The 71,315-nt window shown below is 40.6% G+C and overlaps 6 protein-coding genes across 7 annotated transcripts; 1 reads left to right on the top strand and 5 right to left on the bottom strand.

Moving 5' to 3' along the window:
* Nucleotides 1-2,873: 2,873 nt before the first annotated feature.
* LOC127779587 (receptor-like protein EIX2) lies at nt 2,874-4,967 on the bottom strand. Its single transcript, XM_052306399.1, has one exon. The coding sequence runs from the start codon at nt 4,623-4,625 to the stop codon at nt 3,447-3,449; it is 1,179 nt and encodes a 392-aa protein (XP_052162359.1). The 5' UTR covers nt 4,626-4,967; the 3' UTR covers nt 2,874-3,446.
* Nucleotides 4,968-13,191: 8,224 nt separating this feature from the next.
* LOC127779589 (probable glutathione S-transferase GSTU1) lies at nt 13,192-14,133 on the bottom strand. Its single transcript, XM_052306401.1, has one exon. The coding sequence runs from the start codon at nt 14,014-14,016 to the stop codon at nt 13,300-13,302; it is 717 nt and encodes a 238-aa protein (XP_052162361.1). The 5' UTR covers nt 14,017-14,133; the 3' UTR covers nt 13,192-13,299.
* A 3,459-nt stretch (nt 14,134-17,592) lies between these two features.
* Nucleotides 17,593-26,834, bottom strand: LOC127779586 (uncharacterized). 2 transcript variants are annotated; one of them, XM_052306398.1, is made up of 14 exons: nt 26,656-26,834; nt 26,447-26,568; nt 26,188-26,357; nt 25,961-26,107; nt 25,170-25,221; nt 24,576-24,750; nt 23,871-23,953; nt 22,794-23,006; nt 21,546-21,677; nt 20,879-21,014; nt 20,282-20,389; nt 19,677-19,742; nt 19,339-19,598; nt 17,593-19,251 (listed from the first exon to the last, which is right to left on the bottom strand). In XM_052306398.1, the coding sequence occupies exons 1-14, from the start codon at nt 26,726-26,728 to the stop codon at nt 19,156-19,158; spliced, it is 1,833 nt and encodes a 610-aa protein (XP_052162358.1). In that variant the 5' UTR covers nt 26,729-26,834; the 3' UTR covers nt 17,593-19,155. The 2 variants fall into 2 exon arrangements, 1 of the variants encoding a protein (XP_052162358.1); XR_008018696.1 differs by lacking the exons at nt 17,593-19,251; nt 19,339-19,598 and having other exon boundaries at nt 19,702-19,742; nt 20,282-20,636.
* A 2,981-nt stretch (nt 26,835-29,815) lies between these two features.
* LOC127779588 (probable protein S-acyltransferase 12) lies at nt 29,816-36,614 on the bottom strand. The gene is made up of 7 exons (XM_052306400.1): nt 36,247-36,614; nt 33,925-34,150; nt 32,517-32,608; nt 31,511-31,637; nt 31,350-31,435; nt 30,198-30,263; nt 29,816-30,122 (listed from the first exon to the last, which is right to left on the bottom strand). The coding sequence occupies exons 1-7, from the start codon at nt 36,445-36,447 to the stop codon at nt 30,006-30,008; spliced, it is 915 nt and encodes a 304-aa protein (XP_052162360.1). The 5' UTR covers nt 36,448-36,614; the 3' UTR covers nt 29,816-30,005.
* A 9,864-nt stretch (nt 36,615-46,478) lies between these two features.
* LOC127780387 (uncharacterized) lies at nt 46,479-49,776 on the top strand. The gene is made up of 4 exons (XM_052307291.1): nt 46,479-47,025; nt 48,624-48,860; nt 48,950-49,167; nt 49,277-49,776. Exons 1-4 carry the CDS (start codon nt 46,783-46,785, stop codon nt 49,449-49,451), a joined length of 873 nt encoding a protein of 290 aa, XP_052163251.1. The 5' UTR covers nt 46,479-46,782; the 3' UTR covers nt 49,452-49,776.
* A 2,370-nt stretch (nt 49,777-52,146) lies between these two features.
* LOC127780859 (growth-regulating factor 11) lies at nt 52,147-54,860 on the bottom strand. Its single transcript, XM_052307832.1, has 3 exons — nt 54,366-54,860; nt 53,304-53,528; nt 52,147-52,980 (listed from the first exon to the last, which is right to left on the bottom strand). The coding sequence occupies exons 1-3, from the start codon at nt 54,643-54,645 to the stop codon at nt 52,664-52,666; spliced, it is 822 nt and encodes a 273-aa protein (XP_052163792.1). The 5' UTR covers nt 54,646-54,860; the 3' UTR covers nt 52,147-52,663.
* Nucleotides 54,861-71,315: the final 16,455 nt, after the last annotated feature.

Raw genomic sequence — 71,315 nt, 5'->3', positions numbered from 1 at the left:
CCCATGAGATGTTGTTGTAGCCACGCGGGGAAAGTATCAATGTGATGCCGTGTAATCCATGCATCGGACTTACCGATGTTCCTGGCGCGAACTAGAGCCAAGTGCTCCTCGATGTAAGGAGCTACCAATGAAGAGTGTTGCAGAACAGTGAAATGGGCTTTACGGAATAAATTGTTGTCTACCGTCATTATTGCTTTCCTTCCGAGAGTTCCCTTTCCCCGTAGTCTCCCTTCATGGCGTGATTCAGGTACCCCGATTGGGCGAAGGTCTTCGATAAATTCTACGCAAAATTCGATGACCTCCTTTGTTCCATAACCCTTGGCGATGCTTGCCTCTGGACGAGCACGGTTACGAACATACTTATTCAGCACGCCCATGTACCTCTCGAAAGGAAACATGTTGTGTAGGTACACAGGCCCGAGAATACTGATCTCTTTCACAAGATGACAAAGCAGATGCGTCATTATATTGAAAAATGAAGGTGAAAATATCAACTCAAAACTGACGAGACATTGCACCACTTCATTCTGAAGGGCTTCTAATCTATCCGGATCGATGACCTTTTGCGAAATTGCGTTCATGAATGCACATAGCTTTGTTATTGTTGCCCGGACATTGTCTGGAAGGATACCCCTTATTACAACTGGTAGCAGTTGTGTCATCAACACGTGACAGTCATGAGACTTTAGGTTTGTGAACTTCTTCTCCTTCGTGCTTATTATTCGCTTGATATTCGTGGAGTATCCAGACTGTACCTTTATGCTCTCCAAGCATTTAAACATACTTTCCTTCCCTGCCTTGCTAAGAGTGTAGCTGGCTAGACTCAAGTAATGGCTTCCTTTATCCTTTGATTCCGGGTGAAGGTCGCCGCGTTGTTCCATATGCTTCAGATCATTACGTGCTTCCAGTGTATCTTTCGACTTTCCGTATACACCTAGGAAGCCAAGAAGATTAACGCAAAGGTTCTTAGTGAGGTGCATCACGTCGATTGCATGGCGTACGTCCAAGAATTCCCAATATGGTAACTCCCAAAATATAGAGTTCTTTTTCCACATCGCCGCGTGACCATCTTCGCTCTCTATAGGCTGGCTTCCAGGCCCCTTTCCGAACACTACTTTAAGATCTTTAACCATAGCAAACACTGCTTTCCCGCTGCGATGTTTAGGCTTCGTACGGTGGTCGGCCTTATGTTCGAAGTGCTTGCCTTTCTTCCGTACCGGGTGGTTTGCTGCAAGGAATCGACGATGACCCATGTATACAACCTTCCTATAGTGCTTAAGATACGTACTTTCTGTTTCATCCATACAGTGAGTGCAAGCCTTGTACCCCTTGTTGGACTGTCCGGATAGGTTGCTAAGTGCAGGCCAATCGTTGATGGTTACGAACAGCAGCGCTCGTAGGTTAAACTCCTCCTGTTTATCCTCGTCCCACACGGGGACACCTTCCTTCTTCCACAACTGTTTAAGATCTTCGACCAGTGGTCTTAGGTACACATCGATGTCATTACCAGATTGCTTGGGGCCTTGAATAATAATCGGCATCATTATGTACTTCCTCTTCATGCATAGCCAGGGGGGAGGTTGTAGATACACATCGTAACGGGCCAAGTGCTATGGCCGCTGCTCATCTCTCCAAAAGGATTCATGCCATCCGTACTCAAACCAAACCGTATGTTTCGTGCATCCTTTCCAAATTCTTTAAATTTTCTGTCGATGTTTCACCACTGCGAACCATCTGCGGGGTGTCTCAGCATCCCGTCCTGTTGACGCTCTTCAGCGTGCCATCGCAACATTCTAGCATTCCCGTTGTTCATGAACAAACGCCTTAGCCGTGGTATTATAGGGAAATACCATATCACCTTAGCAGGAATTCTCTTCTTTGCGAGCTGCCCGTCAACTTCTCCTGGATCGTCTCGTCTAATCTTATATCGCAGTGCTTTGCAAACAGGGCATGCTTCTAGGTTCTCATACTCCTCACCGCGATATAGGATACAATCGTTCGGACATGCGTGAATCTTATGAACTTCCAGTCCTAACGGGCAGACTATCTTCTTAGCCTCGTACTTTGTCTCGAGCAATTTGTTTCCCCCCGGAAGAATGTTCTTGACGAGTTTCAATAAATCGCCAAATGCCTTGTCACTAACCCCATTTTTTGCCTTCCATTGCAAGAACTCCAGAGTGGTATCCAACTTTTTGTGCCCCTGCTCGCAACCTGGGTACAACGAAGTTCTGTGGTCCTCCAACATCTTGTCCAATTTGTGGGCCTCCTTTTCACTTTCGCAGTCCTCCCTGGCGTCCTGCAACATCTGACCAAGATCATCCGCAACGTCGTTACCATCAGCAGCTATTTCCTCCTCGCCCGTTTGATTTCCTTCAAATCCAACATACTGAGCAAAGTCCGGAATATTGTCGTCTTCCACTTCATCTTCTTCCATTTCAACACCTTGCTCTCCGTGGGATGTCCAACAATTATAGCTTGGCATGAACCCCGACTCAAACAAGTGGAAATGAATAGTCCTGGATGCAGAATACTCCTTCTGATTCTTACACTTATTGCATGGACAACAAATAAAACCCCTTTGCCTGTTAGCTTTGGCCACTCTCAAAAAATAGTGCACGCCGTCAATAAACTCTTTGGACCGCCGGTCAGCGTACATCCATTGCCGATCCATCTACATAAGTCAAAAAAAACCGTACACAAATAATTATTCTTACAATAATGACAGTCATACAATAATCATAAGATATCTTTATTCATACAAAAATCATAAAATATTGCACCAAATAATCCTTAAAAACTATTTGTAAAGTTTTAAACTAATTTTAATGTGTTTTACTTCTTTTAATTTTTATTTTAGTTTGTTTTCTATTATTTAAGATTAACTTTCACTAGAGTTTTCCTTCTCAACTATTTTATAAAACCTTGTTTAGCAAATGAACTAAATTTCTATATATTCTTTCTTCCCCACACACATTTTCTCTCTCATCAACTTACAACTAAATTTTGGAGAAAAAAAAGTGTGCAAAACATAGGTGCAAATGTAGTATGACAAAAAAAACAATGGAGGATGAAGTTGCAAACCTTTTAGGCACCTCCGATTTATATGTAATCACCAAAATAAATTCAATAGAAATTTTGGCATGACCTCCCCTCTTTTTTAAAGAAATTTTGAAGCTTGCTCGAGCAGCTGGAGGAGGAAGAAGACATATATATAGGGGTGGGACTTTAGTCCCGGTTGGTAGCACCAACCGGGGCTAAAGATCACCGGGATCTTTAGTCCCGGTTGGTAATATACCAACCGGGACTAAAGTTTACCAACCGGGACTAAAGATCCCGGGGGGGCTGACATGCCCTGACAGCATTCTTTAGTCCCGGTTGGTGTTATCAACCGGGACTAAAGATCAAATATGCCCGTTACCCTTTTGAACCGGGACTAAATATCATCTTTAGCCCCGGTTTTTATTGCATCCGGAACTATTGTGGAAATCGGCTGACTGACGAAAGATGGTTTCTTCACCAGTGATCTCTCGCAACTTATTCCATGAACACCTCGGTAATCTCTCCATGAATTCTGTTGCGTCCCCATCAATATAGTTGGCATATAGGCTAACAACCTGCAGATCACACAGATGCTGCAGGGTTGTCGGTATGGTCCCCATTAGGTTGTTGTGGCCAAGATCCATAACCTGAAGTGCAGACATGTTACCAAGTGCGTCCGGAATGGACCCAAACCAATGGCCTTCTGTCAGATAGAGCTCCTTGATGCCTTTGTGATCCCAAAGCCATTTCTGCTGAATCGAAGCATTGAATTTGTTGACTGAAAGATCAAGGACCTCAAGACGTGTGAGGTTGAAATGTGGGAGGGTAGAGATGGCACTCTCAAGCTTACAGCGCCTCAAGCGAAGAACTTTCAGGGAAGAGAGCGTGTTGACGGTATGGACCCAGTCCCTGACGGCACTAAGATCCACCCAACTCATGTCAAGATGCCTCAGCGATGACAGCCCTAGCAACCATGACAGGTCTGAAGAACTAGTAGGTCCAGATGAGAGATCAAGATACTGCAAATTGGACAGGTTCCCAAGCTGTGGAGGAATTCTCCCCGAAAAGCTCGGCCCCGAGAGGTTCAGATACCTCAGGTTCTTCAGGCCAGCCATGAACAGAGGTATGCTCGAGTCGTTGAAGTTGTTCCAGCTCAGATCTAGGTACCTCAGATGGTGCAGAGCAGCCAAGGAGGAGATCATCTCACCTGTATTTCGCAAGGCCAACGCGCTGTGTACCCAGCTACTGTCGATGTCAACCCGGACCTCGTAGAACAAGATCCAGTCGGTGTCGCTGTGGACGGCGTGGTCGTTGCGCAGGTCGAGCTTGACGACGTGCCCGGTCCAGCCGTCGCAGTGAACCCCGCGCCACCGGCGGCAGCAGCTGTGCCCGCTCCATGACGCGAGGCGGCCCGCGGGGTCCAGGAGGCTCGCTCTGAAGGCGGCCAGGGCGTCCCTCTCGCTCGGGACGCAGCTCGCGCCCGACGCGGCGGCTGGTGCTGGGGTGATGAGAATCAGGCAGGTGATCACCGTCGTCGTCAGAGCGCTCAGGGCTGCCATACTCGAAAGCACCGATCTCTTTAACATGGTTGCAGGCAAGCATCAGAAACGCAAATCCTGCCTTGATATATGGCCGGGTCTTTTGATATAATAATGGCCGAACTTTACCACTAGCGCTGGATGTCTCTCGCAAGTCGCGCACACACCACAGAGAAGACGGAAGGTGCGGCATACTTTCAAGCCATTTCGCTGGTAAAATCAATCAGAACTAATTGATGTGTCGATGGTGTTAGGTCTTCAGTCCTCACTTACGTACTGATCTTGGACATCTAACTGGACTTTTCGCCCGTAGTGACAGAGATATGTCAAGGGGGTGTTTAAGATCATGGGGGTAAAGTTTTAGCGTGTCACATCGGATATTATATAGGGTGTTCGGTACTAATAAAAAAACTAATTACAGAATATCTCAGTAAACCGCGAGATGAATTTATTAAGTCTAATTAACTGTCATTAGAAAATATTTAGTGTAGCACCATATTGTTAAATCATGGAGAAGTTAGTCTTGAAAGATTCGTCTCTACCGAGAGCGAATTTTCCAGGATTTGCTGGCCAGTCTTTGAATATGCTCATAAGGGTAGGATTTGCGTGCGTGCGTTTATAGGGGTGAGTGTGCATGCATTGTGAGTGTCTGCGTTGTACTGTGTAATTCTCAAAAAAAATATTCATCTCGCAAATTATTCATAATTTGTGCAATTAGTTATTTTTAAGTCTATATTTATAACTTTATACTGGTGTTTAAACGTTTGATGTGACAGGTTGTAAAATTTTTAGGTGTCGGTATGTGATTTCGACCCAGACAACCAGTGGTCCTATGTTCGACTCTTTGTCAAATTTTGATTAAGGGACTGTCTAAATATCATTTCACACAAAAAAAAAACCTAGAATCTTGCATATCACGGACCGTCCAAACTATCTATCTATCTATTATATTATTAAAGAAATAGAAAAAGAAGCCTCCACGTTTACTCTTATGGTCTAGAAATTCTCACATTAATTGGAGAAAAAGAAAAAGCAGAGTCCGTATTGAAATACGGCCTAGAAATTCTCACATTAATTGGAAAAAAGAAAAAGCAAAGTCCGTATAGAAATACAATTTAGAAATAGCTGGAATTCGGAATTAAAAAATAAGGAATATTAGAAGAAGAGACTAGAGCCCATATACAAATACAATTTAGAAATAGTTGAAATTCGGAATTAAAAAAATAAGGAATATTAGAAGAGGAGACTAGTCACTAGAGTCCATATAGAAATACAATTAGGAAATAACTGAGATTCAAAATTTAAAATAAGGAATATTAGAAGTAGAGTATAGAGTCCATATAGAAATACAATTAGGAAATAATAGAAATTTAGAATTAAAAATAACGAATATTAGAAGTAGAGTCCATATAGGCATTTAAAACTAACTAAAATTCGGAATAAAATTAAAAGTATAGTTTAGAGTCTGTATAGAAATACAATTTACAAATAACTAAAATTCGAAATTAAGAAAAACATGGGAAGAAGAGTTTAAAGTCAATATAGGAATACAATTTAGAAGTAACTGAAATTCGAAATTAAAAATTAAAGAATATTGAAAGATGAGTTTAGAGTCCACATATAAATACAATTAGAAATAATAAAAATTTAGAAATAAAAATAAATAATATTAGAAGAAGAGCCTAAAGTCTATATAGAAATACAATTTACAGAAAATTCGGAATTAAACAAAAATTTAAAGACAAGTCTAGAGTCCATACAGGAATATATATAATTTACAAATAACTAAAATTTTATATTAAAAATAATTAATAACTAACACGTATATAAAATACAATATGAATAGTACACTTTAGTAGTTTTGTAAAGTTATTGTAAAATTTGAAATTATGTTGTCATTTTAATATATTTTAATAATATAATGAGAAAACATATATGCTATTATATGAGAGAAAATATAATGATGCTAGCCGCGTAATCTGCGCGGACCACCATGCTAGCTACTTTAAGATCTGTGTTGTTTAGTGATTCCACCTTATGCTCTCACTCCCACCAACCGATGCACATCGATTTCATCGAAGTTCTCTAGATCTCGCATTCTCGCTCGATGCCTAGCGTGCCGCTGCACCCTCCCACGTCCAGCACTCCAGCGCACCAACACCCGATCTCGCTGGTTGGCCAAAATCACTATTAAAAAAAGATAAATATGTGTCGTCACTATAGGTGCCGGAACATCTAAAACCGACACCTATGATAGTATAATGTATTTTCCACCCATGTACTTGGCCCCACGCGCCAAATATTTAAAACCGGTACCTTAATGTCCAAATATGTGCCAGTTTTTAAATAAAACCGACACCTAAAACCTGTGTAAGAGAAAAGTGTTGGTTTTAGACCCAAAACCGGCACCTATGTGTAGGGTAGTCATGTCACTAGTGACTAGCCACTATGCAACCATCACATTCTGAAGCTGCTTTTGTTTTTTTTTTTTTTGGCCATTACCTGTACTGCTAGTCCTCTGAAAATGGGAGTAGAAAGGTTCTTCATCACAGACAACACACAATTGGCATGAAGGGCCGGTGTAACAGAAACAGATGCTTCTGTTGCTGCTGCTGCTGAATCTGAATGATTTGTGGTTCTATCAACCACGGCTATAAATCTCTCTCTACCTGAAGTCCTGAACCCAACTGCTTCACAATTTCTAGCTCTTCAGAGTAGTTACTAGCTTCAGTGTTGGATATGCTGTGCTTGTTCAGGCACTGGAAGTGAGAATTGGAGGAAAACAAACTGATTGCTGGTTGATGCTTGCAACAGTGTGGCAAACAATGTTCAGCTTGTTTTTCTCCAATATCTCACCTTCAGGTTGATTGCTTGATGGAATACTTTAGTTGGGCAGCACATGAACAGATTGGCAGCTAGTGTTGGGTTTTAGCAGCTAGGACCATATTTATATGTGCCATTTGAAATGAGGATTAGAGGGAACTGAACCATTGATGAAGATCAGAAGGTTCAGTTTCCATGTCTCACCTTGAATGGCCCCCATCTGGAAAATGGCTATACCCATCACATGTGCACCAAAATGTAGGAATAGGAGAGTACCAAAACAGCCGTCAAGATATATATGCAAATGTTCTAGGATTTAAAAGATAGGAATTTTTGGACTTACGAATTTTTAGACTTACCGAATTTTGACTTAGTCTTGTAGGTTTTTATTTGTTGTGAATGTGAATGTGAATCTGAATGTAGTCTTGTAGGTTTTTATTTGTTGTGAATGTGAATGTGAATCTGAATGTGAATGTTTTATTTGTTGTGAACGTGAATGTGAATAAATGTGTTGTATGGATGTGGGGCTGTAGGGATGAATTTGGGTTTATATGGAATTGGGGGTTGCATTGATGAATTTACTGTATTTTTTTACCCAACAAATAGGTGCCAGTTTTTATGTTAGAACCAACACCTAATAGGATCATATAGGTGCCGGTTTTAACCTAAAAACGGGCACCTATTTGACAGCCATGTGGCTCTTCGGCTTAGAACTGGCACCTATTAGGACCATATAGGTGCCGGTTTTGAGGTCAAAACCGGTACCTATTTGACAACTACGTGGCTCTTTGGCTTAAAACAGGCACCTATTAGTACCATATAGGTGCTGGTTTTGACCTCAAAACCGGCACCTATTACCTAGTAGGTGCCGGTTCTAAAACCGGCACTAAAACCGGCACTGATGACAAGTATCATCAGTGTTGCCTCCTTTGTGCCAGTTGGGAAAACTGGCATCTATTAGGGTTTCCCAACAGGCACTTTTTACCCTTTCTGTAGTAGTGAATGCGTCAACAACGCCAACGAGGTCCCCCAGCAAGCCTCCTCCTCCTCCTCCTCAAGCCCGCAGCGGTCCAGTGCCCCCACCCTATCGTCTCCCTTGTCTCTTGTGGCTTCGCACCACTAGATCCACCACCCTTGGCCGCTGCCTCCTAACCACCTCTTCGCTTTGTCCCTACCGCTACCGCCGCCCCACCGCCCCCTCCATCCTTCACGGCACAGATGCCTCCGCCAGCACTTCGTCTCCCGCCCGTGTCCATTGTCAGGCCATTTCCTCTCATTGCAATCACTCCACCAATCTCCTTCATCAACCCTCTCCCTCCCACCAACCTAGGACCCTAAACCCTAACTCGTTCGGCCGTCACTGGTCAACGGAGCTGGAGGAGGAGTTAAGGTTGTCGGAGCAAAAATCGCAAATGAAATCTAAGAGTAAAGCTTAAAATCTTAAAGTCAGCTACTACTTAACATGAAGTAGGACAACCTTGGGTCAACACGTGGCCCTCCATAAAAAGGAGAGCAAGATCCGCATGAACTGATTGAGAGCTTCCAGCCCTCGGCCACGATGGCTAAGCTCGGGGACAATCCCTGTGATATCCGAGCAGGTCACCCTCAAGATGCTCGGGGGCAAAGCCCAAACCGTCCTGCTAAAGGAGAATGGACGATGCAGGCCATCTCTCCTCGGGTTTCCAACGTCTTCCCATTTAAGGGCGACAAGACAAATATCTACCCAACGGTGAGGACCGTGGGAGAGAGGGCGATAACTGTTATTATTGCAGCCCGTTATTTTGGCCCCGATCCACCCTAACAGGGGTGTGGGAAGGCGGAAGACGCGGTTGACTACCTTGCTTCTGCATGCCCCACCCCCACCCCCAATTTTTTTACTAGCCTTTACCTGACGCTAACAAGTGGGCCCACGGCCAAGGCAGCGCGGTAACCCTATTCCTACATCTCTGAGTGGAATGGATGGGGGCGCCTGGCCACGCCCCTCACCATGTCCTGACCCAGGTGGTCCCCATGGGGGGAACCCGAGCTCAGCAGAGCAAGCATAGCAGGGAGGTTCTTACGAGACTTCCCTTACATAACATCTCTATACGCTAGACACCTCCCTCATAGTTTGGTCATGTGGTGTGTTGGTATTTCTTACGTTTACTAGATAAAATCTGCAAGCACGGAGATACCACTGTAGCACTTTACCCGGAAGTATTCCAAGGTATCAAATTTCCATAGGGAACGTTTGTGTTTAGCCCTTCTTTAGGTTCATCCAAGGACACAAGATAAATGTAGGTCAAAGGGTAGAGAGGATTTTCTAATGTGGTACAGGGTCGTTTAGAAAGCTTAACTTTAATCATATCGCTATACTTCAGGCACTAGCTTGCTCGCTACTACCAGAACACGCTCTACTCTATACCCGGATAGGGAGAACTAAGGTGATCTCGAGGGCTATCACCACCTCTACACCAACCTCCAACTTACTGTGGGATACTATTGATAGAAAACATGGTGGCCTAGGAGATCTGCTTAACTCCAGTGCAGGTCCAAGGCTAACCTCGAGTGTGTCAAGGGCGTGCTAGTTGGTTTGATCTTGCAACCAGCCAGGAAAACAACAAACAAAGTGAGTCAGCCGATAGCCGATCGGCCGATAGGCCGAAGACGTATCATTGGTGATCCCAGCCGATGTGGTTAGACCAGATCGACTATGGATTGATATATAAATTAAGCACAAACCCTAAATATGCCTCATCGGTTGTAATATCATTTGTTTGGTTTATCAAGTGTATTTCAGACGATACTATAGAAATAGCCGATGGAACAGTATTTAGAGCAAGATAGATAAATAAAGATAATGTACTAGCTAATACTATAGTACAAACCTATATAAACAAATCAATCGATAGAAATATATCAAATAATGATCAGTTACCAAGTTTGACAACTTGGCCAATACAGGTCTAGACTTGATATATTTATGGCAAATTTTACCATAGGACATCGCAATTGTGTGGTTTTAGCTCAAGGACACCGTGAAAGTGAAGTTTTGGGGGAAGACATCCCATAATCGTGGATATTTGCCGATGGACACCGCACCGTCTAAAGGATACTTGCCGTGCTGACGTGGCGGATGGGAGGCCATTTTTTGACGCGGTCGGACGTATACCCCTGCGCCATGTCGTGCTAACGAAGGAGGGAGTAGTGGGTCCCACATTGAAGCGGTTGTGTTGGTTAAGAGGAGGATTAAATAGAAATTTACCCCCCTGGTGCCCAGTTGCCAGTGAGACATTGGAAGGGATGAGGAGGGAATAAATATTGCGCAAGAGATAATAAGGTTATGTGGGGCCCACTTGACAGTGTCCCACTCCTCTTCTTTTTCTTCTCTCTCAATTTCTTCTCCTCTCGATCTCCCCTCATCTCTCTCCCTCTCATTTCCCTTTCTCCCCACACGCGTGCGTGCCCGAGCGGGATGCGGCAGGCGCGCGACGGCGTGGGCCGAGGCGACGACGGCGGCCTGAAGGTGACCCGGCGGCATCAAGTGGATGGGGAGAAAAGGCCAGCGCAACGAGGAGGTGCTAGGGCAACGCCGAGCAGAGGAGGCGGAGGTGGAGGAGCTGGGTGGTTGCGGAGGAGCCGCGCGCAGGGGCGGCGCTCACAGCATGGTGGTGGCCCCGAGCAAGACGAAGACGGCCGGTGGTGGCGAAGCGGCAATGGCATAATAGATAGGGAACGTTTTCGCATGCTAAAATGGTGGGACCACTGGTTTCAAGAATGAATTAAGGTTTGATTTTTTTTTAAAATTTTTTTTAAGAACTTTTAGAATTTTGTTTAATTTCTTAGATGCTCTGGTAATTTTTCTACAATAGTTGGGTGGCATGTAAAGGGTGAGAATACGGCAAAAAAAAAACTATGGAGGGATTTTTTTTTTGAAATGTTATTCACACTTAGGGCTTATTCGGTTCACAGGATTTCCAAATCACAGGAATAGGAAAAACGTAGGAATAATGTAGGAATGCACGTGCAAAACAAAGGATTGGAACACAGGAATTTTTCCTCCACCGAGCTAAACAAAAGAGGATAGAGTAGATGTTTTTATTCCTATAGAATTAGTACATTTTGGAGGATTTTTAGAAGATTGGAATAGTGTTCCTATGGAAAATTTTCCTTTGAATCCTACAAACCGAATGCATAAATAGTGCTTATTCCAAAGAAATTGAGATTTCCTTTAGGAACCCTTCAAAACGAATAAGACCTATTTAGAGTTTTTTTTTCAACACCGTAGATATAATTTAACCATGCATGAGTTCGTGAAGTGATGATATTGTGTGTACTCTCGATGTCATGATAGGAATGAAGAACATATTTTTTACGAGTTAAACATAGCTAATCAACAAATGAATTCAACGAATAATCAATCTGAATGAATTCAATGATACAGAACAATAAAAAGTGATAAATGATTTTAAAGCAATAATTACTTTTTGTGTGTGATGAGAATTCTCTTACCTACAAAATATCTGAATAAGGCCGTGTTTAGTTCCCAAGTAAACTTCTAACTTTTCCATCACATCAAAACTTTCCTACATATACAAACTTCCAACTTTTCCGTCACATCGTTCCAATTTCAGCCAAACTTTTAATTTTGATGTGAACTAAACACACCCTAAAAGGATGTGAGATGGGGAGACCAAGGGCCGAGTTTACTTCCAAACTTTTTCTTCAAACTTTCAACTTTTTCATCACATCAAAATTTTCCTACACACACAAATTTTTAACTTTTCCGTTACATCATTCAATCTTAACCAAACTTTCAATTTTAGCGTGACCTAAACACACCTCGGTGGAAAAGCTAGCTAATTGGTGAGGGTTCTCCCTACACAAACACTTCCTGCGTTTTTTTTTTCTTCCGATTCCTTCCAGTCTTCCACTACAGCACTACTTGTCCGGGTTGCATGTCACATCATTTTCAAGGTGGGACCCTGGGGATATAAATCATCGGAGTCCCCCATGCCATGCTGCCATGCACTTCTTTGTTTTTCTCGACTTTTCTATTGTGTAGGTAAGGAGGTCCACACCATTTTTTAAGTTTGCATGTGTCTAAATTGTTTTATTTCAAAAACTATATTACAAATATACTTGAATAAATTCTACTTTCTACTTTGGCCCACTTTAATACAATAGAAAGATTATTGAATATTTTTTCTTTCTGAGCTTATTATTTTATTTAAAAACCAGTTATACATTTTTTTAAAAAAACAAATCTACATTGAAAGTTTACACGTGTAAAGTTTATATATAAAAAGTTACAAATATGCATACATAGAGTTTCTATCTACAAAATTAGTATATATAAAATTTATACGGATAAAGTTACATATATAAATTAGTAGTATACATGTTAGGCTGTAATTTAAAACTTCATAAAACATGTAGGTAGGATAGAGGCTCTGAATGAGAAAGGAAATATATTTTACTAACGACGCATTAATTAGGCTTAATAAATTCGTCTTATAGTTTTCTGGCGGAATCAGTAATTTGTTTTTATTATTAGACTACGTTTAATACTTCAAATGTGTATCCGTAAATCCGATGAGACAACCAAACCTAAAATTCTTCACCAACTAAATAAGGCCTTATTCCATACCGTGAGAGAGAGTAAGACAAAGAAGATGAGATGAATGGAACAGGAAGGTGAATTTATCTTTCTTATTTCTTAATTCTTTTAAAAGTGTAAAGTAATGATCGGAGAGTACAGTTTACGCTTGTAAACTTCAAACACAAATTACTTGAACCTGCCAGCCGGCGAAATTAAACAAGTTATTTTGAACGACCTTGATTAATTACGACAAGTAGTAAAATGAGTAAATGGCAGTAATAATAACAACGAAATTAAGGTGTACAAACAATAGCGTAGCTAGTCGTCGATGCCGTAGTGCTTCCTGAGGAGGCCGATGAAGTCGTAGATCTCCTCCGGCGAGCGGAGGCTGCCGGCGACGCTGTCCAGCTCCATGCACCGCCGCGCCCACGCCGCCACCCGCGGGCACTCCTCCTCCACGCTGAACCCGCCGTACCTCGCGAAGCTGTACACCCACGGCATCATCGGCACCAGCGCCACGTCCACCAACCCAAACTCCTCCTCGCCGCCGAAGAATTCCTTCTCCCCGAGCTCGCCGTCGAGCGTCCGCAGCGCCTCCACCAGCTCGCCGCGCGCCGCCGCGACCGCCGCGCGGACGCCCTCCTCATCATCCCCCTTCACCTTCCACAGCCGCGTCCCCACCGGGTACACCTTCTTGTCGACGTAGTCGGCCCAGAACCTGGCCCGCGCCCGCGCGTAGGGGTCGTCGGCGGCGGAGGGGAGGAGGCGAGGGGTGGCGTCCGGGAAGGCGTCGTCGAGGTACTCGAGGATGGCGAGGGACTCGCAGATGGCGCGGCCGTCGCCGTCGCCGTGGAGGAGGACGGGGACCTTGGCGTGGATGGGGTTGGAGCGGAGGAGGAGGTCGCTCTTGGCGCCGAGGAGCTCCTGCTCGGAGTAGTCGTAGGGGAGCTTCTTCTCCGCCAGCGCGATGCGGCACCGCTGCCCGAACGGGCTCGCCCAGAAGTCCAGCAGCACAAGCCGATCGCCCCCCGCCATTGCTGATGTCACTTTCTCTCTAGCTTTGCTTGCTTAGCTTAGCTTACCTTCTTTCTCTCTCCAACGCTTGATTTGATTGTGCAGTTTGTGCGTGTGGCTCAGCGACGAGGGATGGGCTCTGCTTTTATATATAGGGCTTCTACATAGATCGTTAAATCGGTTATAGTTTGTTTGATTATACGTGCTACTCAGTGATTCTACAGCTAATACGTGCAGCGAACGTCGACTTTCGATAGGGACGTATTTATTACATGTCTCTTTTTTTTCTACCATGGATTTTTTTTTTTCAAAAACTGCTAAATCTTCCCTGCCACAAAGTAATAGAATCTCATATCCGCAGTTTGTCAAAAGTCAAAACTGAAAACGGCCTTTTATTTCCTGTGTCGGTAGCTTCTATGCCTCATGTTTCTGCTAAGGCATATCCGTTTATTTCAATAGAAATGGGAGGGGATAATCTCTCTAGTTTAAAGAGGAATGGGAGGTTATGCTATTTTACATCACAGAGTGCTACAGAATACTTTTCTGACAACTATAATTTCCATCGCCATGCATATAGGTGGTTTGTCGGTTTCGCTTGTTTTGCTATGGTCTGTTGTTTTTTTAGATAATTATGGTCTGTTGTTTAGATGTCCAGAGTTGGGTTTTGTGACGGTTTTTCATCAGTAAATCGTATAGTTGTATGGTTTTTCTTCTAATTTTTGTTCTTCTTAAGATGAAACAGGAACTCCATGTCCCCCTTCTCAAAGCTTACCTCGAAAACACCTATAGTTTATACCATTGGATCACGAAATATTTCAGAAATAAAATCTAAAGATATCATTTTACTGTTGAAATCAGAATCCTGACAGAAAATCCAATACCCAATAGTATTGCCGTTGTCGCATTCTGGAAATTACGACGAGAGAATCCTAGTTATCATCAAGGGAATCTCTAATGCTAGTTCACGTACCAAAGATCGGCCATGGACCCACAACAAAAAAATACCTGTTCGATTATTCTTTGAGCAACGCTTTTTCACATAATTTAGGAATGATGAGACCCACGAGAATAATTCTCTATTTTCTCTAGTACGAATACATGGTGCCGCCCCCTCCCCTGGATGCTCCATCTGGCCGTCACGTTGGTTCGAACCAAAATGTTTGGTTTAGACGTAGGATTACTAGCTACTCCCTCCGTCACATGAAAACCCAATCTATGGCCCTATTTTTTCTCCAATAAAAGTTGGATTAAATTTTAGATACTCGTGCCACGCTTTTTAAACTGCTAAACGGTGCATTTCGTGTGAAAACTTTATATATGAAAGTTGTTCTAAAATATCAGATTAATCTATTTTTTAAGTTTAAAATAATTAAAACTCAATTAATCACATGTTATTACAACCTCGTTTTGTGTAAAACACTTAATCTTCATCTTCATCTTTATCTTCAAGACTTTCAAACACCACCTATGTCATCCATCCTAATACAGCAAATTTAAATAGTCCCTATTCATATTTGTTGTATTACAATGGATCAAATATTTATGTAGATTAATTTTTTTAAGGACGGATGGAGTATTGCTCACGCTTGGTTAGTGACCGGGCCAAAAATATACAGAGCCCGTTGCTTAAAGAAGTATATGCTTTTAATTTTCATAACAATATCAAAGTAATATTAAGTGGCCAGATTGATGCCATTTTCAACTATACCATTTTTTAGTAAAGTTGCCAAAAAAATCTATATTTAGTTTATTGTCAAATTTAGTAAATACATAAGAAATCCTACCAAAATTTTGGTAATATTGTCAACTTGCTAATATTTTGGCATTATCAAAATTTGGTAAGGTTTATTTTAGCTACAGTCTAAACAGACCCTAATTATGATTTCATTAATCTTAGAATATGTCAGTTCTTCAAAGGTAGTCGTAAGAGTAGCGAGTACGCGTGTGCGCTATATGAGTGAGTGTACACGAATTTACTCCATATGAGTGTATGTTTGTACCATGTTTGAAAAAAAAATATTAATTAATTATGTGTTCACCGACGAGACGCAGACTGTCGCCGGCTAGTGGCTCCGCAGCTCGGTTCAAAGCACGTTCTCCTGGTTTGGCTTGGGTTTACAGAATATTAAATATTAAAAGTAGTCAGGAGAATATTGAAATTCTACAACGTAGGATGAAGATGATCATATTCTGATAGCAGTTAAATAAAAGGATGCTTTACCAGGATTCCACTCTAGGAACTAATTTAACTTCTATCATCATGCATGTATCTTCGATACACCTAAAATAATATCATTATATATCTGGCACCTAAAATAATATAGTAATAAGGGTGTGTTTAGTTCATGCCAAAATTGAAAGTTTTGTTGAAATTGAAACGATGTGACGAAAAAGTTGGAAGTTTATGTGTGTAGGAAAGTTTTGATGTGATGGAAAAGTTAGAAGTTTGAAGAAAAAAATTTGGAACTAAACTCGGCCTAGGTACAAAGGTATTACGAAATTATTTTTTCTTAACTAAACATTTCGTCTTATCGTCAAAATTAGAGGATGTCAAAGAAAAAAAAAGCAAATATACAGCTGGTGTCACGTTAAATGTACAATTCTGTTGACACACTTCAATTTTCATGCTTATGTAAGGAACACGAGCACGCATACTTATATTAAGATATTAAGAGATTATATTGGCTGGCTGCCCAACCTAGATTCCATGATGATGGATATGTTATTTTTTTCCCCTTACCATGCATTGCCAAAATGGAGTTGAAGTTCATACGCACGATATATATCATCGTGCATGGGACACGAGGATGCCTTTCTCCCAAACTAAAAGGTTGACGATTTAAAAATTGTTAAGCATGAGCAATGATGCGAGGACAAATTCCCGTCAGGTTGTGGCAGGACGATATAAAAGATTTATCTGGTGATCCAGATGTTCTTGAGTTTGGCAGCAATATAATCAGATCTTAATGTTTTTAAATTGATCACCTGTTCTTGTAGAGATGCTGCTAGACCTGCCACGATTATTTAGAGAGGGGGTGTTTGATTGCAGGGTAATGTTTAATAAAATGGGTTATCTTCGATGCTATCGGTTGTGAGCTTGTGGTAGGGAATATCAGGATCAGGCGATGTGCGTGGATCAGTTCCCCATTTTGCCAAGAATTTACCAAGCAATGTACCAAGCCCTTACCTTTAGAGGGGTTAGTAATCCTACGATGTCTATGCTTTGGCTTTTTTTCTTCCGAACGACCAAACAGATTGGATGACGTTATATTGATAGAAGGGATTAAATTACATAGAAAAGGAAAAAAAACTATACAATTCTATCTGCAAACAAGCTTGCACGTCAGACCACCTTTCTATTCCTCATGGCAACAATCCCGCAATATGCTTCGCGCCAGCCAAGCTCCAATAGCCTAACTATGCATTGGCATTCCCCTGTCCCTCTAAAACAAAGCATTTCCTGTGGTTAGCGATGAAGGACAGGATCCAAACAACCGAACAACTGAAACAAAGAAACTGGGAGAAGTATTGTGAGCTGTGTGGGAATATAGAAAATGCTTAGCATGTAGTTTTTAGATGTCCAATTGCTAGATTTGTATGGTGCATTTGCAGGGATGCTTTGAAAGTTATTTCTCTCTAGTGTTACATGTTTCTGATGTGTCTGTGAATAGAATGAGTTTTGTAATCTTAGCTGCGATCAGCTGGCAGCTGTGCATTGCCTGGAATGACATGGTCAGTCTCTCGGAGGACTAAGGAAAGATCCTAGTGCTCCAGGTAGGGCTCTAGAGAAGATTCCCTGAAAGAGCTAAGATAACTAAATTGATTAGAGATAAGATTGTTTCGACCCCTCTAACTGTGATTTATCGACTGGTTTCCTTGTTATAACAGTGGAGGATTCTAATGAAGCAAAAGGAGGCCCTGAAGCTGGAGTGCATAATATACTGGTTGCTTGAAGCGGCAGGCCGGATGCATCCACAAAGTGAGCGTGGGATGAAGTCATCGCTGGCCTGATGTGTTCTCCTTTTCCTTTTGCTCTTCTGTTAGTGAGTTGAGTTTCATTCATTGTCCCAAAATTAACTTGTGAGGGTTGGTTGCTGTGTCTGTCTCTGTGAACTGTGCTAAAATGAACGCTGGTCTCCCCAGCCACAAACTTTGCTTTCAATCAAAAGCAGGGCATCTTGCCTTTTGTCTACATAAAAATTTTGCCCAATAATTTGGGCATGGATCAGTTCCCCAGTGTAATGGAGTACAAAGTAACCACCAGTAATAAACCAGTCAGTTCATCGGGATCGACCTCATCAAGAGTTCGAGAGAACTGCTAAAAGTTTGGGTCCCTCAAAATTAACTGCTGGGCGTGACACTTCAATGTGGACAGCTCAGCTATGCACCGGATTGATCAGATTTACTGCTTTACCTAGAGGATTAAGATTATTTTTTATGCGAAGACGACAGCTTTTATTCCTACTACCATCAGGCGGTTACATATCAGATCGCAAGTGTGGAATGGAGAATTTGGGGGCATAAAGATCGACACTTCTACGGCTTGAGACGGTCGACCCGCCTCATTCAGTTCGCATCTTGATTCTTGACGAGCAAACTGAAAATTCAGAGAAAACCATCCTAATACTCTCTCCGTCCTAAAAATATAGCTAGTTTTGTAGTTCAAATTTATACTATATATACCTCGTATATATATTTTGGGACGGGGAGAGTAGCACTCTAGCTTTTTGCTAGAAGCCTATAACTTAAACAATAGTATGGCTGTCCGCCACAGCTATATTCATAGCTTGGCCATATCTTAGGCTGTGTTTAGATCCAAAGTTTGGATCCAAACTTCAGTCCTTTTCCATCACATCAACTTGTCATACACACACAACTTTTCAGTCACATCATCTCCAATTTCAATCAAAATCCAAACTTTGCGCTGAACTAAACACAGCCCTAGCAGACTAGAAGAACAGTACATCAGAAGGTTGTTGCCTCCACTGCTAGAGGGTCAGAAATTTCTTATAATTTCTATATCCAGTAAACATGGAAGGCACCACCACAGGATTAGGAGTACAAATATGCATCATGATTGCCTTTATGTACATCGTGTTTTCTTCTTGGCAGCTACACTATAACACAAACGTGTTCAGTGACGCGTACCTGAAGGGACGGCTATGCGTTGCTCTGTGACCCTATCTGTTCCTCAATCTGCACCATAATCCTTTCAGCGTCCATCCACCAGTCTGCGTCGTCACAATCCTTGTCCTCCTGCGCGCATACATGGATGGCAGTTTCTAAGATAGCAGCACGTTTGGAAATACTACCGGGAAGAAGACAACAGAAGAGACTACCAACTTGGTCACGTGTGTCACGACCATGATCGGTGTTGTCGATGCTGTCAGCAAATTTCACCGCTTCTTCCCACCAGCTCGGATCATCCTCACCGCTCTCTGTAACTGATTTCGTTCCATTGCAAAGGTACTCATCATTCCTGTTGCTCCCCTCAATGCTGATCTCCACAACTTCCCCCTGATATTCCCTCTGGGCTGAATCGGATATCGAGCTGAGCTCAGGAATCACGTCCCAGGGAACAGGGCGCAATGGAGAACGGTAACCTATTCCAAAGTGATGATGATAAGAGAAAAAAGGATCATGTATAAGTGAGAACTTACGGAGTATCGTCCCGTGCTTACCTTGGCAGTCAGGATCATAACACTTTTGGTAATATGCAGCTCTCTGGAATTCAACGATATACATCACTGTTGCATAAGCACGGCTAGTGATTAGCTAATGTGAATAGGACCAATAATATATTCGAACGATAGAACGGCATGGAGTGGGGTTGCATGTCAGTGATTCGGATATCGTGGTAGCATAAACTAACAATTTGCATAATTTTGTTATCGCAGCGTTATTCTGTTCGAATAAATAGAGATATTTTGCACCGTAGTAAACAGGTGAGGAAACAAAACACAAGATTGGTTTGCTTAACAGACATGTAAAACATTTCCAGATAAAGTGTCAAACATTAAATAGAAGATATAAGAGAAGAAAACAAAAAAGATAAAAACCACTATACGGTGCATGCGTTTTCACAAAAAAATACTGACAAGGAATAAAGAAATAACAAAAGCATGTGATAGCAAGAGCAAATAGTGAAGTAGGTATCATAACAAGACTGTAGAAGCATAAATATAACTCTTCTTTTTTCTACTCATTGCACAAAATTTTCATCAGCATTAACGAAGTAATGCACTAATGTACAAGAAGATTGAACAGAACAAAGGTAAATTGTTACCATGATTGCTTTTATGTTCTCTTCCAATATGCTCACAGTATCTACTCCTTGACATACTATAAATCATCAAACCATAATGTGAAAACCAGTACCAGCATCTAATTTTTCCTGCAGAGATGGGTGCAGAAATCTTTAAAATATAGTGAAAGTGTGCAGCGTTGTTAATCTTTTGCCTAAAATGCAAGTAATGACAGTACTACAAGAAATAACATCAATACAATATATTGTCTAATAACATAATTGGAGCAGGGCAGAAAGTCATCAGTATTGATGTGCAGAGTCAAATTTTGACGGTGGAGGGATCCTGGGTAGATAATGCATAATGGCATCCTTTTTAGATAATGTAGAGTGGTATCTGCATCAAGTGGAGATAGGGAAAGTTCAAGAATTTTATGGAGTATACTACTCTGGCTTCACTAATGTTTTTCACACAAAAATTTAACAAACCACTTGACCCATACCAAGCTATTTGAGCTGACTATGCACATAAATACACCCTTTCAAATTCCAGAAAGACCGACAGAAACATAGTGAAACAGAGTCCTGATGACTGATTATCAATAAGAAAGAGGGATAATTGAGAGGAAGATAAACCACCTGAGACATTTCCAAAAGAAGCTATAGATTCAATAAAGACATCCAGAGCTGGAAAAGGAGATATTCCATAAGTATTTGAAACAGGAAAATCATTTCGATAGGTACCAATGGAGTCCTTGCTGTTTCTTCCTTGAATCTAACCACAGCACATTAGACAACCAATTAATATAACAAAATCAACAGAATATGTAAGTATATTTGGTACAGGAGTTATAAGAAGCACGTGACACATTTACCTGATAGGACACTTTCGTAACAACCAATATTTTGTAAATTTTCAATAAACTATTCAGAATTAGTGAAGGATCAAAATGTAGGACACTTTTGTAACAACCAATATATTTGTAAATTTTCAATACAAAATTCAGAAATAGTGAAGCTTCAAAATGCATGAGTCATTTATTGCAACTTCTAAGCCACATAACTAGCTGGTCAAAAAATACGTCAAACAAAACCTGCATCAGAGTTTGTGAAAATAGGGAATAATTATATTGGGAATAGATAAAGTGATAAATAGTTGCATTGGGATTTGACAGAGTAGGGGTATTAGAGTCTTTTAGGTTTTGTATATGTGTGGGATGGATGAAAAATAAACTTATTTTAGGTATTCCAGAAAATGCCCGAACAGGAAAGTTGCAAGGTAATACAAGAAAGCATATATACTTACTCGTATCATGCTGGCTTCTGAGTCAAAATGCAACGTTTTCTTGCAATCTAAATCAAGTTTGCATGTCAAAAGTTTATCACAGTCATCATCTAATCTGCAAATAAGTGACTCCATAAAGAGCTCCTTATCACTCTGTAACATTTAAAACAAGCTGTCAGAGTGCAGTGGGGGACATATATCCAAATCTCATAACTCCTTAAGACAAACAAGCTGTCGGAGTGCAGGGGTGACATATATCCAAATCTCATAACTCAGACAAAATCTTCCATGTTCACATGCAGTCAACAGAAGATAACAAAAGGCAAAGAAGACATACAACACAGAAAAGATAACATAAAGTATTAGGATCGCTGTACTGAGCAGATTAGCCATACCAGCAGGCATATCAAACTGCAGTGCAGATCTAAATTAAAATTCATCTACCGTGTTTTAGAAATTATACAAGGACCTACTACCGAAAGGACAATCTGTGATACACTCATTTGTGGTAACCGATGGATCAAAAGGTTTCATGAATGGATCAGGTTCTGGAAACCAAGCAGTACTAACTAGTAACTACTAAATCAGCTACCTGAACTAGGTTGTTGATAAACTGGCTTGTTCAAGAAAAAAAAACAGGGCAATTATGGACTATCAAAACAAATGTGATATTCTTCTAAAAAGCCTCCTTGGAATAGATATAAAATTGATGGCAGTTCATCAGTCCAAAATTTATGTAGTCTATCAGAACTGGGATGCCAAAAAGAGCTGATTTACAAGCAAATGAAAAAACTATCACTTTCCCACTGTGTAGACACATGTTTTTTTTTTCCAGAAATGATGTTGCTTACAAGTGTCAACAAATACAACACTAGCGAGGACCAGATCAACTAGTAGAGTACTTCTCTTACTGATTTCAGGAAAACTTGACAGGTCCAAGGCCATATAAAATAGCCTTTTTAATTTTAAAAAGCAAGAAACAACTATTTTAAGTGAACATCTTCACTATTTCTGTATTTCAGCATCATGGCATGAAACAATAAACCATCAACTTTTTATCACTATTACAGGCTTACAATTATTCTCCGTCCCCCAAAAATTGTTCTACCATTTGAAATAGGAGACGTGTATTTACATCAAATCTCCAAGAAGAAATTAAATTTTCTAATGTAGTTGAAGAACAGAAACAACTCGGCATGTGAAATCAAAAACTTGACATTAGGAATATTTATCGAGAACAAAGAAAAGAACTTATGATCAAGGTCTCACCATGTTTTTATGTTTGAAACGCTCAGTAGCCACAAGAAATGACTTCTTCCCAGACTTCGATGAGAAGGCTAAACGAAAACAACGATTCCGGGAGTAAACAGCAGTATCCATAAAGAGATGATCAGCACGACCTGTACAACTGCTATCTTTCATAATGTACAGTTTATTAAAGTTAGGATTAGCTGCACGCTGAGATGCGATCCGTGAGCAGATCTGCAAAGAAGAGCAATACTTCAGTGTAGAAAAAAAATTCCAATCAGCCACGTCAATTCTATATTGAACCAAGCAAAGCAAAAAAGGCAAAATCCCATGGCCAGAAAAAAGGATACACATCTTAAGTTTGTTGGCAAACATTAATGCAGAACATGTATATTGCAAATCAATTGCTAGTCAGTGTTGATGTACACACCTGTAAAGTAGAAGAAATTTATTCTGGTTCTTTCTAATTTCAGAGTTGCATTTCATTTTACCAAAAGATGAATTGACTAATGCAGGAGGCCCAGAAGTATGGCAAGAACAAAGATAAGTTTCTACTTTACTTGTAACTTGGCATCAATACAGAAATGTGCAAGTGCTCCAAGCACCTCTAGTGTAGAAGATAACAACTCATTAGCATAAATACATTGTGTTTCATATGGGCCTTACTGCGTACTATAGACCTACTCCATTTTGATTTTTTTTCTCAAAAACTTGACGTATGAAGACAAAGTAAATTCAATTTTGGAGTGAATAGATTAGTTGTGTCCATCATCATGGGGAGGATGAAGACAGACTAAAGAGTTAAAGAAACTATTAAATAGGTGAACATGCTCCACTGAGTAACTAGATCCTATCCTCTGTAGGTGAGAGCATCTTCCATGTGTCTACTATCAGGGTCAGGGTCATATACTATGTATCCATGGTACAAAACATTTTCATTCATATATTTCTTCTATGCTTTATTTTGGAGCATTGCTGAAAGATGTAGACTTAGAACTGTTCCTTCCTTGAATATAACTAGCTCAACAAAACATAGAGCACTTGAAAATAACAAATCTACTGATGATAATAAAACTGAAGATTGAGATCGAATAGTACCTCAGAGATAAATGCACCAACATGGGAGTTGTCCTTAAATGCAGTCTTCGGTATGCGGATGATCAAATGGCGTGAGAACTTTTCTAAGCAAACAACAGAAGTTTTCATATGAATACCAGTATGCAGCACATAAGGTTGTCACAACAATTGAGATTGACCAATACATAATGTAAAAAGGGTATGGGGGTCGCATAGTAGATCCTTCCTGATAATTAAAAAGGTAACTTCCTTTCATTCTCCCCCACTCACATGTAGGATTAGCTTGTGGATGAAATCCATATATAGAGTGCACAAAAGCCAAACTAATTCTTGAACAATTGCTACAACTCTTCTTAAAACTTATTCAAATATGGCTTATGTTCAATATGGTAAGTATTCCTTTTCCTATCTTCTCAACTTGGATATCCCTCAGCTTCTATGAATAACCCTACCTTAAGACTGAAGTTTGAGAACTGCTTAGGCTCAACGGAGACAATGTCTCCATTCATCATGCATAGCATCCACTTAAAACATATGATTCATAGAAACGCCCTACAGTACAAATGTATTAGACTATTATAGAAAACAAAATCCTTGCGTAGGATTAGGCAACTAGCCATCCAGAAGATGCAAAGGCTAATCTTATTCATCATAAAATGATCCCACTGATCTTATTGACATAATTTTATAGGTTAAACACACATGCAAAAGGAGATAATAAGGCACCTTCAGTAGACGAGTCTAACTCTATTATCCATTCCTCCTGTCCTTCAATGGAATATTTATCATGCAAAGCACTGAATGTGACTGCAACCAATATATCCACCATTTCATCTGCATCTCTCATCTTGTTCAATCTTGGGTCAAACTCAAGATCAAAGTAAATATGGCAAGGTGAACCCTGTAGCATCAAAATTGATGTAACATGTTATTGGCTATCTAGGGTATGACCCTTTTTCAGACATTTGTTTGTACAACTATATGCAGGTTGATTCCTCATCCTAAAAGATAGCACTATCTTCATGATGTAACAGAATAATTCCCAAACAATAATGATTAAGAGGATATGCACAAACAAATATATTTGCAAATTTGAGGCCAGGATTCTATGGACATGATTCCAAAATTAAGGCCCTTAGAGAAGGAGAATCCCCATCAAAAGAGAAGTATCAAGTATGTGCTTTACCAAATATTTGACCACATCATTACCATCAGATTTGGGAAAAAGAACAAGCATATGTAAAGCGTTTTTATGCAACTACTACTTGGCAGCATATAATATTTTTACCATTTCAACAAAATACAGATATGGATACTTACATCCTGTATAACTTCATAGTGATGGCGAATCTGCGGATCCATATTATTGTACCTAGAGAAGGTCACAACATAGAACAGAATAAATCCATGGAGATAGAAGGAAAAGAAGCATCTTAAATTAGCCAAGAAGTGATGAACATTCTAATATGTTATATTATTAAGAGAGGGCTAAAAAGAACCACTACGTTCACTCTCAAGGCTAGAAATTAGTTAAAAATTAAAATATTTTGTTAGTTGGAGGAAAAAGAGAAAGACCTACACCTGGTAGGACCAGATTATAGATGGAATGATGGATAGCTACAATTATATTTTTACAAATAGAGATAGATTTGTATGGAATTTTTTTTTACTACCTCCGTCCCAAAATATAAGAATCTAGGGTCGGATGAAACGTTTTCTAGTACAATGTATCTGGGCAGACTAGGAAATGTCTCATCCAGTCTTAGGTTCTTATATTTTAAGACGGAGAGAGTACATAAGAAGGTAGAACCAGCTCTACCTTATAGCCATTTCGTTGATAGAAATGATAAGTTACAAGGTTGCATGAATAAGGGGAAAATGAGAAAAGGAAGGGATAAAGAGAAAAGGATATATAGAGATAAGGGAATGTACAAAATATAATTCTGTTTAAAATAATTCTGCACAATTGTGCAAGAAATTTGACTAGTTTCATCAATGAGAATGCGTGACATGTTCCAAACTCTAGTAACAGGCCATTACGCAAAAGGAAATTAGGAATCAACAAGGTATGTCAGAAATGCAGAGGCACACAAATGTAACAAGGTCACAACCTTTTCCAGAACTCATCGTACGTAGACACGAGGAATCTTCTCTGCCCACTTAAATGATCTTGGTAGCTAAAGACATTGGTATACGCATGTGCTTTACAGAACCTGATTGCCTCCTCTTGCCTAGGGAAGGTTGCCCAAACACCGGCACTGCACAGCCAACCAACAAAATTCAGAACAAATGGGGCTCATTTGCTTTGAACAAAAGAACAGATCAGAGGTTCAGAGACCTGGGGACCAAATCAGTTTGCTTCTTGAGATCAATTCGGATCTCCCGCAACAACCGCAGCAGGCTGAGCGGCTTCTTCACCGGGACACCTTGCGGGGAACCGTAGAACACAACCGGGGACATCTGCTTGCGGCCAGTAAATTTGATCACCGCCGACGACGGCGCCTCATGCTGGATAGAGAAAACAATCGTAGCAGTTCATCACTTGCCTCTTCCGTACATTCTAAGCTAGAACCTCATGGAGACCCCATCACGCGCACCTTCTCCGCCGCGTCCGGCGTAGGAGTAGAAGAGGAGGAGCTCCCGCCGCCGCCTCCATCCGCCGTGGACGCGACCCGCGACCTCTTGCCCGCCCGGCGCGGCCTCTCCCTGATCGCCGACTCTGAATCCATCCGATTGGAACAAGACCGGATCAGAAATTTGGGGGGAAAAGGGAGAGAATGGCCATTTTCGAGGTCCAGGAGCTTACGGGGAGGGGAGACGCCGCACTTGAAGCAGGCGAAGAGGCGGTCGACGTCGTCCTTGGGGTCGTGCGCCGCCATGGATTGGATTCGATGCGAGCTTGCCTTCTTCGCGATCTCTTCTAGGGTTTAACCGATTTCGGGGGGCGCTAGTTACAGATTCTTGTGGGCGGGAAATTGGTTTTCGTTCTCTTTTACATTCGCAGTGTGTCTCGCCGTTATAACGGAACAAATGTGTATTAGCTACTGCATATTGTGAAAATATAGTGCTGTTAGACATTACAAAATTATGATATTTTTTTTCTAGACACCACGAGCGTTATTACATTATTTCCATACGATTGAGGAGAGAGAAGCCCTATGAGTTTTCTATTTTACCCTTATGTCCAAACTATATTTGTATGGTTAGCCCATTTCTCATATTATGCAGATCGCCAGACGCAAGATGCACTAACTCTATAGATCGATGGCCTCTCCTCCTACTGTGCAACGGCAAGGCATGGTTGTTTTGTGTCCGTTGGAGAGGAGCCTCAGGATTCAAATCCTCATGCAGTCACATTCAGCCTCCTCGTCGACCATGTCGGCACCTGGAGAGTATGTTGCTTGTGGTCGACTAGTTATCATCCAAGTTTGTAACCTCGCGGAGGCCAAGGAGACCGGATAGGCCACAAGAGAACAGTTGGCCATGCTCTTCTTCATCTCCCTCGACACCAATGGGTCAGCAGTGCAAGGTCCAAACGAAGGCCAAGACAACAATTTGATTGACGATAAAAGGAAATAAAAGCCATTTGAATAGAAATATAGCAAGTATTAATATAAGAACTCATGGGTGAAAGAAAATTTTAAATAGAGCTATGCATGAAGAGATCAGGCTTGCTGGAGTTTTCATCGAAGTTGAAGAAGAATGCCTTGGTGGCTGTGGAGAAGATTGGATTGTTGCATGGAGAAGCTAGACTGTCATGCAGAGCAACCTGCAGTGACAAAGGAGGAGAGCCTGCAAGCCACTGAGCGAGACTAGCCGGAGTACCGAAATGCTACTAACATGCTAGCCAGCGGCTCCCTCCCCATTCACGAACGCTACAGGGAGAGAGATGTGTGACTGTCTCCGATTAAGTGAACCAATTCCTTCTTTTAAAAAAACAAGTGAAAATGACAAGGGTACTTAGGTCTTATGTTTATCTTTTGATCACTCAAATAGATTAATATTATGTTAACGAGAAGCATGTCCACTAGCAAAATACTACGAATTTATATTGCCCAGCAGCAAATTCAGAGTCTTATGATGTTTTGTAGCTATCTAAACTTTTCGAGTGTCATGTAGCAAATTTTGTCAAGGAAAAATATATATTATGTTACTCTGACTTTAAATATGATTTTCTTTTTAACTCATGTGAAAATTTAAAAACAATCAATCTCTTTGGTTCCAAAATTCTTGGGGTTTTGGACATGATCTCACATATTTCGGTAGCAAGAAGTAATTTGGTAGGGTACCTATTACTTAAATCACCTACTAAATTATAAAGTTTGACATACATGATTATATATTAAAATATAATTATAAGATATAGAAGTTTGTACTTAAAAAGTTACCTATCCAGTGAAAAACGCTAATGTGCATTCCGACTAGTTTAGGATTAGGGTTCAAAGGTGGGGTGGGTGGGAGGGACAGGCCGTTGGGAGGAGGAGGTGGGGTTTTCTTAAGGCTTAAAGGGATGGCCGAGGGAGTGGTTGATTGGTCCTGAGTAGCGGTTGGTGTGTTGCCGCCGGTGAATCGGATGAGGGTGGCGGGTGAGGTAGGAGGCGGCATGGCGAAGCAACGGAGTGGGTGGGGACGAGGGAGGACCAGAGGAGGGGACAGATTGGTTGTGGAACATAAAGAATCACCTTGCCAGGCCATTGTGCTTTGCCGCATTGGTTGAAAACAAAAGGAGCAAGAGGTAGATGACAATTTTGTATACTGGTTATGCAAAAAATTCAGCCCGTGCAAATATGCACATGGGCTAGGAACACAATTGTGTGCCTCTAGCCCACGCGATACACGTCCTTTAATCTAAGCTCTATCTAGTTGATTATCCATGTTACTGCAATTTTGCCTATCCGCAGGGAGACGTGATTAACACAGCTATAGGTAGACTACCTCACCTGTTGGATGCTTTCCAGGCAGAAGTCATGGCGTGTTTGACCGGAGAGCTGCGAGTGAACAGGGCATGAGTCATGTGGTGTTTGAAACTAATTCAACGGTACCAAAGAATCATTTATGATTGGCAATCACTAGTGGGCTAATCTACAAATTGAAGAACCTGATCAGAATTAGTTTCATTTCTTGTTCTTTTTTTGCTTCTCGAGTATGTAATAAAGTTGCTCACGCCTTAGTGGCATTGGTTTGTAAGTGTCCCCACGATATTATCCTACTTTATCCCCAAACCAAACACATGCTAAATACTCAAAAATCTATTAAATCTCAGTATAGCCCTTTTTATCTAGCTTGTAAATTTTGTAGGCTAAAATGTTAGACCCATTATAACCCGGTGACCAATGATTACGCTGCGTCTTAAGTTAATGGAAAGCTCTTTTCCGCTCGAAAAGAAAAAAAAAGGAACACAAAGCAAAATTTCCAAGATATTGGGCTGTTTATTTTCCTATAAAGTTAAGCCATAAAAATGTCATGTCATGTCATGGAATATCGCCTTCACTTTTCTGTGAACCAAAGAGGTTTAATAAGGAGAAAGAAATCCTTGGAAGATTGTGGCATCCAAGTATCAAACCATACTCCTATTTGTTTCTATTTGATGTGCAGAAACGAGTTGAGTTTGCTTATGAAGATGCTCAGGAGTTATTCACTTGTTTGACGATGCATCACATATAGGAGTATATATTACAACTCTACAAGCTTTGTCCTTCACTCCTTGTATGTTGATTCCAACTAAAATTTATTATTGCCTGATGTGTACATCTATAGTTGAAATAGAGGACAAAAAGTTATTCAGTTATCTTAAAAACATCCAATTTTAAAATGTCGGTATCCAATTATCCACTGAACATGAACAATGCCATGAACATCCATTACGCATGCAAATAACACCGAGTCAGCTGACATATCCATAATGAGCTTGTGAAGATCTTCAATTGAAATGATACACACCGTTTAAATCAACCAAAGAATTAACATGATTTTGTGTAATTTAGTATGGTCCATGGATCAAGTACCACAAAACTATACAAAAAGAATGATATTGTATTTCACACTCCCTATGAAAGAACGACGATGGATTTCTGTACAGAAATCGAGTAGCTTAATCTACAAGTGAGTTGGCACTATGGAATATTTTGAACAAGCTGCTGGTGGAAGTACATGTAATCAGGCGACTGCATCAGATCGAGTAGGGAATTCAAGGCCATGAAGTGCTCCAATGTTGTGCAGATCCTCAGCAGAGTACAATGGAAGAAACCAGAGCAACTTTTTGGTGCCAAAAACCTACAGTAAATTATTTTGCTGATAAGAGGAATGTAACAAGGGGAGATGGAGAACTCAAAATGCTGTAAAGAAAACCTGCTCCAAGTTTTTTCTCCATCCCAGGTCATACTTCCATGAAACTGAATTCCTTCGCTCATGGACCTGAAATAAGTTCGATCAAACACACATCGGCATGACAAGCAAGGAATATGATATGCTATTATTCAATTGGGATCTAGGCCAGATTCTGAAGGAAGTCAAACCAAAAGCCAGGGTGCTCTTGTAACACTGGACTGGCGATAAAATAAAGTAAGATCATGGTAAAAAAAACAACCAACTTCTCTTTTCTTAGAAGAAACATTATGTGAAAAGAATTGTATAAGTTCAACATAAAATTATTAATGAATTATTTTACAGTTGTTGTAATTTGAAACTCCCTCAAGTAACAGGAAGCTGTAATTATAGTGGCGAGGCGGTGCCTGAGGGTGAAGGCGGAGCAGGAATCACACCAGGTGACTGGCCGCTGGCAGTAGCTAGATGCTTCAAAGACAAAGCGTATTGCAGCGCCTTCTCCTATGGGCAGAAGAGGATTCGTGGTCCAGGAATTGGTTGGGCCCATGCGTTCGGTCCATTTAAAACCAACAAAACTCCACCCAATACCAATACAATCCAAACAATTTCACTAGCAGGACCAAATCGAACCAGCCCAATTCTTACATCAACCCATTTAAACCCACCCAAAATCAATCCACTCTTAAATCCACCAATACAATCCATTTCAACCCAACCTATTAGCACCCTTACAACCAAGAGATCAAGAAATTTAACACCAATCAGTTGCGTAACAACTTCATACAGGAGCTTGGCTAGCTTAGCTATCCTAAGCTCTCCAGATCACAAGCAAGGAAATTCATGAAATTTACGCCTTTGATCTTTGAGAATTTCATGCATAAACTACTTGAAGTTCTTTAGCTTTACCACTTTGGTAACAGAGTAAATTATCCAAACCGAGCTGTTCACTTGAAATGATTGTACAGTTCTGAAACATTTTAACATGGTCCTACAAACAAATATTGCAATTTGAATCTAGTAGTAAATTGTGGACATATTCAGATCAGTGTCTAAATCCTGATTAACAGGTCCTCCAGTGTAAATGACAACATGAAATTTAGAGGTTTCATGGAGGCATTCCTTAAGATAATAAGCATTACAAACATTGAGGCAAAAATTTATAGTTCACCGAATTACCTCTATAGAAGTCGTATTACTTGTAACAAGAGATGCGTGCATTCCAATGAAACATAGAAGGCTCAGTGCAAATGCCAAATTAAGAACTGCAATAAAGGTCTACTGGTAAGTAACTTGCACAATTTTGAGGCGAGTTAAAATGCTTCGAGGGCAGAGGATACCAAAAGTAATAAATAGAATAGCAATATCCCCAGGTGAGCTGGAACGTCTGCTTTCATCTCGGAAGAACTCAATAAAGTATGGAAGTAGTACCAATGTATCCAACACTGTTTCAACAAATGTATATACCTAAAAGGCAGACAAAATGCAATTACATAGAAAATAGAAAGAATTAATGAAGCTAAATAGAAATGGTCTATAAAGTATATACTATAGAAGATGTTAGTAAACAGAAAATATAAAAGTCTTCAGTGACTTGCTTGTTGACTTGTTTGATGTTTTGGCACTTGAGACTAGAGAAGAATGTCTTGCTCATGGATATGAAATTTATGAATTTATGTAGTAGCAGAAGCCAGTGCTCACACACCAGCATACCATACATTGATTGTTAGCTTGTGAGCATGCTAACTATAAAATAAAAGTACAGCAAAAAAAGTGGAACCTGGAGTAAAATTTTGAAACCTTTAAGGCTTTATAAATACTTTTCAGGTTCGCAAATTACAGGGAAAAGGTATTTTAAGAGGGTTGAAGACATTCTCCCTTCATTCTGTTTCACTTGTCTCCAACACAAATATTGGACCATTATCCATGAAAAATATGATGCTATGAAAATATTTTTCACGAAAAATCTTAATGTTTCTTTTTTTAATACCTAGAAGCCAAAGTTTTTAAGTTTTGACTGCACACTTTCTAAACCAATACTACCGAGTACATTCCTACGTCTATTCCAGCAAGGAATTTATGTTCCATGTATAGTTCAGATAAGCAAGTTGTCTACAAAATATGAAAGGAAGAAATTAGCACCCTGCCCAACTTTTCTAAATGTGTATGTATTCAGTGATAGGTTGAGCATGAATAAAACAAATTATAGCATTATAAAAATCGAAATCTATGTGGACACAGAGGGACTGATGAGTGATAATACACATGAATAAGCAGATGTTTTATAGAAAACTTGTCATAAATGCAAATGATAAGAAATTGCAAATCAAAGTGTTTCGGAAGTACCAGGAAAAGGAGAAAATACTTATAGTTCCTTGCCCCAACACAATTTACCACCCAAACACAGTGATGGTCCATTTTGAGCACACATCTGTTACCTGCGTAGGCAACATCACACGCTCAGAAAAAGAATAAGGAGAATGAACATATTACATGAATTTATTCCTAGTAAATTCCAAGGACAAATTAGTAGTAAAGGCATAAAAGATGACAGATAATCAGTCAAGCATGATACAGACTAAGGGCTTGTTCACTTTCTTGTCACTTTCAATCCTTTGGTATTTCGGGAAGTTTCCACTCTCAAACACTACCAAAATTTGGTCAGGCTTTAAACCAATAGACATCCAACACAGCCAAGTTTTGGTAACACCAAAATAAGCCAAAATTTGACATTGCCAAAATATGGTAGGTTGAAAGTGGCAACAAAGTGAACAAGCACATTATTTATAATATGAACAACTTCAAATCAGATTTTTTTTTTTTGGGGCTACTGTTGATCTTTACCTTTCATGGAGTTGCTACTTATAAGGTACCCACTTACTCTCAGAAATCAAATACCTGTGTTATTCGGGTTAGCATGAAATGGAAGTGTATCCTAGAGTGTCTTTCAGTGATTGAGTTGGAAGTTTATATCTCCATGCACAAGAGGTTTAATTTGTCATGTTTGAAGTTCAAAGTTTTTGGATAGGTTTAATTTGTCATGTTTGAAGTTCAAAGTTTTTGGATGAAACTTGTGCATTTCTTTTAGCTAAAACTGGTGTTTCCAGTCCTTTCTTATTTTCTAGTAGCACGAATTATTCGATTTTAAAGTATTCAATCTCAGTCTCAGAGTTTCAAAATGTGCAATTTGAAAGTGTTCAATCTCAACTGGAAAGTTCAAAAGTGCTTGAATTAAGTAGAACTCAGTGCCAGGTTGAAACTGGAGAGGAAAATCAGAGGGAACTACATTCTACAAAAAGGAAAATCAGCAGTGTGAACCGGTTATAGTGAATTATTGGATTTGGTGCGCCCAAATCTTATTGCCTCAAGGCATATATCATCTTAATGCTGGATCTTCCACACTTCTGGATGGTACATGTGATCGGTTAGATATGCTATACTATAACTGCCTACTGCTCTTTGTTTTCTTCCACTAACTTTTGGTTTTATGATAGACACTTGACAGATTTTTCATTTCTTCAATCATTGCAAAGACAATGACAAGAGATATAGATCAGGGGGCAATGATTAGCACAGTACTGCAAAAATCAGATAATTTAGATCATGTGCATCACAGACAACATTCTATGTTTTTTTTTTTATGAAAAATGGAGATTGCCTAATGTAAAAAAGGAATTATGTGGAATATCAGAATATGCAAAACAGTGAGTATAAGTTTATAGATTAAGTGTCGTCATCAGGAAAGCTGACTTACAAACAGAACAATGATGACAACGAGGCGGCTTGCCATTTTGGCAGCGAGAACAATATTTTTGTGCACTTTGCCCTTCTGGATTGGGGTATGTAGCATCCCAATTATATGATATAGTCCTAGAGTTCACACCTATGCCATCCTCTTCAGAAGCATGTCTCCAGTTTTCAGGTACAGCACCAGGATCAGTGAAAACAACCATCAAGTAGCACCATATAATCATTGCAAGCTGCAGAAGAAACAAGATCCCTGAGAGCAGGTACAATAGCAGACTATTAGCCAGCTATAAACATATTTTAATGAGATAAATGATGAGAGAGAAGAGTAGCGGGCTACAGATCTTAGCCACCTGCAGCACGGACTCCAAGACGCAATGTGTGTATGACAGGTGGGACCATATATTAATAGTATAGTAAGCAACTATTGTATGAATTGGCTATTAGATTGGCTATAATTGAATTGGAGCTAGTAGTGGGCTATACTATTAAACTTGCTCCGAAGAAGTTTTAAGACAAACAGAATCAAACACAATCATGGTAAATTATTCTCCTTCTAGAAAAGGAAAAGTCCATGATAACAACTAAATAGCATTTAGAGATGTCACGCATAAATGAATTGTTCTCAGTATAGTTGGATGAATCAATATTTTCTTTGCCTTCAAAATTTCCAGGAATTGAAACTCCTTGCTTATAAGATGCTCCCTCTGATTCCAAATATAGATTGCTTTAGAGTTGTGCACATGAATTAAGAAAGTGTTAAAATGTACTTGTTGCCCTGTAGTTACTATACAAATGGTACCTCATTCATACATGAGAGTAGTTGCTTGATTAGCAAGGGCATAAAAAGAAGAAATAGAGGACGAGCATCTCGAGGTTATATGACAACTCACAATTAGAGAAGAGTAGAGAATTCTAAAGTGATCTACATTTGGATTTTGGAATCAGAGGGAGTAGAAAACACTAAAAGCAAAATACCAGTATGATGAGTAAAAGGACTAAAAGAATTCTTCAAAAAGATTAATGGAAATATCAGGCCAGTCATATCATCAAATGTGGTTTATCTAACACTAGGGAAACTGTCAACCAAGTCATCCCATCAAATTTGGTATATCTATTCTGCCAGATAATAACATCTAACAAAAAATGGCATGGAAGAGGGAACTATGTGCAACAAATACATTCCAAAATGATTATATATGCAGATATATTCAGAAATTTTAGTGCACAAATTCAACAGTAGAAAAGGATCCTCAATCATTTTATAGGAATCATGGTCTTGACAATGGAGGAAAAATGGGCAATGCTGTCAAAAATCATCTACCTGCAGTCCTGCACCAGCCTGATTGGGAGCCTGTTTTGTTCCTGGGTTAGTGTCAAGATTTTGTGAGGCACAGTGATGCCGTACTGCCGTGTACTAATGGTATAGTGTCGCTGGGAACTCAAAACTGCTGTGAACCTTATTGGACTCTGTTTTCTTAACTGAAATTGGGACAGGGTCATCAGGGTTCAGTTACAGCTTCTGAAACTAGATTTTACCTTTAAACCGTGAGTCCGCTCTAATTACAGAAATGCACCTTCACCTAAATTAAGACCAAATGTCAAACATTGTCTAATCACGTTTAGAAATGTTCAATTATTTGGTGGCACGCCAATCCATAACCAGAAAAAACATGTTTTTCTTATCACAAGATCCAGTGAAACCATCTTTCTTCTAATTTAACATAACACCAATGGGTGATCCCATCCTTACGACCTTACCAAATAAATAAATAAACTGGAAATTTGTTCATCCTGCAGCAATATGTACCACCACTTCCAACACATATAGTGCCACATAGCTGAGTCACCAAAAACACCTCAAACCGAACAACACTTTTAATTCTATGGATCAACCATAAGAATTGCCATTAAATGTATTCAATCTAGTCCTCACACAATTACTGAGTCGCGTCACAATTTGTTAAATTTGGCAAGCAAGAAACATGGCATGTGTAAAGAGTAAAGACTATGTATAAAAGGAATATTTTGTGTATAATCAATTCTCCTGAGTCCTGACATCCAATGGTGTCATTGAGATGCTGGCAATAATGGCTTAACCAACGTTATAGAATTCCTAATTCGAAAACCGAAAACAGCAGCAGCAGAGGAATCCGCCGCATGATCAATGAGGAAGCGGGGAGATCGCGATCGGAACGGAAATTGAATCTAAAGCTAGCGCCACATATCACAGATTCCCCTCGCAGCGTAGAGTACTAAAAATAGGCACCCAGAGAGAGAGAGAGAGAGAGAGATAAGGGGGCGGTAGAGGGTGGCGGGCAGCGCTTACCAGTAGGTGGAAGGCGACGAGGACGGCCGCGGCCCCGGCCGCGGCGCCGCCGCCGCCGAGCAGCAGAGGGCCCCAGGTGTAGACGACGACCGCGTAGTAGGAGACGGCGACGATGGCGGCCACGAAGGCCAGCATGAGGTACCCGAGCCCCCGCAGCGGCGAGCAGGCGCGGAACGGGTTCACGCGCCGGCAGCAATCCATTCTCGCGGTGCCCCCCTCACTACTCCGGCGAGGGAGGGACACGCGCGGTCGTCGTCGTCGTCGGCGGCGGCGGCGGCGGCGGGGGGCGAGAAGCTAGGGCGTAGTGGAGGTGTCGGTGGCGGCGCGGGTGGGAGGGAGGAAACCGTGTGCGGCGGGTTTGGTTGGGTCGCTGCATCCTGGGCCCACTTTGTAAGGACCGGTGATCGGATGGGACCCGTTTGAAATCTCGCATCTCGTATTCTCGACACAAAGAATTTGGAAGAAAAAAATCTACACCCATCACTATCATAAACTAAGTCTTTGATGAATTATAGGAATGGAAAATCAGAAAAATAGAAAAAACACAGGATTGGAATTTGGAATGTATAAATCAAAGATTACAAAATACAAGAAAAAACCATTTGATTGTACCCAGGAAAAATATAGGAATCGGATGTAGGAATCGGATAAGAGGGATAGACTCATTGAAATTTTTCCAAGAGGTTAGAGGTCTTGCTAAGTTTCCTTCAAAATCTGTATAAGATAGTCTATTCCATAGGAATTTCAAAAATATGATAGGATTCAATGATTTGTTTCAAATGTTTTTATAGGAAATTTTCTAATAGGATTTGAATCAAGAAAATTTCTATGGTTTTTCATATGAATCAAAGAGGCCCTAAGACTACGTTTGATAAGAGTGGAAAAAAGAATATCGAGAAGATACGTAAAACGAGGTAGACCATTAGTGTATGATTAATTGAGTATTAAAAATTAGATTAATACGATTTTTAAAACAAGTTTTTTTTAAAAAAAAACTGAATAAGGTGCTAAACATTTGGAAAACGTACACGTAAAAAATGAGTGACTCTTCTACTCTGTCCACTCATCTCTTAGCGGTAAATTTTTAAAGTAGTCTGGGAAATCCCTTCTATTTTACTATCAAGTACAAAAAACACCACGATCTTGACTTTCGTTCTACATAAGCAACGGATAAAACATGAAGTGTGAAAAATTCAAAAGGATAGTGGAACTTATTTTCAGGAATATTGAAGGTTGAGCACAATGTATATATAGGAGGAATCGAAATTCCCCGGTAAACATCTCATTAGGATTGATCTTGATGTAATTAAAGATATATAAAGAACACAAACATACAATTTTGATAACACATTACTGGAGGATGAAATCATCGGGAACCAGGGCAAATACAACGATGACTGCACCAAGGACCTTTTGAGATGTGCACATTGCCTGACCTGTCGACAATCCCTCCAGCTGCCTATACATATTTAGGCCTGGTTTAGTTCCTAACTTTTTCTTCAAACTTTTAACTTTTTCATCACATCAAAGCTTTCATACATATATAAACTTTTAACTTTTTCATTATATCGTTCCAATTTTAATCGAATTTTCAATTTTTGTGTGAACTAAATGTACCCTTAGTAGCTATAACGAGGTTTACCATTGAGTTGTAAATTAGTGATATGCTTCTGTAGACTCGGACAAATGTTAATACATAGGTCTTCACCAAATTTGAGAAACGTTAACTGCAATCACAAAATGAATTTGTCCGGCGCCAAAAGTGATTTTGGCTTTTAATCTCGCGTCGATACCTTTGACTGCTCTCAAGCCTCCTTGAGCATCTAACACACGTGCTTTTGTCAGGGTTTATTTTACCGCCGGTAACCGCGTGGTTACCGGGCTTACCGTGGGATACAGTAATATAAATACCACGGTAACCTCCTTAAATTCAAATAAATTTAAAAAATAATCTAAATTTTTGATAATTTTGCACGGTTTTTCACGGTTACCGCGGTAACCGTGCTTACCGCACCATTTCAGAACATATATACCTTGCTTCATGTCAAGTTACATTTGGCATAGGCCGAGTTTACGGGGTGTCTCTCCCAAACACCCCCTTAGTTTCAAATTTTTTTTTTCAAACTTCCAACTTTTCCATCACATCAAAACTTTCCTACACACATAAATTTTCAATTTTTTCATCACATCATTCCAATTTCAAGCAAACTTCTAATTTTGGCGTGAACTAAACACACCCATAGCAAGGTAAATGTCAGAGTTGCATGTTACAAGTACTCATAGGGTAGGGTGTACGTGTATATATTCATAGAGGTGAGCGTGCGCGTATCGTGAATGTATGTGTTTGTACCGCGTTTCAATCAATCATGGCCCATTTCTATACTATACTAGTACTATGTCCGTTGCATAAAAAAACAACCTAGTCTTGGATGTGACAATTCCTAGTACTATAAATCTGGACATATATATGTCTAGATTTGTTATACTAGAATGTGTCACATCCAATTCTAGGACGGATGAAGTAGCACGCTCCTTACATGTGCGAAGCAGAAGGACCGACCCGGCCCGGTTAATTGTCGTACTATACATGAGATGGTAGACTGGTCTAAGGGGTTATTTGGTTTGCTCCCAAAGTTTGCCAAAGATTGCCACATCTCATGTTATGCAAGTTTGACCAGGCTAGCCTATTGTTTAGTGCATAGCCACACTTGTGGTAAGATTCCTTCTCATCAATTATGGTCCCACATGTCATCAACTCAATAGAGTGTGACACAATCCTATTTTACTAGCTAAGGTGATAAGTGTGGTATAAAAAGTACGGTGAATGGTGGCAAATTTAGTATAGCATCCGAACAGCCCCTGAAACCGCACCGAGGGCGGGGGATGCCATTATATTGGATCGGCAACGCGTCCCTGTCGGTGGGTCACAAACCGGCACCGGAACCCCCCAACCAACCACGCCAGGACGACACGAGCCCCGGTGGATCTCGCGGCCTCGCCAACTAACGGCCGCCACGGGCACAGCCTGGCTTGACGAGGAGGAAGGAACGAAACGCGCAAACCAATCATTCGTCCTGCGGCTACGGCGCCGGCGCGGCCAAGTTGCCCACGCGATCGTGCTCTCTTGCCTTGCCACCTTCGCTCGTGCTCGTGCTCGTGCTTGTGCTCGTGGTGGCCGTTGAGCCGAGCCGCGACGTCACGCACGCTAGCTTTGCTTTGCTTTGCTTGCTTGCGTGCGTGCGGATTTTGGGGGGGCAAAACGGCAACGACGCGCACTCACCAGGCGGCGTATGACGAGATTGACGAAGATAGCAGCTGTCTCGCTCGCTCGTTCGTTGTGGCCGTGGTTGGCGTTTGCGTCTGGTTTTGGTTTGCCGATGAGTGATTCCTTGTCTGATCGTTTTCTTTCTTTTTTTTTTCTTTTTTAAGTGGAAAACTTCCTTTGTGATCGTCAACTGTAACGGAGGCCCAGGGGACCTGGAGCCGGATATGACGGTACGTGGATTGTACGCTACATCTGCTCGATCATGTGGCTCGCTGTCCAGTGTACTGTACATTCTCGATCGATCACCGTACAGAATGGACGTAGTAATGGTTATGCACTTATGCTGACAGATCTCCACTGTGTCACTGTCCAGTGTCCACTTTGTGGTGCCGTTGGCCCGTTGCAACCTGGGAAATCCGCTATGCTCGCACTACTGGGATCACCGGAATTTCCTTCAAGGGCAGCTCCTTCCAAACACAAGATTAAAAAGAAATATATAGAAAAAACATAGAATGTGTAAAACAATGGATTGCAAACCACGAAAAAAAATTACAGAAATAATTGTTTGATTAGCCCACATAAAAAATACAGAATATGATAGAGAGAAATGGACGCAAAGAAAATTTTTTAAGAGTTCTAAGCTCTTGCTAATTTTCTCTCAAAATTTCTATAGGATTATACATTCCATAAATATTTAAATAAATGGATAGTATTCAATCATTTATTTGAAAAACCTGCTACGGTGCTCTCCACTGGTATTATAAGTTAAATCTAAGCCGTTGATCATTTTTTATCGAAAGTTTCAGATCTATTTATACTTCTACCTTCATTAACGCTGGTAGAAACATAGGAGGATAGAATCACCCGTAGAAATGTTGACTTGGAGGGGTAAAGTGATTTTACATGTCTCAGTTCAGTTGGAAACCCTAAGTTAGGCCCTGCTGAGCCATGGATGCATGAAGCAAGTAGCCGAAGAAAGGAAGGCGGCGTGTGCTTTAATGCAATGAATCACATAGTTGCGGTGGCTGGTGGTGCACTCGGTGGCGGTGGATCGGCTATTGGAGGTTGGGAGGGAAGAGATCGGTACTTTCCAAAGAAGTTAGCGTCTCATTTGTCTCTGACTTTGAGCATGAAATTAAGTAGTGTTGCAGCAACCATCTTAACAAGACGTTAATTCTGAATTATTGCCCCCTTTATAACGCCAATCCACGGCGGTAATGGTGAAGCAATTTATAGTGCCACATATAGGTATAGAATCATTAACAAAGGCCAAATTAAGTCATACTAGAGCAAAACCCATGCAGAAGCCTTATAAACAACATGATTTGTTCTAAAACAAGTTCAGACTTTAGACAAGGGCTAAGATAGCAATAACTGTTTTTTATTCAACCATTTAGAAGATTAACAGATCACATGAGTGCAAACAAGTTTGAGAGATGAACCAAATTGTATATGTGCTACCTGAAATTGACCACAACCCAAGCCATCACGAATTTGGGATGGACCAACGGGGCAAAACCACTTAACCATGCAAATCCAAACTTAAGCCATACGAAGACGCCAGTCATGGTTCCTATGCAGGAATTGGGCGCTTGGGTCGTCTAGACAGGGAGATCAAATGGCAACAGCAATGGCAGCGACGGACGGAGGAGGCAATGTGAGAATGAAGAGTCGCCATTGCTGCTATACGGGTGACTTACGATACGTGTTGGTAACTTTTTTGGCAAGTTAAAAATCATGATCGAGACACCTAAACGTCTTGCGGTGATATGGAGTCGCCAACCACCTCAATTTAGCAAAAACTAAATCAAGATGGGTTTTTTTAAAACTAAACCGGCTAGCGAAGCCAATTTAGATGAAACAAGGATAAACACCAGTTTCGTGGGCGGACAGGGATAAACAAGGATAAACAAGGTTTACGGGACAAAGCTACAAAAGGATTTCGCACTCTCGTAGCGAAGGCGGACGATTTATGGTGCAAATCGATAAAAGATGAATGAAACTATGCTAGAACTAGGCAAAAGTAGATGTGAAATTGAAAAAACAATTCAATTGGCTAATTGTGTTGAAGGTAGATTGTGTGTCCAATTGAACCAGCCTTAGCCTTTATAAAGAGGTTGGTCTTGTCTCCTACAGGATCTCCTCCATGTTAAGCTCAGGGTAGAGACCAATTATAACTCAAAAAAATACCTTCGAAAGCAAGAAAACCTGGGACCCGATAAAATTCAACTCGGGCTCGGACTTAACCGGTCAGGTCAGCCACATACCGCCAGTCAAACCAAACCCATATCACTGGTCAAATCAGCCCATAGACGGTGGTTAGACCGGTTTCATAAAGAAAACCCGGTCCTTTCTAAATTTTAGCAATGTTTTTATATCTCGAATCTAGGTATCAAATTTGGTTGTTAACAGTACGACTAAAGAAAATAAAATTACCCCTAACCATAAATTAGCAAAATACTGATGTATCCATACAAATCATTGGCCCAGATAATTTCTACTACTATATGCTTCTATATTTTTCATGCAATTCAAATGAGGCCTTAAGTATGAGCTAACAGCGAAGGAATCAGAATTGCTCAAATACACAGAAAACAATTACAAACCAACCAAGATGGTTAATAAAAAAAAATACAAGTTGGTTATTGAGATAAATTTATGTTATCCTGATAGAATATTTTAAGATAAATGTGTACATATGTTCTTTTTTAACTAATCGTTTGAGAAGAGTTTTAACCTTTTTTTTTCTATTTTTTTGTCTTACATGTTAAATATTTACAACCGAAGGGAGTTGCACTTGATGACTGAACTTCTAATTCATATAACTAGTCAAGTTGCAAGTAATTAAGCTCAGTCCTCAAGTTCAGTTCGGTCATTATTTTGCCATGAAAGCCAACATTCTTTTTGTTAGTTCCATATCATTGGAAGCCACATGGTGTCATCATCGAAACTAGGTTGTACAATGAATACTGTCCCTTTTTATATGAGAGGATATTGATAAATAAATAAATTAACAATGGATTGGCGTCATGAAGACTGAAACAATGATCTGCAGCACGTTCAATCAATTGATCAGCCAGGGCATGATTTGGTGTCGTCCCTTTTCATTATTAGTATTTACATTTTTTTTCAGGACCCAAATTTTCCTGTAGTTTTAAGCCATGCCATCTCACATCACACGGAGCCTGATGGAGTTGGCACTTGATGCTTCAACTGGTAGGAAAAATAATTAAAAAAACGAGTTAGGCGCAGAGGAAATTAGGTTCCAACCATCCGTTTGAGTTTCAGATCCAGCGAAAAAGCGGATCAGAATTAATTAGGTTGCTTCTTTTTTTCAATATGAAATCCGATTGCTTCCTTCTTTTTAAAGACGAAATTATCTTGCTTCCAAGCAAGGATGTACCCGATGCTTTTGGTGGAGTTTTATCAGGTGGAGTTTGACATTGATTCTTAGCTTGAAAAGGACTTGTGGAAAAATTGTGTGCACAGCCTGCACTTGATGTGCACAGTGCTTTGTACCTTTAGGCCCATTGATTCAAAGGAAAATTTTAGAGGATTTTATTCCTATAGGAATTTTTCCTATAAAGCCATTGAATCAAAGGAATAACCGTATGTAATCCTATGAATTTTCTATGATGCCTCTTTCCATGTAAGTTTTGAGAGAAATTTAACATGAGGTAAAATCTCAAGGAAAGTTTCCTTTTAGGCCCTCTTCAATTCAAAGAAAAATTATAGGAATTTTGGGGAATAATTAACTATTTGCCACTCTTACGAGTGGTGCTAAATTTTTTGCCACTAGACCCACATATCATAGACACATGAGGATCCACATGTTATAGACAGCGAGTGACAAATAATTAATTGCCACATCTTAAAAGTGGCAAGAAGTTAAATGTCCCGAATTTTAGAGGATTTTATTATTTTTTTCCTAGGAATAAATCATATGGAATCCTATGAAATGTCTCATTCCATGTAAGTTTCAGAGGATATTTCACATGAGGCAGAACCTCATGAAATATTTCCTTTGAGTTTTTATCTCTCCTCATTTTTTTATCATACGGTTCAATCAAACGATCATTTAGTGTTTTTTGTTTTTTTATTTTGTAATCCTCTATTTTACACTTGTATTTATGTTAAAAATCTTATATTTTTTCTATTCATCTATTTTTTTTCTATTCCTTTAATTCAAAGGGGCACGGGAGTACAAAAGTTATCACCATTGGCTTGCAGGAGAAAAGGAAGAAGAGATGCCATATTAGAGCAAGTTTTTTCATCAAAATATAATCATGTGAGATCTTGTTATAAAGATTTAATTGTTACAAACACAACGGTATAATCGGATCGTAGATCGGATGAGTAGTTTAAGAGAAAATTTTATTTGAAGTATAGGTGGTTACTATTTACTTGATGGCCTATATATTTTGAGTAGAGTAATAGCTTCAGCGGTGTCGCGCTGTAAGACTAAACCGAGAGGCTTCTCGGTTTAAATTTTGCGATAAAATAAACCAGCCATGTGTATCGCGGCGGTGCATTTCGTGTTGGCTTCTACCCTACCGCCATAGAATCGAATCTCAAAAGTAAAGAAGAAAAAAAAACGAGTGAAATTCATGAGAAAAATTTAAATATATTTTGTTTCATTCACTTTTTTGGACGGCCGCACGAGCGAGCCGGCGAAGTGAAACGAATCCGACTTTTGACCGCGCCGTATCCCGCGAGGTAACGCAACGCAACGCAACGACCCAGCGCCACTGACAATAGAGGGCCCACCCCATCCGGCCCCACATGTCATCCACTCAGTGCTAGACTCCAACTGAAAATGGCCAACGGATTGGGGGTCTTGAGTCTGACTCCGCCTCCGTGACCAACCCGGCGCGGCTCGTGGGCGGTCGCTTTCGGCCGACCGGGCCAAACGACCTTCGTTCACGCGGGCGGACAGCTGCCCACCGCCACTGACAGGTGGGCCCGCGGGTAGGAGGTCCTCGTCGCTGGACTCGTGGGCCCACCTGGCGTTCCCAGTCAGTGGTAGGATATATGGTGATTGAGGGTGATTGTTTAATTAATGGGAAAATGGCTGGTAATTAATCATGCGAAATTACGGAACTGGCCATGGGCTTTTCTTGGTTAAGTCTGCCCTGTATTTTCACCTGGAAAAAAAAGCATGTGACGTCCATAACTCATGTGTGCAAGTCATGCAAACTTCATGCTGGCACCCTGGCTGTGTCAAAGGAACGGTCACCACGAACTAAACTACAAGTACTCGTGGGGTTTGCTCTATACACGTGTGACAATTCCAAAAATAAGCTAGGCCTTTTATTCGGTAGGTAAATTAGGTTGGTAGATCTGTATTTATCCTTTATGTTTCTCTTACGCATCAAAACATACATTCCCTCTATGTTTTTATGTTTTTGTGTTTGACATTGTTGACTCTTTAAATTTACATTTGATCATTCGTTTTTAGTTAAAAAAATCATACAGATGTGTGGAAATATAAGTCAGGGTTAAAGTAATTATAATGATAAAACAAATCACAATAATAATAATAATTAGATAAACTTTTGTAAAGAAAAAACGGTGTCAAATATAAAAAAACGGAGGGATACTACCTAACACAATATATATATAGATATTTTGTGTCACAAATCACAAAACTTGAGTTAGACGGTAAAAATTCGAAACAGGGGAAGTAATAATCAAAGAAAGTGATCAAATTCAAGGATGAACAATATCTAGCAACGAATAAAGCAATGTTCTACGTAATTAAAACATTGGTACAAAACTCATACTAAGAAATATATACTTTTTAGCCGTTTGATTTGATTTGGTGGAAGCTATATATATATATAAGAAAATAAGAGTCAATCCCATTGTAACACATCAACATATATAGAATATTTATATAAGTGTTTTTCTCATCTTTTCCCACACAAATTTGACGATATATATCTGTAAAACATTTGTAAAAGTAATGGACCATTTATAATACATTTGAGCATTAGTATACCTTTGCTCAAATGTATTACAAATATATATTTTCTCAAAAGATCTTTCCTATATTACATTGTTTAGACACTTATCTAAGTTATTTGTTTGGTTTATAATATTAGTAATATTTAATTTATCTGTATAATCGAGTAAATATTTATTAAATTTGAATGGACCTCGGACATACTCCCTCTTTCAAAAATAATTAGGTGGGAATTAAATTTTGAAACAAAGTTTAAACTTAAAAAAGATTTATTTGGAGAAAATTACAAAACCACCTTGAGTGTTATCATGAGTTTGAGATTCTTCTTTACAAGAGTATTTGTTGCAAATAGCCCCTTCTAATTAATCTTTATTTGAGATTCTCTCAATTATCGTTGCTCGGCTATTCTCAGAGCTACAAACCCCACACATGGATCATGTGGATACTAATTGGCGAGTAGCCATGGTCACATGGGTTAGATGTGTTTAGAGTCATGTCCATCAAGAGATATACTAATTCATATAACACATGCGGAACAAAGGAAAAAAATACACGAGCAACACCAAATACAAAGAAATCTCAAACCAAGATGAATTAGGGGCTTGTAGCTCCAACTCCAAATCTATCTCTCCTGGAGCTGGAACCCAGCCAAACAGTTTCAGCTCCACGTAAAATGGGATCGGAGCTGGGTGGATCGCTTTCAACATAAACTAGAGATGTGCAGCTGAGTTTAGACTACTCCACAACTTTACTCCAGATCTAATTTCTGAAACTAAATTTAGGAGTCATACGAGTCAGAATCTCAAACTCACAATGGTATTTTGTTTTTTTAGAATTTCCCCTTTAATTTGGGACGAACACGGGTAGAAATACAACACCTAAAGGGCAAACTGGTCAATCCAGAGCTCTAATCCCTTTCCCTTTCCCCTTCCCCTTCCCCTTTCCGATTTTCCAACCGAAACGCCATTAAAATATCCACAGAAGAAATAAAAGAAAACAAATAAAGAAACAAAAAAAAAAAGGCTGTACTGTATTCTTTCTCCGACTCCGCTCCAATGCCGTTGCCTCTTTCCTCCTCCTCCTCCCCCTCATAAGCGCGTCTGAGCCTCGCCCTCGCCTCCGCGACCCAAACCCTAGCCTCCCAGCCCCTCCGGAATCCGCCAGCTCGAGCCGGATTCGCCTCCCCACCCACCCACACCGGCGGGGCAGCGGGGATCCGGCGGCGGGGAGCGAGCTGCGCGTTTTTTTCTCCTCCGGGGCATGGTCGTCGTCGCCGCCTGATCGCCCCTTGTCCGCACCGACGACGATGGGGATGTCGGGGGCCACCAATGGCTGCGGCGCCGGCGAGTACATCAGGATCCCGGAGGACGTGGAGGCCGGGTTGGGGAAGGAGGCGGGGAAGGGGGAGGGGGAGGGGGAGGGGGAGTGCCCCGCCGTGCTGCGGTGGCGCGCGATCCGGTGGTGGGCGCAGGTCGCCGCCCTCGGGATCCTCCTCGCCGGTGCGGCCGCCGCCGCCGTCGTCTTCCTCGGACCCCTCGTCATTAAAAAGGTGCGTGCGAGCTTGCTTTTTTCCCTTCTTCTCCCTCCCCCTTCCTTCCTTCCCCTTTTTGGTTGGGGAAAGGTTCCTTGCCGACTAGAGGTGTTCTTCACGGATGTTTCAGATCTCTCTTCTATTTCTTCAATTTTGGTGTAGAATCGATTTGATTTGTGCTAGAAAAGAAGTTCGCAAATTTACCCCCTCCTAGTTTACTTTGCTTCTCGCTCGTTGATGTTTGCACATGTTTCTTGATTTCGCGATGTTCTTTCCTTGAACTACTTTAGGATTGATTCTATTCTTTTGCCTGGATTGTTATCCTAGCCCAGCTCTGTCTAGTTCGAAATGAATAATTTATAGATGTTTAATTCAATTTTACCACCGTATGGATTGGAGGAAGTGATTAATGGTGGTGGTGCTGGACGATTAGTTCCACATAGTTTTACAAAAGTAAATAAGTTATAGCGGCCTCCAGGATCTGAATTATTACTAGTAGAATATGGAATGTTCATAGATTTTCTCATAAAGTTATGGGGACGGCTGGATCAAATGGGAACCGTCGCAATTGGGGATATGGATTATATACACTGTGCCATGCGCAATATATAGTAAATATTCTTTGCAAGGAACGGAGGCATCAGATATCAATCAGCTAATACTGGCCAGAGCCTGTCAATTGGTATGCTGGGCCTGCACAGTGGCTCTACGTGTGGGGTCTGCAAGCTTTTGGTGCTTTGGTGGCCTAGGAGCTTTCACTACTAGGTGGATGGGTAGGAATAATCTCACAAAGCAATTGGTTCCTGATATTTTTGGCTGTCAAGAAGTGAACTGTTCGTTAGTCTCAATAGCATGGAAATTATATCAGCCCACCTCTTCCAAAAGCATACCTACAAGAGCACATGGAATGGACACAACAAGCAAGTTCAGTATGTGCTGGTGTTTGGGGGCTGGACCCGCAGGTTGGTGTTACTTGAAAGCAATCTCTTGGGGCCAGCCTGTTGCCCAGAAGTAGTTGCAAGGAAAATATTTCCCCTGGTCTGTTTCCATGGTCATGTTTTTGGCTATTGTAGGAGGAGGAGAGTAAATGAGATGTATTTTATGGCTCCTATATATCGCACTGGTGCTGGATGACGAGTTTTCTGTTTGGTGATATAGCTGGCTCGTTAGTTTATCTATTCATTTGTATTCAAGGATATCACTCATAGCAGAAAGGAATATCAGGATGTTGGATGGCGATGTCTGTTAAATGGGCAGAATGAGCCAAGATGTTCAGTTAAATGCCAGTCGGTGCTTGTGGATGGCATTTTGACATGGGCTAACAAGTGGTCTGTGTTGGTTGATGCTCTGTGTGCTTTCGCTGAAAGGGGAACTGATAGGAATAGTCTGAAATTGCTGCTGGTTCTTGATATTATGTTATCAAGATATTGTTGCATGATCTGACAGGAAACCAGAAAGGCCTATCATTTTTACTAGGTCCAATCCAATGAATATTGGAACTCTTATGATTGCCTTGTTACTTATGCTTATGTTGATTGTGATGCTGTGATATTTATTTTGCAAGTCTCCTGTTGTTGTCTTGCTGACCTTGTTCTGCATGTTGCTGTCGTTGGCAGGTGATTGCTCCGGTTATTGAATGGGAGTCAAGAACTTTCAGCAGGCCAGTCATTGCTCTGATATGTTTCGGCGCAATCGCTTTTTTCCCAAGTGTGTTGCTACCTTCTTCTCCTTTTATGTGGATGGCGGGGATGTCCTTTGGATATTTCTATGGCTTTTTGATAATTACAGCAGCGATGAGCATAGGCATGTCGTTGCCATTCTTTATAGGGTCCGCATTCCATTCTAAAATACACGTGAGTATCTTAACCTCCTTCACATTTTACACATATAAGTTCAAGAGTTTCTTTTTTTCTACAAAATTGTAATGGTATTTGTTCTGCAGAGGTGGTTGGAGAAGTGGCCGAAGAAAGCAGCTTTTGTTAGACTTGCTGGTGAAGGGGATTGGTTCCATCAATTTAGAGCAGTTGCCTTACTTAGGATCTCTCCATTTCCATATATAGTTTTTAACTATGCCTCTGTGGCTACAAATGTCAAGTATGGGCCATATATTGCTGGTTCAATGGCTGGAACGGTACATGAAACCTTCCTTGCAATATACAGGTTTGTACCTCTTGCATTGCACCCTGTTCTGTTATTCAGATATGACGCACTTTGTTAATTATTACTGAATTATTATCTAGTATTAACCTGTTCAATTTTGTGATAACAGTGGGAAACTTCTCCAAAGCCTAGCCGTAGCTACTACCCAAGGTTCATTCTTGTCTGTAGATCAGATAATTTACAACGGCCTTGGCTTCTCAGTTGCTGCAGTTTCTACCGCTGCAATAACTATTTATGCGAAGAAAGCACTTCAAAAACTCCAAGCAGATGATGAGCTGTGTTGACTGTTGATGAGCACAGGAGATCCTACTCCGGATCAAACCTTGGTGCTAGTTTTTCCTTAAAATGTACTATATATATATACAGAGGTGCTACTAATCTGGTTTCTAGTGTCTGCTACCTGACTACATTTGATCTGAGAGAGGGTACTGCAACAACTGTAAAGAGAAAATAGAGAACCAGAAAAACACTCCCCCTTTTCTTTTCTCTTTTTGTTTTGTTTTTAACTTGTAGAGAAAGTGCTGCCACAACTATCAATTTCATCAATGTATTGAACCGTGGTCTGTGGTGCAATGTAAATTCGTAACCTGCTGCTTTCTCAAGTGGAAACATCTGTTGCTGTTTCTTGATTGTGATCCTAATTACAACAGAAATGTTTGTAGATAACGCTGCTACAACTATCAACTTCCATCAATTTATTGAACCGTGGTCTGTGTAATGTAACATCATCCACTCTGTTTTTTGATTGTGATCCTAATCAGAACAGAAAATGCACTAATCAGAAGAAAGTACTAGCATCAATATTGACAGGCAGCATCTCCTTGCATACTGTTCAATAAGTGATCCAAGTTGCCAACATGGCTCTTAATGCATCCATATGTTCTTATCAGGATCACTTGGTCGAAATGACAGTCTGGTATTTCCATGTCTCACGAGTAAAATCAAATGAGGATATTGCAGGACAAGTAGCTGTCACTTCATTTTTGGTTTTACTCCTCACTGTGCAGTACTTGTGAACTGCTCAGAAGTGCAAACATAAATTCAGGCACTCAGAACAGACACCATATAATAATAAATGAATAATGTTAGCAGCAGGCAACAAGCACTAGATACAAGCAAAGACAGATGTGCTGCAATTTCTTCCCTGATCTTTCACCAAAATGAGTGGAAATGCGCATTGATCTGACATTCCAGCCATGAGGAAGAAGGGTGAAGGGAAATATCATCAATACCTGCTCCCTCCGTCTCAAAAAAAAAGACAAACCCTGGTTTCCGTGGCCAACGTTTGACCGTCCGTCTCATTTGAAAAAATTATGAAAAAAAGTTAAAAAGACAAGTCATGGATAAAATACTAATCATATTTTATCATCCAACAACAATGAAAATATAAATTATAAAAAAATTTCATATAAGACGAACAATCAAAGTTGGACACGGAAATTCAGGGTTTGCCTTTTTTTTTTGGACGGAGGGAGTACACATTATGAATAATTTAGCTTTTTTAGTGGCAAATAACTGATTTATTAACTTTGGTGATAGGACTTCTACTAATGCAAATCGCAAGTAGGCCAAGGGTGCAATGCAACTTGCCCTCGTAGTTTTAGGTAGTAGTGGAACATAACCCTAGTTCTTCCGCTCTGGCATTGTGATTCAGGAGTCAGGGGCAATGGCATCTCGTAGTAGAATGTCATAAAATGCATTTCATGTAATTAACTACCCAATTAAATTATGGACTGCCACATCGGCATCTTTAGGTAAGTAAAGAAGTGAAATGACTAATCAAATCTCAAGGTAGGTTTGAAGTCTTTCAAGTTCTGTCTGGAATGTGGTGATAGAGTTTTGGACGCATGAATCCATACCAAGTTGTACATTTTTGGTTGGTGTAGACTGTAGACAGCAAAATTTACACTACCATTATAAAATGAATAAGTTCAATTCAAAATCAAGTTACTAGCTACGACTAAACTTTTGCAATAATTTACCCTACTGAACTTCAAACAAGTTCTTGTTTTGTGACGGGTGCTTTAAACATGGAGTACAAAACCTCAAAACTGAACTTCGGATCAATGAAGCAATCATCAAGCGCCATTGCCCTTGATTTCAAGTGTCATCTCAATGTTTTAAAGGTGAAGGAAGTCAATAGATATGGAGTTCGCAATGACTATAACATCCTTGGCTTCTATAAAAAAAAAAAAACCTTTGGCCGGATACAATTTCTATGTAGAGCATTGTTTTTTTTTAAAAGAAAATGTAGAGGCTTTATTTGATTTCCGTTATCAAGAAACAATTGATTATAACTCTTAAATACATAGCCATCTTACTCAATCCTGGCCGTTGTTTTTCTTCAAAAATCCAAACAGATTGGACGTCAGTTCCCTGACAAAATTCATCCATTCTAGGCAGCTTATTAGCGTCCTATGTGTGGATCAGTTATTATTATTATTTGAAATCAGGCACCATTAACCTCCAAGAAAACAAGTACCAGGTACAGAAATAAATCTCCCTTGCTTCCATTGATTCTGTAGTACCTCTCCAAACAAAGCAAATTACAGGTTTCACTTTGGCAGCCACAGTGGTAAATGATGCTGCAAAAGCACCAGACTTCCTCTCTGCCAAATTAACTGACTTGTCTGCAAACAATCTACTATTCAAGAGTGACCTTAGAATCCCATGCAACCAAAAGCATTGAACTCGATTCCAGTACAGAACTAACAAAATAAATGCTCAATGGAGACATTTGTGTTTGTTGTATGAGCAAATGCGTCCAAGAGGATCCAATCATGGGGAGTGAAATCCAAATGATTCGACCTTAATTGGTTTGATTTTCAGAATTTCATCCAGTAACCATGATGGATCTCACACACCAATCAATCATATCATATATGGAGATCAAACACTGGAAATATCATACCTGAAACTGTTGAAGCACTACTCATCTAAGAATGAGAGCAACATAAAGTGAAATCACACCTCAGAAGCTGGAATCTAAAACCCTTTCACATTGAATCTCAGGTTGCTTTTAAGTTACAATAATCAATAACATGTCGAAGCTCAGACATTCAGGAAGGTAATTGAATCTCCATAGTGCATAAAATTATGGATCTTCCACATGTTATGCAACTGACAAAATCACACAATTGTGCAGGCCATATAAAATGATACACAACAAATAGCTTCGTATCTAGTCTCGCAGATCCTTCCATCGGCTTCTTGAGTCACAATGCGATATTGTCAGTCAGAGAGGATTTATCCAATAATGCCGCTCATCTGCCTGAAGGCAGAGGGCACGGCAAAGCTAAATCAAACTATACACCTAAACTGAAAATTTCAGTGACAGCTAAATGAAAGTTTTTGTGGCTTCTTTCCACAGACACTTTTCTTGCTTGATGAGGTTATAGCTAGACCAGACTACAGTCTTTTCAGGATTACAATAAGAAGCGAACTCTAATTGCCAGCACAGTTATGCTCTTTATGCAGCTCCTAAATGCTGCATCAATCATGTAGACTCCACAGCAGCTGGTGCTGCCACTGCAAGCTTCTTGCTACTTGAGCTCTTGTCATCAGTCTTCTTGCCACCTTCGGTGGCCTTGCCAGATGCTGGTTTCGACCCTGAGGTAGAATCAGGCTCGTCATCCTCGACAACAAGCTGTACAGGACGCTTGCGGCCACGGTGCATATGGCGTTCGCAATATTTCTCATTCGCAATTGCATTTCTCCAGCACCGCCACTTCTTTCCATCAGTTCGCCGGCACCTCCCAGGTTCTGGTTCTGGGTTCTTTCCAAAGTCCAAGCAGAGTGTTGCCAACCCCATCACTGCTCAATTCAGCATTGTAAATCAATTAGAAATGCCTCAAATAACTCTAAACAGCACATGGAAGAATTTGAATCTTATATGCATCTAACATGACGTTGTAAAGGTCTGCTTCAATAAGTTCTTTAATACCTTAATATTACTGCATGTATAAAATTAAATTTCTGCTGTAAAATCACGGGCTTGAAATTACATTAAAAACTCGCCCTAAAAACTGCAAATAGCTAGCATATTTACTGAGAAATGCATGGTTGAACACAAAAAAAAATGTATCTGAGTTTTTGCAAAAGGAACATAGATTATTGTACAAGTTAGAAGAGCCTACATGTCGGGTACTTCTGGGCGCCTTCAGAAGATGCACCAGTAACACTCTTCCATATTGGGAAGACGAGATGAGTAGGCACAGGCACACGGGCAGCCATATACTGGTAGACACGAGATTGCTGCTCAAGCTCCTGTAGTTGCATCGCGGTGAATGCCGCCCCAGCACCAACTGGGACGGATTCAACGAGCGCTTTCATTTCTTCCTGAAGTGCTGCAGTTGCTGCGGCTGTGAACCAAACAAACACAAACTTTTTTCAGCTAAGAACTTTGCACAGTCAATCAAGCATAAGCCCTGAAATAAGTAGATGCAGGCATGAGTACTTAATTCTAATGAATAGTAAAGCAGCTTGACATTGCAAGTACTGACAAAATTAAGATAGAAAAAAAAAAGTCCAAATCTACTCCTTTTTGCATGGCAAGTATTAATAAAAATTAGCAAAACAACAAAAGGTAAAGGCAGAAAAAAGAGAGAGGAGACATTTGGTTTCAATTTGGTGTCTTGCAGGATTACAAGTCAACCACAGTTAACAAAGGAGCAAAAGTTCAAAAAAGACTTGCTCCAAAACTGATATGTGGACTGACAGTATCCCCAAATCTTTTATTTTGGATAGACAGTATCCACAATCTTTGAATGACTCGTTAGCATTTAGCAGCAGGAAAAAAAAAGCTAGCATAAACGAACAAAAAAAAGAATTACTAAATGCCTAAATCCCCCCATACTAGTGGACTCCGAAGTACATAAATCTGTAGCGAACAAAACAGCACTAGCACTGCAGAACAGACAGTTTTTTCTTCAGCCTCGCGAGAGGGAAAAAAAACGCATTCGCACAATTAATTCGCAAGAACAAAAGCTAGCACCAACCCTAGCATCAACCAAACCAAACCCTCCCCCCTCCTCCTGCTTCTGCTGCTATTCTGCTTGTACTGCAACTATTTCCTGCTCCACGACGTCACACAAGATGAAAGACCAATACTAGTTCACTCGATTTTCCGCGAGATTTTCGCGACCGCGACCAAAGAAATCCCGCAAAGAAGAGAGAAGAGGAGAGAAAGGCGCGGGTACCTTCCTCCGGATCCTCGACGGGGACGGCGTCCTCGACGAGCACCAGATCCTTACACACGCCGCCTTCCTCCACATCCTCCTTCCCCTCCTCCTCCTCCGCCTCCCCCTCTCGATCCACCTTCTCCCCTCCTCCTCCTCCTCCACCAGCCTCGCCCACCCCGACCGCGGCCTCCCCGACAGCCAGGCTGCTATCCTCCTCCTCCTCCCCTCCTCCGCCGCCGCCTCCTCCCCCGGGAGGGTTGCTGGCGCTGTCCTTCTTGGCCTCCCCCTCCGCCGCCATGCTCAGCGAGCGCCGCGAGGAGGAGAAGGGGGGATTGGATCGGAGGGGAAGGGAAGGGAAAGAGGCCGGTGATACGGAGCTCTCGCTTTGACGGGGGTGGGGGAGGGAGGAGGCGAAGAGCGTGGTGGTTTTTTTTGGGGGCGAAAAGAGGAAGAAAAAAAAAAGATGGGGGGAGTGGTGGTGTGGTATCAGGTGTGGGTGCAGGCGAAATTGGTATGGGCACCCCCCCCCCCCCCCCTGGGGTGGGGGGTGTTTGTATATAGGAGGTGCTGGATTTGGGGGTTGATGGGGGGTTGTGCTTTGGTTGACACTTGACACCAGGGTTTAGAAGTTGCTACTTTTGGGAGAGGGGATGGAGGAATATTTTTGTGGGATTATATTGAATGTCCTTTTTTAATGGTTGGTGTGAGCCGGTCTAATTGGTAGTATGTGTGTTTTGAATATGGTAGGTTTTAGGCATGGTTTATATGTAATAATGTGTTTCAGGATAAAATAGATCGGCGCGGTATCGTGTTTAGTAGTACTTAAAACACTTTTTTTTATTATTATATCCGGAGTGTGAGAGTAAAAATAAGATAGTATTGATGACACATATATGGCGTGAAGCTCCATAAAATCATGTGTTTTGCTTAAGGACCAGTGTAAATTTTAATATTCTTTTCATGTGATTTAGAAAATTGTTTTGATATTGTGTTGTATAATTATGTAAGATTTTTTTATAGTAAGTCTGTTTAATTTTTTATATTTCACTCACAAGTGATATAAGAGTATTACTTAGCTAAAATTGTATTATATATGGTGAAGGATTCCCATTTCTATTTAGTACTCAATATTTTTGCTTCAGATCAGATAGTGCTAATAAAACTAACAAACATCATCAATTTTAATTGTTACATTTTCTTAGTTCTTTCAAGATTTACGTATGTAGATAATTTTTTTTTGCAAAACTAGCTCTATTTGACACCTTAGAGAAGACAAAGCGTAGCATTGCACCACGCGTACACTCATGCAAGTGGTTGCGTTACATATCAAAACATGCAACGTCTGCCACCTACCATAACATCAATATGGGAGACTACCGCTTAACTGATTATGTTGCTTTATAATAGTCTCAAGCTTTTTAGAATGCTTTTCGAATATTTGTCTGATTATCAGAACGATGCGTTGCTATTATATCTAATGTTTGCATACTGAGAACTGGTGATTAAAAAACATATATAAATCATTTGTTCAATATGGTATGTTGATGTAAGCTAGAACTGGATTACTTTATTGGGGGAGGGGTGGGGGTGTTAAATTATACCCCTTCATTTCATATTATAGTTCATTTTGACTTTTTCTTAAGTAAAACTTCTATAAGTTTTGACTAAGTTTATAAATAAACATAGCAATATTTCGACACTACAAATATACTATTATACTATTAAAAGTATAGCCAATATTAGATTTACTGAAACTAATTTGGTATTGTAATTGTTGCTATATTTTTCTATAGACTTAGTCAAACTTAAAAAAGTTTGACTTAAAGAAAAATTAAAACAACTTATAATATAAAACGAAGGAAGTATCATATACTCCCTCCGTCCTAAAAAAACTCAAATCCTAGCTATATGAACCTAGACAAGCATTTATCGAGGTTCATAGCCAGAATTTGATTCTTTTTAGGACAGAGGGAGTAATATGTAATTTCTCAAACGAACCCTATAGGGGGTCATATATAAAAAAATAAAGATAATAAGAAAAATCATACCTACAACATAATGATAAAGAACAAAGTAATACAGTAGCTCACGTGGAATTCTAGGGAGATGTTAATTATGTTATAATTTTTAAAAGAATTAGTATTGTCGATAAATATCATGAAAATATTACACCTTAGGGCAGACAAGTAGACAATCTTAATATTGGCATCGTGTACGTCATGCATGCGATGGTTTGTATTACATATATCATCTCGCACCTACTATGACGTTAATAATGGAGACTACTGCTTGATTCATTATGCTGCTTTATTGTAAGTTCAAGCCTTTCATAATGCTTTTTGGCTAGATTCAGTGGCGAAGCTACTGGGGGTGCCGGAGGGGGCCAGCACCCCCCCATCCCGAACACCCCCCCCTCGGTGGCTGCTAGTAGTATATTACATGGTTAGGCAATTAGGCAGCATCCACTGTTAGACCATTAGCACGTTAGATTATAGTCATACTCTTAGTACTTAGTCTTATGATTTTCATCTTTTCAAAATAAAACAGAAAATGCTTATTTATGAGACTATTTGGTAGTTTAATTGAAAGAATTTAGCAACACGGACTAGTTCTAAACTTTCAATAATATTATTAAAGAACTGAATTCAAGTTTTTTAGGTATAACATATGATGCCTTGTTATATTGAACATTTGAACCTTTTTTTTAAAAAAACATAACATATGATGGTTTTGTAATCTAGCTACAACGAAGCTATATTTATATACACATTGATTATTGTCGGTAGTGACTATTTGGCTCATTTACTATCCATATTGGTTAATCGGTCTTATGGCTTCCTCCACCACACCCCCCTAACCTCAAATCCTAGCTTCGCCACTGGCTAGATTGTCAATGGTTCGGCCGATGCACCGCTATTCTATCTAATGTTTGTGTGTGGGGAATCTGTAGATCAAATCAAACCATGAAAGATACATACATAAACCATCCTTTTGTCAATATGGTATGCTGACATAAGCAATTTCTACTTTGCATCTTTTTGGTAATCTATATAGTACATAAATTATCAAAGAAAACCTTATAGGACTTTTAGAGTGATGATGCCTACACCTACAAGACAGTTGCAGAACAAAACTACAATCCATGTTGAATTTTAGAGTGACTTCAGATTTTTCAAAGAAAGAAAATAAAAGAAACTACTACAGTTCTAGTTCTATATAGCTAGGATCAGTCAAACCATCTAAAAAGAAGTACTTTTAGTGAATGTTCTGTTATCATAAACTGAAAACATCCGTGATCAGAAGCTACCAAAGTTAGGTCTTTTTTTTAGGACAAGCAAAGTTAGGTTTGATTTCACAAGAGTGACATCCCTTTCCCCTCCTAGCTACTCGGTGTGAGCGTAGTCAAACTCGAACTGTTTTTGGTTGGGTCTCTGCGAATTTTGGCCTCACATGTCAGCCTTAGCAACACACATTCATGGCCAGCCCCGAACCCGATAAAGAAAAGGAGAGAAAGCAACAACCGGTGCCCGGTGCCCCGCCCTACCTTTCAGAGATTGTACTAGTTCCTGTTCTTTTTCTAGTTACACAATTGTTTCTAAATTCTACACTGAGCTCAACAAAATTAATTAGGGCCTGCATTAGCCCTGGTGTATATTTTTTTACTACATGTCATGCAATATTTTAAATATTTTATTACAAACAAATATGACTTCCATCTCAAAATATAAGAGAATTAATCCAAATCCTTTGTATTTTAGAAGGGAGGTAGTATTTGTAAAGATGGCAGGTGCATAGCCGGATGGCTACTGGCTAGGTATGCCATTCCAAGAGTAAAGGCTGCACATAGGTATGCCATTTTAGGCCGTATTCATTCTTCTTAGTTGGGAACTAACGTGCAGTGCACGTAAAACGGAGTGACTTATTAGCACATAATTAATTAAGTATTAACTTTTTTTAAAAAAAATGGATTAGTATGATTTTTTTAAAAGCAACTTTCATGTACAAAATTTTTAAAAAACACATTCTTTAACAATTTGGAAAGTGTGCGTGCGGAAAACGAGGGAGAGTGAGTTGGGAACATGAAGGAACGAACACAGCCTTAAGAGGCTACACGTGTTCATTTTCTGTTTGGTTAGTTAAGCTACGGTTGATAAGCGGTAAAAACATGAATGAATAACAAAAATATTTTATGTTAAAACTTTTGTATACGGTTATGCATTATTTAAAAGCTAATACGGAAAAATAGAATATGATGAAAAAAGACCCAAAACAACTCTGCCATTAAGCTTTAAAATTTAATTTATTTTTGCGGTTAATAATCAACAAACACGATGAGTTACGAGTGTGTACCAACCTCCTTAATATACTTCCTCTGTCCCATAATAGAAGGGATTTTGAGTTTTTACTTGCTTCGTTTGACCACTCGTCTTATTTGATTTGTTTTGAAATTATTATTTATTTTATTTGTGACTTACTTTATTATCTACAGTACTTTAAGCACAACTTTTCATTTTTTATATTTGCAAAAAGAATTTGAATAAGACGAGTGCTCAAACGTTGCAAACAAAAACTCAAAATCTCTTACATTGTGGGACGGAGGGAGTACCTCTCATGGGATAAAGTTGTGTAGTAGGCGTTGTGTCCCAAGTTACTCTCTTATTATAAACATTTAGCATACTGTTATGCTCAAGTTAGCGATCAAATGGTGAGTATTATCTTCCCGCCATTTTTTAAACTATCATCTGATAATATCCATATAGTTGGATAGTTGATGTCTAAACCAGTCACTACTATAGATCCCTTTATTTGTAACGGATCAATAAAACTTGTTACATATTACTTAACTAATCTGCAACGGATGCATATACTGAATGCTGAAGATAGTGGTAGGCGCTAATACTCATTAGTGATGACCACACATCTGTGATGGCTCTTAATGTGTGGAACTGTTACAAATATGGAGCTATTCATCTATAACAGCTCATAACGAAGAGTCACTATATATAGAAGGTTATTTGCAACAGTTCTTTGTTATGAGTTGTTATAGATATCTGGTTCCATATCTTTTACTTTTAATCGTTATAAATAATATCCACATAGTATTACTACCTTTTCATCTCATTTGATGTCCCCCAACTCCTTTTACCTCTGCCTCTCCCATAGCCCTAGTCTTCTTGATCCTCAGAGACCAGCATTGAGCGTCACCATCCCTTTCTCCTCCCCCTCCCACGCTTGCCACAATGAAGATACACGCAGAGGTGATGAATGGGCGCCGAGGCAGCGGATCGGGTGGCCATGTCCGCCTCTTTCTTCTCTCAATTGTTTCTGCCTTCATCATCATCATCCATGCAGCAAAGCAGCTGAAGCATATGGCATCCCCAAGGCCCAAGCCATCCTGCCACATTGTCTTGCCTCACCTTCCTTCTCCGAAGAACTGTTGGTGCTGAGTTTGGGCCTGTCGGATCCGTCTGCTATGAGCTCGAGCCAGCATGAAAAAGGGGAGGGGCAACAGGAAAAGCTACGTGACAATCACAACATGGAGCGGCCACAAAAGCGATGGCTGCTTAGATATCAAGTTGCCGTGATGAGAGGGAGGTACGACGTGAAAGCGACATGAGGAAAGTGGCATGAGCAGCCACAATGGTGATGGTTGCTCCGAGGTTAAGCTGGCATGAAGAGGGGGAGAGGCAATGGGGCTCCACATCATTGACCAAAAGTCTATAAAGGTTGACTTGCGTTGGTAGATCTGGAGACCTCCAGCTGGTTGATATGTGCAAAAGGGCCTCTAGCTACTCCAGTGTGACAACCAGGCACCGCTAGGACAAAGATCATGGATGACAACCACTACTTTGATCTGTACAAGAATTGGGATTAACAAAGATGGTGAGGAACATCGGGATTAACCCGACCATGGGACCAACACGGCTGCTTTTTCAACCCTCTTTCCCCATCGACAACTAGAGACAAAGGAAACGAAGGAGAAAGGAGATTCTTCGGCTAATGTCGTATCCCCCTCTTTACACACGTCAATTAGTTGCCATGCCATTTCCCCTCATCAGCTGCCACATCATCCCTCTTCCCTATTTTGACCATCATTGTCACACACTCTCTCTACTATTGTTTCTCGCACCCCATTTATCATCACCACCTTTTTCTCCTTCACTATTGGTTTATGGTGATGTTCATTTTAGCATATTCAGATTGGCGACATTTCTCTTCCCTTGCTAGTATCTTATGTCATTTCACAGAATCTCTCTCACTCTCTGTCCTTCACCTTACCTTGCCATAGATCGGTACATGGGCAAGCCTTTGCCTTTTGTGTGCCTAGACGCTCATACAAGCCTACTTCCTTTTCTCTCATCTCTGTTATTCATATAGGGTTAAGTAATCATCAACCGAGCTAGGCTTATCATATACTATGCTCTATGAATATTTTGCAATGCAGGGTCATGATCTTGGCTGTGTTCAATTAGGGGATTGGGCCGATCTTTTCGATGGCATGCAAAACTAGAAGAAACTTTAAGAGTCATTAACATATATTAATTGAGTAATAACAGTTACAAACTTAAAAAATTATTTAATTTTTAAACTAATTTTATATGTAAAAAGTTTTTGTAAAAGGCGTATCGTTTCATGGTTCGAAAAACATGCTTACGGATAATGAGATAGTAGTCAAATCGAAAAACTGATTCAAACTCAGCCACGTGTGATTACAATATCGATGCGATACTATTTAGACACCCGGTTACATTTAAATGTGCAATTATATGTGTGTTTTGATAAGTAGTTTACCATAAACATTGTGACTGACGTACTAACATCAAAATGTATGATGACTGCAACGAAATATTTGGTTTTGGTTGTGGTAGCATATCCAGGTTAGTTGGGTTGCAGTGAAAAGCCTATAACAGTTGGCCAGTCAGTCGTCTATAATGGTTTAAGACCATATAACGGTTCAGAAATTATGAATTGTTAGACATTTTTTTTAGATAATGTAATATAATATCCCGGCCTTTACTTGAAAAGAGCTACAACCAATTATTACAAAGTAACACTCCAGAAAAAAGCGTAGTTCAGATAAAATAGAACACACCAAAAAAAAAGTAGAGGAAACCAAGCCAAAATAAGGAGAACACATTTATTCAAGTCTATTTGTGAACCTCCATCCATAATTGACAAAAAGTTACATGACTATCGTCTCTAACTTGCGATATACAACTTTTAGAATCTCCCCATCATCATCACACCTTTGTAGTTGTGCCTAAAACCAAAGCCAGTGTGTTGCCCTGAAAATTACCTGCATATAGGAAATAGATGGTGATTTGTCAAAAACCATATCATTTCTACTCAACCATAGAGCCCAATAAATGGCAGAAGCTCCAACAAGTATCAGTTTACTCTTTTTCTTGTCAACCCGCAAAAGCCACCTATAAAAAAATATGAGATATACTAGTTGGAAGGTTAAAACCAAAAGAAAACTGAACTGCTCTCCATATGAACTTTGCATAATGACAATCCATAAAGAGATGATGGATAGACTCATTTTTCAAACAAAAATAACACCTCAAGCTACCATTCCAATTCCGTTTCGCTAAATTATTCTTAATTAAAACAACCCCTTAAGCAAGTACCACATAAAGATTTTAATCTTAAGCGGCACCTTAAGCTTCCAAATACACTTATTCTTCTCAACATAACCATTATTAATTAAAGCTAGATACATTGACTTTACTGAGAACCTACCATTCTAATGATAATTCCATCTAAAACAATCAGAAGAAAGATTCAATTGAATATGTACAATAGAAGCACACAATTCATGCCAGTATACAAGATTCTGACCAACTAAAACTCTTCTAAAAGAAACATTAAGCGGAACAGATCCCGTGATAGTGGCAATAGAGGATGATTTCCTTCGGAATATAGCATATAAAGATGGATATTTATCCTTGAAAGCCAAGTTATCTAGCCATTTATCTTCCAAAAATCTTATTTGTCCCCCATCATTCACAATCCAAGAACCCATATCTAAGAAAGTACTTTTAACTTTGATGAGCCCCGATAAAAAATAGAAATCACCTTGTTTCTTATCAACTTGGGTTATAGACTTATTATAAAGATACTTCCTCTTCAATAAGTCCTGCCAAACCCCTTCCTCATTTATTAACTTATACAACCACTTACTCAAAAGGCATTTATTTTGTATTTCCAAATTATGAATCCCAAGGCCCCCCTGATTCTTGGGTTGTTAGACATGGATTGTAATAGCCCGCAATTCAGTACCACACAGTCCAACCCATCTAACATTTAGATCCACTGACACATAACAACATACTTATACTTTTGTCTTCACTTTGTGTAAGAAGGTTAACAAAAAAATAATATGATTGGAGGGATAAGACATTATATAAGTTGGTTTACTCTTACTCAACTAGTAATGTGGTACTAATCAAATGCACACATCACTTATAGGTCACACCCTAATTAGGTCATGATGTCACATAATCCTATCAAAGAACCTGACGTCTCTGCCGGTCAAACTTACCCGCATAGGCATATAACTTACCCGCATAGGCATATAGGCATATAAGCAAATGTTCAGGAACATGCCTCCTCTTAGCGCACGTTCATATTTCCAATACCGGCGCTATATGCCATGCCATGCTTCACACATAACCCATATATGGTATACGCCATATGCTCACATACTGAATTGTACGTGGCTTTGATATCATTTTGCCATAAAAAAACAAAATAGGTTAGATACTGATCAAATCAGGGATTTTTGTAGTTGTCGGTTCGAACCATCAAATTATGACATTCGTCATGAAGGATGCTACCCGAGCCGTTACAGATGATCAATTACAAATATAGGATTATGCAGTAGTAATTGTGCTCGGTAGAAGATGACGCTATAATCGTAGGATTTGGTCCAATCTGTACTCTGTGCTTGTTTCTTAACGCATTCATCAATCATCATTGGAAAAAAAATTTGAATTACACCCAAACTATTAAGTGAATATGAATTACCTTTCTAAACTCAAAAACCAGATATCTTTCACCCTCAACTATTAATACTGAACGAATTACTCCCTTAACACAATCCGGAGTGGTTTTGGTACTACGTAGCAGTCCAGTCATCAATTCTTTTTTAATCAGCGGGCCCCACCTGTCCGTCTCTCACCCTCCCTCTTTCCCCTCACCTCTCTATCTCTTTCTTCCAAAATCCTCTCTCTCTTTCTCCTCTCCCTCCTTCACCTCCATCTCTCTGTCAAGGACGGTGGCCGGCAGAGGGGATGGGCGGCAGGCGGAGCTCGAGACAAGCAGCGGCACATCCATCTCTCTGTCACCGAGAAACAACGGCGGAGGGGGAGTCGAGGACGGCGGTGGGCGGAGCTCGGGGCGGCGAAGGGGATGGGCGGAAGGCGGAGCTCGGGACAAGCAGTGGCACCTCCATCTCATGGCGAGCAACGGAGGCGGAGGCGCCCCCTCTCTTTTCCGTCCCCTTCTGTCAATCGGTTCGGACGGCGAGCGACGGAGGTGGTGCCGCAAAGTGGGGACGGCGAGCGGCGGAGGCAGCTCCTCCTCGGCCTCTGCCGGTGCACGCCCTCCTCCATAGCCGCTCGACGACGCTTGTAGCCGTCGATGCACGGCTTGTCCTTGGCTTCCACCGACGCACGGCTTGTCCTCGGCTTTCGCCGGTGCGTGGCACACGACTCATCCTCGGCATCTGACGCATGAGGGGGGAGGGTGAGAGAGGAAAGAGATAGAGAGAAGAGAGATTTGACATGTGAACCCCCATCGTTTTTAATAAAAGAATTGCTGATTGGACTGCCATATAGGACCAAAACCGCTTGCAAAGCTATGTGGTGGCCGTGGGGGGCATCCGGTGTTGACAGTTAAGGGTGAAAAGGGTGAAACTTGTTTGGTTTTCGGATTTAGGGGTAACTCGTACTCACCTAATAATTTAGGGGTTTAATTTAAACTTTTCCCATCATCATTCATCAAGAAAGTAGGAATAAACTCCTAACGAATTCGTGTGCGTGTCCGTCTAGTCAGGGTAAGTACTATAATGATAGATATGTTGCCCCTAAATATGCCACATAGGATTTGATGGTGAGGCGGAAGAAATAAGTGAGGAAAGAGAATATGAGCCACCCCTCATGTAAGGAGCAAACTCTACACAAATCCTAAGAAAAAAGAGATGAAGGGAAGAGTTGATTGGACAAACAAATAAAAAAATCATTTGGGTTAGTATGCTAAAGGTAGTGTGGATGTGATGTATTGTATATATTACCTCGTATCTCACATGGATAAAATTAGATGTGATAGCCACCCCAACTTGCCCTCAAGGAGGAAGAGGTCCGGTCAACAGAGCCGACCTGCCAGTGACACACGTGTGGCGACGCATTTCTAGGGCGCGGGAAACGCCACCTGCTGCGACGCGACCGAGGCAAGCTGCCAGGCAGCCAGGCTGTCTCGCTGCGCAACGGGGTCCGCGCCGTCAGCCAAGCCACGCGCACGCTGCAGCGCCCCGTTGCCAGTCAGTCCACCACCACAGTACCACCACCACGTCCGCCCAGGCCGCGCGTCTGGTTAATTGGTTGCCGGTTGCCCTGCGCGCAGGGGCGTCGCCCGTGCCTGGCGATCCACAGGTGGAGGCCCGGTGCGCCTTCCTGTTGATGGTGTGGGGCGCCCACGCTGAGCGGCACGGGCACGGGCAGAGAGGCTCTCCGTTAGCGTGCGTGACGCCTGTGATTCGCATCAACAGCTAGGCGAGCGCGAGGCGGAGTTGTACGTGTCGACTTGGGCACTCGGGGTGATCTGTTCTACTTCTTCGGGAGCGGAGAGAGGTAGAGGCCGCTCGCTCGATCGGTGCCTCTGCTGAGCGGTTTGGAGAGTGGCGCAAACGGCCTGAGAGAGCGGTGCACCAAAGCCACCAACGCTGTAATGTAGTACTACTGCTTTTGGTTTTCTTTTTCTCGACACGCACGTCTGCCAACGCTGTAAGTATACACATGGACGGGCAGCGCTGGAAACACCTACAAATACAGATCAAACAACAATAGTAAAATTCAGCAAAAGCTAGTCCAGCTCAAGCCCTCTCGTTCTCCTTTTTAGCGATGACGCGTTCACTGTTGTGGCTTAGGCCCACTTTGTTCCAACTTAAGACTATTATAATCCAAATTATTAAGTCAGCTTACTATAAACTAGATTGTAATAAGCTACAGTAGAATAAGTCACGAGTTATTCGTTTCTCTAAATTGTTAGAGGCATAGATTATTTGGTTTGAAAGTCTAATATTTATAAGGGCATCCACAATGTAGCACACAAGTAGTCCATAGGAAATAAACTATTTCATTCAGTTACCTAATAACATTGTGTAACTAGTCCATGTAAAGAAAATAACTAAAGGTACCCATATGTATATGGACTACCCATATGAAATAAATAATATTATCTATCTATATTTCTCTCTTCTTCTAATATTACTTTGTATCCATATACATTGTGAGGATTGACATAGTTAAAGTTCATTTATGTGGGTCCAATCTATATAGACCACTTTTGCCATATATATTGATGATGCCCTAATGCTCTCAGCTATTTTGGATGCCCGCGGCTATTGCGGAGTGGGAGGAGGATGAGACGACGCGACGACAACGGTGGCACACGGCTTGGGGAAGAAGCCGGGGCGCAATGTGGGGCTTGGGGAAGGATTCACGCACAGGGTGGGGGCTTGGGGAAGGATTAACGCACGACTAGAGAGAGAGGGGAAGCGGATGCACGCACGGCCAAGGGAGAGAGGAAGTAGATACGCTTCATCTGTTGGGTTCATAGCGGTGGTTGGTAATTTGCATAAAATTTTTAAGGGTAGTGGGTACTTAGCCACCCAATAATCTGAAAAAACACACGTTTAGAATATATTACCAGATTATACTAATCCAGCTTATATATTATAATAATCTATCATAATAATCTACCTATTTATTTCATATTATTTTTAATGATTTAGATTATAATAATTTGAAACAGACGTGGCCTTAATCTTTCATGAGGGGATAACTTTTGCTCTATCGAATTCGGCGTCGACGAAGTGGACAGAACAGGTATAGCACGTTATACAATGCTACACCATAAGCAATATCGTATAAACCATAGGTCAGATAAAATCTCAATACCGCAAATAGCTAATTAAACATGAGGATAATAATGGATATTGAAATTTACATCTAATTAACCCTACAAATCAGTATACACTATTGGATGCTTTGAATATAGTCGCGGACTAAACAACTAAGGACAGGAGATAATATGGACATCATTTCGCTAATTTTTTGATAAATAAAACCCAATTGGCATAAAGGGTGTATATACCTACTTCATCCGTCTCTAAAAAACCAATCTAGTATTATATGTGGCATATTCTAGTACTATGAATCTAGACATACGTTATACTACAACGTGTCGCATTTAGCCCTAGATTCGTTTTTTCTATGGAAGGAATATTCATAAAAAAAGGGTGGAATGGCATGCTCTAGTTCTGGAGTTACAAAGTAGCAGACCCAAGACGCTTCTAATCCATTACTACCTTACTCTGATAATAATTATATTTCTAGAATTTAAATTTATTCTAAAACAGTTGTCACACTAGACTACTAAATACCCCCAACAACCACTTCTCCTTCAAATTTATTTTGATTTTACCCTCAATTACCCTTCTACTCTTACCTATACACCATTTTACGAGTGGCACCATAGTCTTTTCTTTTCTTTCAAACCTCAATATATGCTAAATAACCTAGAATTATAATTATTTTGGGATATATGTAGTATAAAAACTAGTGCCATGTAGGGATGAAAATGGTTCGGAAAGTTTTCGAAATGTAGTGAGTATTGAGGTGGTTAGTTGAATGGAAATATTTTTTTCTAATCCGGTGCTTTAGATATGTTTTTCTTTTACGCATTGACTTTTTTTTAATTAGCCAGGCCATACTTATGAATATAATTCTTGCTTATTGTAGTTCTTATGTAAAGTGAAATGTACAACTAGTTGTATCATGAATTGATAAAAAAAATAGAAATGTTGATATATTATTTTTTTTAAAAAAAGAGCTACATCTCATCGTTGATTTGAGAAGGCCAGTTAGAGTTATGTTCCAACAAATAATCTTTATTGCATTCGCTTCGTATCTGTATTCGATAATAGTTGATTCCAACTTTTATCCGGGGTTCTTGATAACTATTCTGATTAAAAAAATGAAACGAAAATGGTAGAGAGCTGTTTTTCCATCTGTTTTTCATCCCTAGTGCCATGCATGTGTGTAACAACGGAGTCGGAGGAAAGACGAACAAGTGATCTTAAGGGTGTTCAATTTTTCGTGTGTAACAATGGGGTCGGGGGAAAGATGAATAAATGATCTTAAGGGTGTTCATTTTTTCTATCCAAATTTTTCGGTGGATCGATTTTTACTAGGATCACCAGTTTTCTTGGTAGATTGGTTATTGAAAGTGCACCTAGGTTCCTAATCATTTTGGTGGTTAATGACAATGCGATTAGTAATGACTAACTTTTTATTTAAGTATATGTGAAGCAATTTTAGTCCTCTAGGAGTCGATATTCAAGGCCATAACTGTTTGTGTTGCAAGGATATGAAAAACGGCAAAGATTCAAATGGTAAAATATAATTTTTTTTCATACAATCAATAGCAAAGTCGTATTATTAAGAGGGATGTTGCCTTGATGTCTATGAATGAGTTTGGTGCTCAAAACCTTTGTTGAAGTATTTCTCATTCTTGAAATTTCGCTTCTGGTAATTTTCGAAAATTCCAAAAGTGATTTTCAAAAGCTCCGAATTCGCTCTTTGGTGATTTTTGGAAGTTCGTTTTGGAATTTCTGAAAGTGTCGTGGCCAACAACTTGCTCTCCAGTGATTTTTCAAATGGAAAATTCATTTCGTAATTTTCGAAAGTGCAGTTTTGCTTCTGGTGATTTTCAAATCTTCCGAAAATATTTTTTGAACTTTCGCAATGTTGATTTGCCTAGGTTTTGCGACTTTATATTGTTCGGAATTTCTAAAAAGGGAATCACTCCCCCCTTCAAAATAGGCAGATATGAGGGTACGGTTTATAAATAGCCCCCTCCACCTCCAAGCTAGGGTTATTGCTCCCGTTGAAAACTTTTTTCCCTTGGCTTGCTTTGCTTTGAGATTCATTTTGAGCCTTGTTTTCTCATTTTGGTTTTGTGTGTGTGTGAGAGAGAGAGAGTGATTGATTTGAGATTGATGAGGACATCACTTCGTCGGATACACTCATAACTTCACACGTTCCAATGATAATTCCAAGTCCAAGTCCAGTTTGGCCTCCGAAGACAGCACTGACTTCAAATGGACCTAGCGCTTTCATGCAAACTCCGATTTGGGTGATCTTGGACTTCGTGGAAAGCTTGTCTCGCTACCTTTCAAACGCATCTGGTCTCATGTCCACATTCATCTCGAGTCAACGGGAATCGCTAAAACAAGACAGTGCTGTTGTTGAAACTGAACTTGGGCCTTGGGCCTTGTAATAGACTAGGCCCATCTCGGAAGTGTCTCCCTCCACCTCTACGAATTAGCACTTAACCCTAGCTTTATTTTCCTCTATAAATAGCTTTGTACATCGTCAAAAACAATTGGGTTTTGTTTAGTTGAATTTTGCCAAGTGCCATTCACCTTGTCTCTAGTCCTCGCTCGATTAGTCAGCGACTATTGATTCAGAGTCCCCAATAGTTAGTGTGTTGATTTGCTGGGTCGATTAGATCTATCACTTCAATCGCAACTATTTCTTTGTGCTTAATCACCTATTCACAATATTTAAATTGCATCTTATCTTGTTCTTGCAGTGTTCTCTCGTTTGCATTGCAGGGATCATCAACCGCGCGTCACGGTTGGTACGACATCATTTGTGGTGTAGCGATTACACGACGTCCTGGACTTGTTCTGGTTGGTAGCCACGTCGCAAACGTCACACTCGATCAAAGCGAGAGTTATCCCCCTCACCAGAAGATCGGGCCACGAGAGAGAGCATCATCAAAGATTGTGTGAGTGCTTGGTATTGACTTCATGAAGATTTGTTAAGCACTTGATTCATCTCGACGAGATCTTTGCTTCATCTTTTACTCTTGGAGGTTGAGGACTCCTAGATGGCTAGGTGTCGCCTTTGAGCCACCGATCTACTTGTGGTTGGTCAGAGAAGTTTGTAAAGGCCAGATCTCATCTCCGAAAGGAAAAGGGATACGAGTAGTGGAAGAGGAATGCATTTGTGCAACCTCTAGGAAAAGGTTGGAGAAGGCCCTACTCTTTGTGAGATCCTCAATGAATAGTAGAATCCCCTCAAGGATTCGAAATTCGGGAACACATGGTCTTGCAACAATCTCGGTGAAATCCATCTCTTACTCCTCTAGCTTTTCTCTCTTCTACCGCTTGTAGACTCTGTTTGTGCATTCCTACTTTACTAGTGCCTAGCTATATCTAGTTGACTTTGTGTTTTTTCTTTATCTCTGATTTTCGGAATTAATCACCAATTCACCCTACTCCAGGCCTAATTGACCCTTCTAGTTATTTATGTTTGTAGTGTGGGGAAAGTGTGATGGTTAGGGATGAGACGAGGATGACGGCTCTGTTTTTACTTTAGTATAGATAAAACTCAAAATACAAGTTTAACTTGGTTTCTGTAACAAATTTGGACAGAGATATGTCCATATTCTTAGTACTAGAATGTGTCACGTTTGATAATAGATTGATTTTTTAGGGGCGGAGGGAGTACAAAGTAGACGTTCATAACATGCACACAGTCACTGCTATAAACACATAGACTGGACCGACATATCTCGAGACTAACAAAGTCACAACAGATGCCTCACTATCTACCACTGAAAGAATAATAATCGTAAATACGATTATACGTATAAAATCTAGAGCTTAAACCTGGATGAACCGATTCCACAACAAGAAACCTAACCAGTTGAGCTACGTCCACTTCCAAGCAGTATACTACCACTTGTGAAACCATGTTTTTTATAGATTCGAGTTTTTTTTTTCTTTTTTCTTTACTAACCTACAAACATTTTTAGTATGGGACAATTGCTTATTTGACTCCGTTTCGATGCCTAACTACCAATCTGACCTTTCTTTTTGTACTTTGCGTTTTTGACCCTGCTTTTCTAAAACGAACCTACCGTCTGACCCTGTTTCCACTTCATCGTTATGGTTTGAATTAAAAATAATAAAGAAATACAATTATTATTCGTAAAGACCAGAATACCCTCGAGAAAACCCTATCCCTGTCTAACCCTATCAGAATAGTTCCGTACTCCCGTTTCTCTCTCCCTCTCTCTCTCGTACCAGCGGCGGCGGCGCATGGAGGAGAACAAGGTGCACCGGCATGTGGAAGGAGGGGCTGTGGCGGGGGGCGCGAAGGGAGTGGATCCGGCGCCAGTGGCGGCTCGTGGAGGGAGCGGCGACGGTGGCGGGGCCCGGATCGAGGGGATCCGCGCCAGCGCTGGCTCGTGGAGGTAGGGTGGCGGCGGTAGGGCTTGGAGGGAGGGAGAGTGGGGCTGAGGGTCGGGTTCGTGAGGCGGCGGGGGAGGGAGGGTCGACGACGTCTTAGTGACGACGAGGAGGAGCGGTAGTGGCAGGCCCGGGCGGAGCTCGGGCTGCGACCGGTGGATACGGTGAAGGAGGGGCGACGGCGGTTCAGCGACGACAAGGAGCGGTGGCGATGGGCCCGTCGGTGGAGATCGAGCTAGGACGGCTGGATCCAGCGGGAAGGGGTGATGACGGCTTAGCGACGATGAGGAGGAACTGCGGCGGCGGGCTCGGCGGTAGAGCTCGAGCTAGGACCACTGGATCCGATGGGGAAGGGGCGACGATGGCTTCCTCATCGGTAACGGTGCTCGGGCTGTGGCAGGTGACAACGATGAGTGGCGGCG

Source organism: Oryza glaberrima, chromosome 7 (assembly GCF_000147395.1).
Source record: "Oryza glaberrima chromosome 7, OglaRS2, whole genome shotgun sequence".
Classification (NCBI taxonomy): Eukaryota; Viridiplantae; Streptophyta; class Magnoliopsida; order Poales; family Poaceae; genus Oryza; species Oryza glaberrima.
Note: the sequence above shows the minus strand (reverse complement) of the source record. Positions and strands in the feature narration are given on the sequence as shown.

Bases quoted from the DNA above. Each gene is read 5' to 3' on its own strand.
- LOC127780859 (XM_052307832.1), bottom strand. From the start codon at position 54,645: ATGGCGGCGGAGGGGGAGGCCAAGAAGGACAGCGCCAGCAACCCTCCC. The intron at 53,529-54,365 runs GTACCCGCGCCT...TTTGGTTCACAG, and splicing joins CGTCGAGGATCCGGAGGAAG to CCGCAGCAACTGCAGCACTT. The intron at 52,981-53,303 runs GTAGGCTCTTCT...TGAATTGAGCAG, and splicing joins CGCCCAGAAGTACCCGACAT to TGATGGGGTTGGCAACACTC.
- LOC127779589 (XM_052306401.1), bottom strand. From the start codon at position 14,016: ATGGCGGGGGGCGATCGGCTTGTGCTGCTGGACTTCTGGGCGAGCCCG.
- LOC127779586 (XM_052306398.1), bottom strand. From the start codon at position 26,728: ATGGCGGCGCACGACCCCAAGGACGACGTCGACCGCCTCTTCGCCTGC. The intron at 23,954-24,575 runs GTGCCTTATTAT...TTGTTTGCTTAG, and splicing joins GTTAGACTCGTCTACTGAAG to AAAAGTTCTCACGCCATTTG. The intron at 20,390-20,878 runs GTGGTTTATCTT...CCATCTCTGCAG, and splicing joins TTCTTTTGGAAATGTCTCAG to GAAAAATTAGATGCTGGTAC.
- LOC127779587 (XM_052306399.1), bottom strand. From the start codon at position 4,625: ATGTTAAAGAGATCGGTGCTTTCGAGTATGGCAGCCCTGAGCGCTCTG.
- LOC127780387 (XM_052307291.1), top strand. From the start codon at position 46,783: ATGGGGATGTCGGGGGCCACCAATGGCTGCGGCGCCGGCGAGTACATC. The intron at 47,026-48,623 runs GTGCGTGCGAGC...TGTCGTTGGCAG, and splicing joins GACCCCTCGTCATTAAAAAG to GTGATTGCTCCGGTTATTGA. The intron at 48,861-48,949 runs GTGAGTATCTTA...TTTGTTCTGCAG, and splicing joins CATTCCATTCTAAAATACAC to AGGTGGTTGGAGAAGTGGCC.
- LOC127779588 (XM_052306400.1), bottom strand. From the start codon at position 36,447: ATGGATTGCTGCCGGCGCGTGAACCCGTTCCGCGCCTGCTCGCCGCTG. The intron at 30,264-31,349 runs GTAATTCGGTGA...AACTTATTTCAG, and splicing joins GTAATACGACTTCTATAGAG to GTCCATGAGCGAAGGAATTC. The intron at 30,123-30,197 runs GTTTTCTTTACA...AATTTACTGTAG, and splicing joins GGAGAAAAAACTTGGAGCAG to GTTTTTGGCACCAAAAAGTT.